Below are 56,050 nucleotides of genomic sequence, written 5' to 3' on the forward strand. Positions count from 1 at the left end.
ACTAAAAACAAGACAAGAAATAAATACAAGACAAGAAATACTCATCCTATGGGTTGCCTCCCATTTAGCGCTTGGTTTAAAGTCGCCATCCCGACTATCTCCTTGCTTTCTATGCCTCCTCCAGAGGGAGTGCATCCACAAAGTTAGATCCTTCCACCACTTCGGAAGTGAAATTCTCATAATATGGTTTCAACCGGTGCCCATTAACTTTAAGTTCCTTGCCTGTAGCTACGCTACGAATTTCTACTGCACCATGAGAAAACACATTAGTAACAATAAAAGGTCCAATCAAATGTGACCTTAATTTACCCGGAAATAAATGCAAGCGAGAATTAAACAAAAGCACTTTCTTCCCAATGCAAAATTATTTCCTAGAAATCATGTTATCATGAAATGCTTTCGTCTTTTCCTTATAAATGCGTGAGCTTTCAAATGCATCATTGCGAAGCTCCTCTAGCTCTTGGAGTTGTAACTTCCTTTGCTTTCCATCTCCATATTGCATTGATTAATAGCCCAAAACGCCTTATGTTCAATTTCAACGGGTAAATGACAAGGTTTACCATACACAAGTCTAAAGGGAGACATCCCAATAGGTGTCTTGTATGCGGTTATATAAGCCCACAAAGCATCATTAAGTCGCATGCTCCAATCTTTCCTTGTTGTATTCACCGTCTTCTCAAGAATGGATTTCACCTCCTGGTTAGACACCTCGGCTTATCCATCTGTTTGGGGATGATAAGGTGTTGAAATCTTGTGCGACACATTGTACTTATTCAACAAGCTTTGTAAGATCCTGTTTTTGAAGTGAGAACCCCCATCTCTAATTATGTCTCTTGGAATTCCAAACCTTGCAAAGATATTAGCTTGCACAAAATCTGAAACCACTTTAGAATCATTAGTTGGGGTGGCCTTAGCTTCCACCCATTTGGACACATAATCAACAACAAGTAAGATATAAAACTTCTCATGAGAGTTGACAAAAGGACCCATAAAATCAATACCCCATACATCAAAAACTTCAATAAATTGAATAAAAGTTTGTGGCATTTGATTTCGGGCACCTAGATTGCCTGTTCTTTGGCATCCATCACAAGTTGTACAAAATATATATGCATACTTGAACAAGGTTGTCCAATAGAAACCGCTTTCAAGTACCTTGTGAGCGGTTCTCTTACTTCCAAAATGTCCTCCACAAGCATAGGAGTGACAAAAAGACAAGATAGAATTAAATTCAGATTCGTGAACGCACCTTCGTAATACTTGGTCACTACCTTGTTTCCATAAGTATGAATCATCCCATATGTATTGGTTCCCTAACCTCTTAAGTTTGTCCCTCTCAGCACGAGACAAGTTCTTTGGGATTTGTTTAGACACCAAGTAATTGACAATATCGACATACCATGGTTCTCCAAAGGCAATTGAGAATAGTTGCTCATCCGGGAAACTTTCACACAATGGGATAGCTTCCTTATCCACAGTAAGACGGCTCAAATGATCCGCAACAGTTTTCTCAATTCCTTTCTTGTCCTTGATTTCAATATCAAACTCTTGCAAGAGAAAAATCCATCGTATGAGCCTCGGTTTCGCTTCTTTCTTCATGAGCAAGTACCTAAGTGCTGCATGATCAGAAAAGACAACAAATTTTGTACCAATTAGATAAGAGCGAAACTTTTCCAAAGCAAAAACAATATCTAACAACTCTTTTTCAGTGGTTGTGTAGTTTTGTTGGGCCTCATTTAACGTTCTAGAAGCATAATAAATAGCATGAGGTATCTTCCCCACACGTTGCCCAAGCACCGCACCAACCGCATAGTCACTTGCATCACACACGATCTCAAAAGGCTTGCTCCAATCTAGTGGTTTAATGATAGGGGCTGAAATCAAAAGTTCTTTTAAACGATTGAATGCCGCCATACACTTTTCATCAAAGTTAAAAACCACATCTTTTTGCAATAAGTTGCAAAATGGTGATGCTATCTTGGAAAAGTCTTTGATAAATCTACAATAAAAACCTGCATGACCAAGAAAAGAGTGTATCTCCCTCACCGTAGTGGGAGGGGTTAAAGCACGAATAAGGTTTATTTTAGATTTATCGACTTCCAAGATTTTAGAAGACATTATATGGCCTAAAACTATGCCATGAGTTACCATGAAATGGCACTTCTCCCAATTAAGCACAAGATTTGTTTCAACACGTCGTTCAAGGATTAGTGACAAGTTGAGCAAGCAAAGGTCAAATGAATCACCAAAGACACTAAAGTCATCCATAAACACTTCGATTATGTTTTCAACATATTCTGAAAAAATACTTACCATACACCTTTGAAAGGTAGATGGAGCATTGCACAAGCCAAAAGGCATCCTTCTATAAGAAAAAGTACCGAAAGGACAAGTGAAAGTGGTTTTCTCTTGATCCTCCGGTGCTATCACAATCTGATTGTAACCTGAATAGCCATCAAGGAAGCAATAGTAAGAGTGTCCAGCTAAACGTTCAAGCATTTGATCAGTAAAAAGCAATGGAAAATGATCCTTCCTAGTGGTGGCATTCAATTTTCTGTAATCAATACAAACCCTCCAACCGGTTTGCACACGAGTTGGGACAAGTTCATTCTTATCATTCTCCACCACCGTCACACCTGATTTCTTTGGTACTACTTGTACCGGGCTCACCCACTTACTATCAGATATTGGGTAGATAACACCCACGTCCAAAAGCTTTAGTATCTCCTTTTTCACAACTTCCATCATGGGAGGGTTCAAACGACGTTGCGCTTCCCTTGTAGGCTTTGCATCGTCCTCCAAACGGATTTTGTGCATACACACGGCATGGCTTATACCCTTGATATCAGCAATTGTCCATCCTATGGCCGTCTTGTACTTCCTTAGCACCCTTAGAAGTTTTTGCTCCTGTAATTCAATAAGCTTGTTAGAAACAATCACAGGTAAGTCTTCCTTGTCACCCAAGTACAAGTACTTTAGGTGATCAGGAAGAGGTTTCAATTCTAATTTTGGAGATTTAACAATGGAAGGTCCAAGCTTTTCATCACTGCATGGTAAAGAAATGAAAGAGATATTATGAGTTTCCGGGCATCCTTGTAGTGAATTAAGATCACCAGGGGATTCCTTGACTTCATTACCACACTCTACACCATTATCCATGGATGTATTTAAAACGGTTTCCAAAGCATCATCACCATTCAATTCAAACACTTGTTGTGCCAATGTATCCATAACATCAATGGAGAAACAAGAGTAGACATCACTAGGATATCTCATCGTCTCGAAAATGTGTAAACATATTGTTTCTCCATCAAACTCCATAGTTAGCGTTCCCTTGTCCACATCAATAATGGTTTCCGCCGTTTTCATGAAGGGACGCCCAAGTAGTAATGGAAGAGACGAATCCGGTGAACCTTCATTCATCTCTAACACGCAAAAGTCAGCTGGAAATACTAATTGATTAACCTGCACAAGAACATCCTCAACAATACCCATTGGGTAAACATTAGATCGATCGGCTAATTGCAATACAATTCCAGCCTTTTTAAGAGGACCTAACTCAAGTGAATTGTACATAGATGCAGGCATAACATTAACGGATGCACCTAAATCCAACATAGCTTTGTTAAATGTGGTGTTACCAATTCTGACTGGAATGTCAAAGCTACCGGGATCCTTACATTTCAGTGGGATTTTGTGTTGTAAGATTGTCGAAGCATTCTCCCCCACACTTATCACTTCATTACCTTTTAGCCTTTGCTTATTGGTACATAAGTCCTTCAATAATTTCGCATACTTGGGAACTTGCTTGATAACATCAATGAGTGGTATCTTCACATGAATCTTCTTTAGAACGTCTAAAATCTCCTTTTCTAGTTCCGCCTTCTAAGAACTTGCAAATCTGCGAGGAAAAGGTAAAGGAGGAACATAAGTAGAAACCGGAGTTTTAGAGTTAGGAATAGGTACCTCGGGTGTTTGGGTAATTTCATCCCTCTTTTCCTCCAAAACCGGCTCATTTGGTGTTTCCACCTTCCCCGAATCAGTAAACTTGGGTTGTACAAGTTGTGTACCACTTCTCAACGTAATAGCATTGACACCCTCTTTTGAGTTAATAGGTTAAGAAGGGAGTTTCCCACTACTTTGTGCCTTCAATTTGTTTATATCAACCGCCATGGAGCCCATTTGTGTCTGCAACTCCTTGATAGCACTCTTAGTTTCTTGCTGACTTTCTTTAAACATGGTAGAAATGCCTTGCATAAACGTTTGAAGCATTGCATCGATATCGGAACCTTGATTTTGAGTTGCTTGTTGTGTTTGTGGTTGCTGAAATTGTTGTTGTTGCGATTGGAATTGTTGTTGTTGTGGTTGAAATCCACTCGAACGGTTGAAAGTAGGTTGTTGGACCGCTCCTTATTTGTTGGCATAGCTAAAGTTGGGATGATCTCTCCATCCCGGATTGTAAGTGTTGGAATAAGGATCATACCGTCTTTGCTGGTTTGGAAAAACCGCACTAGCTTGCTCCAACTCTTCACCATATGAAGGTAAAATAACTGCAGCCATCTTTTCCATCATTTTCTCCATATTATCCATCCTTTGATCACGGTGTGATGATGAATCCGCAACTTCATGCACTCTCCTAACCATTGGTTCACCTCTTGTGTAGAATTGTTGCGAGTTTGCAGCCATGCTTTCAATCAACTCGGTAGCTTGGGCCACCGTCTTGTTCACTAGAGCTCCACCACCCGCTGCATCAAGAAGATATCTATCACTTGGTTGGAGACCTTCGTAGAAGTATTGTATTATCATCACGTCACTAAAGTGGTGGTGTGGACAGTTTTCCACGAATCTCTTGTATCGCTCCCAACATTCATACAAAGATTCTCCTACGTGTTTCTTTATCCCACAAATGTCTTTGCGAATTTGAGTAGCCTTTGACGCAGGAAAATACCTCTCAAGAAAAAGTTTCTTCAACCCGTTCCATGTAGTGACACTTCCGGAAGGTAAGTAATACAACTACTCCTTAGGATTGTCCGTCAAAGAAAACGGAAAAGCTTTCAACATTGCTCCATCCGCATTAGTCTCCGGTGGAAGCATAGCCATGATAACGTTGTGTAAATCCATGAGATGCTTGTTTGGATCTTCATTCGTCATTCCATGAAACTTCGGCAACTCTCTAATCAACCCCGGTTTGATCTCGAAGGTTGAGTTTGTTTGAATACACCACCGTTGTGCATCAAGCCTATGAGAAACCAAGTCCTTGAGTGTACGATTTGCATCACCCATTGCTTCTTATTCTTCTTCAACTAGTGGTTCTTCTACGAATGGAACCTCTTGTTCTTCTTCTAGTTGTAACTCTTCTTCCACTTCTAACTCTTGTTCTTCCGTCGTGTCTTGACTTGGTTGGAGTATTGTGCCTCTTCGAGTAGCTATCCCGCACCTTGAATAGTTCCAATCTTTAGAAGCCAGGGATTAGGTACCTGAAAACAATTCTCGCAAACAAGTGAGAAACAAGACAAGAAAACAAAAAGCAAATATGAAAGCAGAAATGATGATAAGAAACTAAAAACTAAATAACAAGCCGTATGCCTCCCCGGCAGCGGCGCCAAAATTTTGATCGTTGTCGTATGCGTCAAAAATAATTTCACTTTCTCACTCTACTAATATAAATGAAGTACGTGGTAAGAAAGAGTTCGTTCCCACAGAGAGGCTTTTGTTGTTATAAAATTCATTTTCTTAGTAACCAAGGGGGGAGATTTTTGTTTTAGCAAAACAATAAAAATAATTGAAAGCAATAAAATATGAAAATAATCAATAAGAGGAAGATATTGGTCACGGGATAGTATCATTCACAACCATGTATTTTCATCAATGACTAGAATTGGTAATTTAATATCTCATTTACTAAAAGTCCTAGGATACCTTGATCGCAAGAGTATCCCGTTTATTCCCCGATTTTATCACAAACAACATTGAAAGATGTTATTGTGAAATCTACCTAGAAAGCAACCTAAAGTGTAAAAGCACAGTTAAGTTTAACTCCCTAAGAGCATTAAGTTCTATGAAATAAGACTAATCAATGCAAGCAAACGTGTAAAAGCACTAATTCGTTTTAACAAAGGTTATGATTCATATGTGACTAGTAGGATATATCACTACAAGCACTACTCACATTTATGCTACTTGTAATCAGGAATTATCACTTTTTCGTATAATAACCCTAATCTAGCAATAGAGATGAAGACTAATCTAATTGATTCCGGACTCAACCAAACTAGCATTCAAATCATAAAACAATATAAACCATGAATCATAAATAATAAAGCTGAGACAAAACTAATCAATTGATTTAAATATCATGCTTGAGAAATCAACTTTTATCCCATAACCAATAATTGTATTTAGCTACTCATAGCTTTTGAGTTCATCATAATCATAATCAAAAATGAATTGGAAAAGATGAAAAATAAACGAAAGCAAACCCTAGTAGAATCGCCGCTCTCCAAAGTTCCAAGTAGAAAATACGTGATCCCAAAAGAAGTAGAAACTTTCTCCTTTTGTAGCTTTTCATCTTCCCAAAACTAGGTCTTCAAAGCCCAAAGTCCAATAAAAAGATGTCCACCAAGCCCATATGTGAGGAGTACCCAAGTGAAAATATGTCCCAAAAGAGGTCACCGGAAAACTGGTAAAATGACCGGAAATTGGCCGGAGAATGGTCGGAGAAGTAGTTCAAGTGACCGGAAAAATCCACCCGGTCACCGGTCAAACATAACGGTAGACCTTAAAACGGTCACTAACGGCAATAACCGAGTCAGACTGATAGATTCAGAAACGAGTCAGACACTAACTAGGTGAGTCAGAGTCTGACTGCCAGGCCAAACCCATCTTGCAGAGCCTGGTCTTGTGTTGCACCAATATACAACTAGTACCAGCCATTTTGGTGGTGCATCAGTTCCACAAGCAGCATTTCAATCTGAACCTTCTCTGGCTTCCTCCTGCAACTCATTCATTCCATAACTCCACTCGAACGCCAGCTTCCACCAATCCCTGTGATTTCTTGTATCAACAATAACACATCTACAGCTTAGCCTGCAGTTTCATCAATTGCAGTAACAACTGCAACCTCAAATCTCCTTCCTTGGCTTCTGCAATCCACCAGCACCTGCTATTCCATTTACACACATGACCACCAGCTTCACAACATAACTGCACAAGCATGTAATCATAACCTACACCTGCAACTTTGAACTCAATTCCATTCACAAACCAAAACCATTGCAATTACCATCTTCAGTTGTACTGTCTCAGCACCACCTACTCCAGTTGAGAGTCATTACCAACACCAGACCTAAATGTTCATATTTCAGCTGCACTAGACACCAACTCCAACAGAAGTATTACCTCCAAGTTCAACTCAGTAGCAGTTATCACTTCAATTTCAATTGAAACTGAGATCAAAACCACCAATCATGCATATAACCCATTATCACAGCCACACACCAATAGGCACTACAACCTGCAATTCCAGTTCCATCTAAGCTTTAACTGCAGCTGCAACTTCATGTACTCCCCATTCCAAACTTCCATGTAAAGTTCCTAAGCATACATCTATTTCCATTCTCTTCTCAACTCAACTTCATCACCTTCTGCCACAACAACCAGCGCTTTAGTCACCATTTCTTATTCTCGGTCACTTTCGATATCAGTGCTCAACCAACATCTGCAACTCACATATACCAGTTTCGGCATCCCTGTTATCAAATCAACCTGCGATCAGGTACCCAGCACCATTACAACTCAACCATACTCTCGAGCATCAGCACCAACATGACAGCCAGCTCCTCAGCTCATTCATCCATTTAAACTTCAGTTCCACAATTCAGTATCACCAAAGCTATTTCCTGAGTCTTGCGCCGCAGTTCAGCTTCATAGTAAACACCATCATATTCTCTGGCCAACAACTGCAATCTCAGTTCATGTACATTATCATAACAATCTGCCATTGCATGTACTTGCATCTTCTTGCATCATCTGTAGCTTCATACAATGTCTATCACAACTCATCTTTTCCTTGTAAGCCTAATTGCATTCATCTAATCCCTGCATTCTCAAATTTCACCTGTAACCTGAGCTTACAACCACCAGTTTGTGGCCATTACATCTTCACCTGTTATCTGCATCAGCACTGGCACTAATCTCAACCAGGTTCATTACTGCCATTGCGATATCAGTCTCAAATACTACCAAATCCATTGTCTCATCAGCAAACAACACCTTCAGTTTCACACCAACCCCACTGCTTCCTCTTGCATTTTACTCAGCTGCAATTGATCACCATTACCAACAAAACCATAATTGCAATCATCCATAACAACAAAAACCCTTATTCGTTCTTGTGTTCTTCTCAGCATCAGCGAACCATGATTTATTGATTGCTCAGCTTCAGAAATTCATCACACAAACCCCATCTGAACAACAACAAATCCTTGGTCTTCTCAGCCTTAGAACTCATTAAAATCCATTCAAGCTCTTCCATTTTATCCCCCTGAATCTCTCGATCTGTAGCAGCAATAACTTCTTTTCATTCTCTTTCTTTTCTGAAATTCACCACAGAATCACCTCAATCAATCTCTGAAATTGAACCCAGCTTCAAACCCTAGTTCTCACTGGTATAAACAATGGAAGCTGTAATTCCTCTTCATCTTGTTCTTGACTGCAACAGATACAAAAACCATCTACGACTGCAGTTCACTATCAAACCCAAAATCAACAACAACCCATCTTCATTCAATTCCTGTAACTCTTCAAATATCAGATTCCCCTTTATTTCCAGCTCCAATTTCTTGTCTTCAACCAACGAATGCACCTCCTAGCTTCTTTAGAATCAAATTCCAACTCGAACCCCATCTGTTTCTCGTAGAACTACAACCTCTCTTCATCTCTCTTTCAGACACACTTCCTGCGCCTCCATTTCCTCTCTCTGAGTTAGGGACTGAATGAATGAGAAAATGAATTCTCTTCTGAATTCTAGGGTGTCGTAATGATAAGAAGTGCCACAGGCACCCATAACTCTGATAAGGGCTATCCATGTACTGTTTAGCCTGTCAGTCTCGCAAAACCGATAGTTCATCCTTCGCTCCTTCTTGCGCAACATTAGCCTGCCCAATTGTCGCATGGGAATCGATCTTTTTTCCATTTTCGCTCCAAATGAACGTTTTCTCCTTCTTTTGGTCCCAAGGACTCCATTGCACCTAATAACTCAAAACTAAACATAAGAGATGCAACTCACAAGGATAATAGCAAGGAAAGCATAAATACTAGATATAAAATTAGGTGTTTTACAACACCTATCAGAGATAAACTCGGCTCGAAATAGCAATTGTGTATGATTGAAGTCTATATAGCAATACGACTTTTGTCTCAAATAGGAGATAAAGTAGATAGACTTTTGAGTGATAGATAATTTCAAGTCTCCACATAACTTTTGTTGATGAAGTTCCACAAATTCCCTTAAGTAGTTCTTCGTCTTCAATCGATGAACGCCGTGGAGTCTAAGGCTCAACTACACTTACTATCCTAATCCGAGACTTAACTATAAGTAGACTAGAAATAAAGACTTATAGTTTTGGCAACTAAACTTGACAAACAAGCTTGATATAGCAACGCTTGCGAGTTCGACCGAGCAATGCTCTAACACCTGGGATTGTTGCTACATGCACCAATATTATTCTAAATAAATTTCATAGGTATTAAACTACATAGTTCATATGTAAGCAGAGAGGTATAGACACTCATCAGCTTCTTGGCAGCTCTACTTCTTTGCAGAAAGCAGGTATACAAAATACAGGGTTTTGCAATTTTATCCCTGAACTAAAAACCACCATCAACATCTTCACATATCACTCTTTGGAGAAATACAAAATCATGTCCCATGTAACTAGAGGTATTACGAAGAAGGATGCGGTAGAAGCTGTGACTGTCTCTCTATGTGAAGACATTAAATCGTTAAGGAATAAGAAGGAGAAACCACCCCGAGATACAAAAGTTTCTTCCTCAACTTGTATTTTATCAATTTGTCATCAAGATAATGATTTCAGGGCTATGGTAAAGAACTTTGTAACCCAAAGAAATGATTTGAAATATTGAATGAATCACTCCTTAGAAGAGATAACTTACTATGAACACATGTTGTCTCTATCAAAGAACACCTTGTGTGAACTTAAAACATAGCTTAGTGAGTTAAATGATATCTCTGAATACCTAGAAGAATTGAATGATCAGATCATTAACGAATTATTCAATAATGAAAAGGAATTCACTGCACAAGCTGTAAGGAGAAAAATGGTGCAGTACTAGGAAACTTCTTGTGAGACTTTATTCTTATGTTCGAGAAGGATAACTAGGGTTTGGTATGGCATAATTTGTGAGTATATAATCTATTTCCAACGATTTCCATCTTGCATGTTTTTAGATTTATTTATTTAAATTCTAAGTTTTTGGAAGATGAAGTTGCAGTATTCTAATCTTATTGGTTATATATATATATATGTTGCACAACTTATGAGATATATGTATTTTACTTTTGTGAATTGAACTGATATCTCATATACGCTCAAAAGCTAAATCTATTATGTCTTCAGTGACAAAAGGTAGAATAATATTTTTGAGAAATTCCGCAGTATTAATCTCTCCATGATTGTACTTATTGTGAATTTACTGCATGTTACTCCGTAAGATTCTCTTATGTCGATTTGTATCGGTTAAATTGATCTTGTGATTGATTTTTTCGATGTTCTCTGGATACAAATCTACGTAATTTATTAATGTCCAAACAAATCCTTCTTATCGTGTAAAAGTAAGGTCGCTCATGTTGTTCTCTTGCGAATGCCATCAAATGGGGGAGACTTGTTTTTGAATTTGTGTTTAATTGTTTTATCTTTACGGGGAGAGCGGTTGTGGAATTCGTAGGGGTTACTTGTATCTTAATAAACTCCTTGATGAAGACACTAAGTTTTTAACTCTGTGATATCATCTAAAGTAAAAGTTGATATGTAATTCTTTAGTCATGAATTATTTTTTTGTGAAATTCATTAAGATCCCATAATTTTCGTACCTTAGCCAATTTATTTTGAAAAAAAGGGGTAGAATTAATTAGTAGTTTCGATACTACATATATATATGGTTTATGGATCATTATGAAAGTGGAAGTGGACGTACATATATAGGTTTTACCTATTGTGCAAAAGATGGAAGTATTGACTAAGGGGGAGTAACATATCATCGTAGAATTATTTCGAAGTTATGATACAAATGGACTTTGATAAAGATAATAATATAATGTTCTGTATGACAACAATTGAGACATTGTTTTCTTATTGTTATCACTACGGATCTTCAACAACAATGATGCTGAGTGAACACATTCTGAATCAATGTCGAACTTGAAGTTACGAAGAATTCAAGAAGTTGAAGAACCAAGGAAATCAAGAATAATGGATTTGGAGCTTTACATTACTTTATTTTTCTAATCCATATGTATTACTAGTTTTGTCATTAAAATTGACAAGGGGGATATTGTTAGAGAATAGTTCGGTCGAACTCACAAGTGTTGCTATCTCAAGCTTGTTGTCAAATTTAGTTGATCAAAGCTATATCTTGATTTCTAGTCTACATTTTAGTCATGTCTCGGGCTAGATTAGAAGTATATAGTTGAGTACCAGACTTCACTGCGTTCACCATTTGAAGATGGAGATCAATTGAAGTCTTTGGATGATTTTATCGAAAAAAGGTATGTGAAGACTGAACCGTTCCTATTTACTCAAGTATTCACAATTATATCTATCAGACTAAGTCGTATGAATAAGTGGACTTTAAATTTGTTGATGGGGCAAAACGATTTGTTGTTTTTTTTAGGAAAGTGAAGAGACGACCGTACGAACGAGACTCATCGAACGAGCAAATTTCTTAACCTCAAACAGATGTACTACACGGGAGTGCTTTGAGTTCGAGAGATAAATCTGTAGGACTCCGGCCTAAACCAAGACAATGGCCGTTCCAGAGTCAATTCAGTCACAAAGAGGAAAGAGGGTCGATCTGTAGGAGGGAAGCTGAGAAGTATGTGATATCAACGGTGATCAAGGATCGTGAATGTGTTGTAGTTTTCTGCAAATTAACTGCTAGGTTCGAATAAGTTTGAATTCTGCTCAGTTGAGAGTGATTGTTCAGATGAGAATTCTTATGATGATTCTCGTATATATGAGATTGTCCTCAATCATGAGTTCAAATACTTATTTATATTTCCAGAATGTAGACACATTGATCTCCAATAAGTGTGATGGTTGCTCGAGTGAAAGAGTGGAAAATTGGGAAATTGTGGTTAAACCAGTTTCAGGTCGTGCGGAGACTTGGTTGATTGTCCACCCACTACTTTTCTAAATTCCTCAACTGTTTGCACGACTTACTCACATTTCTCATCATGGATAAACACATGTGACGTAGGCCGCCAGACCAAAACCCTAATTAATATCCCCCATGTGACGTGATTGATGTCTCATGAATGTGGAGTCTGCAAGGAAGACTTGTATTTTATTAGTCAGTTGTTGACTTGACTAGACAATGAGTCTTAGCCTTGATGAGTCGAGCATAATAAACAAATGTGATATGCTCTGAGACTCATGGATTGAGCATAAGGTGTCTGCTGGGACACAATGATGGAGAGACGTTGAGTCTCGATAAATTCTGATATATCATTTTACCAGTTGAGATAATAATGATATTTTGATGATTTGGATTGAGCGTCCGATGAGGTTGCTCGATCGAGGACTTATCTTGATATGTCGAGTATTCGACAGGAAATCAAAGATATTGTTGAATTTACAGAATGCTCATCCCTGATCTAGTATATCATGATCGAATGACAAAGTGGATCATGAATATTGGATGGTCGTCCGTTCGAACCATGTCGCTCAGTCGAGCAAAATGTTGGTAGCAGGATCAGACATTAAATAAATTAGAATATTGATTACTGGATCAATATGATTCTCGAATGTTGATAGTTGAATCAAACATGAAGAATATTGCTCAGTCGAGCAATTGATTGTTGAATCAATGAGTCCTGAACCCAATTGATCGTGTACTTTGCTAGTTTAAGCAATTTAGTATTGATAGATGAGCAAAATAAATATTGCTGGTTTAAGCGAATATTGCTCGTTTGAGCAAATATTGCCCGTTTGAGCAATATTGCTAGCTCGATTCATGAATTATTGGCAAACAGACCAAATAAAATATTAATTAAAATACTGGGAGATGGACCGAATATTGTATAATTAATCAAGATGTTGATTTCTGTATCAACATAAAATTATTAGTGCTTGAACTTGCTCAGAATTATGATTTGAGAGCATTTGGCTCGAAACCCTAATTTTGATCAATTGATGATTTAATGAGAATCAATCACTGAGTGAGAGAGGTAACAAATACATGGGATGATGGGCCGACCATGTAGCTCCCAGGTGCTCGAATGAGCATGCACCAAAGTCCTTTGAAGACCAGTTGGTGAAAAGATGATCAAATTGGTTTAATCATTTATTAAAATAGTGCTCGTCTGAGCATTAGGTGGTAAAACTTAATTATGGAGAGATGAGAGACCGACCAAGGTGTATGAAACCGGCCCTTGGTGGTCATGGGACCAGCTGGTGGTCGGTTGAACAAGTTCCAGTTTGAACCCAATATGAACTGTAGAAGATTAAATAGGTCAAAATCATTAATAGGATGTGGGACCGGCTTCCGCAAGCCTAAGGGACGACCTTGGTTGGTCAAGGTGGCATGCCCGTATCACCATATTTTCCATGTCTCAATTCTGAGAATTTTGATATTTTCTCACGCACGTTCGAGCAATATTTTGGATTTTCAGAAGAGTTTGATCTTGACTGAAACTCTCGATTTTGCTCGAATGAGCAAGTAGAACTTTGCTTGTGCGATCAATATTTTGAGAATGTTAAAATAATAATATTTTAATATTTTCCGTGAGGAGTTCGGACGGTCGTGAGACCATTTGACTTTTTGGTACTTTGGAGTTTGAGCAAAACTGGAGAAATATAGGAAAAATTAGGTTTTTTGCTCAAACGAGGGAATTTCATGAGATGAGGGAAAAAATAATAATAATATAAGGATTTAGAGAAGTGTGGGACCGGCCACGGCTAGGGAGTGGCCGGACGGTTAGTAGACCCGGTCCGGTGACACTTTTCCCTATTTTATATTATTTTTCATCATGTGAGGAAATATGGAGAAACTAAGAGTTTTGCTCGAACGAGGAAGTTTGCTCGAATGAAGGAGTTTTCATGAGATTAGGAAAAATACTAAAATAAGATAAAAATAAGGAAGATGCGATATTATTTTTCTTCCTTATTTTGCATAAGTTTCCTCCTTCGTACATATTTTTGAATGCTCATTCGTGCATTTGGGTGCTCGTTCGTGCATTATTGTTAAGTACACTCGCACCATTTTCTCGGGGCTTACTCGGTGGTGGCCCAGATGCCCGATCAGTGGATATTTATTACTAATCCATGAAATTCAGCTGAGAATAATTCATGAAACGGAGTAATAAAATGAGTTGAATATCTATTATTAATTCATGGAATTCAACTGAGAATAATTCATGAAACGAAGTAATGAGATAAATTGATTATCTATTATTAATCCATGGAATCCAGTTGAGGATAAGCCATGGAACGAAGTAATGAGATAAAATAGATTATTTTTTAGGAATTCGATTGATGAATGTCGCGCTAGAATTAATCTATGAATTGCTCTATACTAGCATGCAATATGTCTAGGAGCGAGTTTATTCGAGAATCGAGGTATGGGATGATGGAAGCATCATACTCATTGTGAATATTGGTTCCGTATAGTCAGGGAACAGTATGGCATCCTGAAGACATTAGCGCTCTATACTAGCATGCAATATGTCTAGGAGTCGTCCAATCATCAAGATTCTACACATCGCTCTACATAGTCAGGGAACAGTATGGCATCTTGAAGACGTTAATGCTCTATACTAGCATGCAATATGTCTACGAGCGAGTTTATTCGAGAATCGAGGTCTGAGATGATAGAAGTATCATACTCGGTCTAAATATTGATTCCGCATAGTCGGGGAACAGTGTGGCATCCTGAAGACGTTAACGCTCTATAATAGCATGCAATATGTCTAGGAGCCATCCAATCATTAAGAGATTATATACATATGCACTCTACATAGTCAGGGAACAATGTGGCATCATGAAGACGTATACGCTCTATATTAGCATGCAATATGTCTAGGAGTTGTCCAATCATTTCGATTCTATACAGAGGTGTTGATGAAATATTCGAAGTGTCGAAAATCTCAGTTGAGAGACTTTACGAATCACATATTCACGCAGGGCTCTGAGAGGGTGTACGCTCGGTCAGAGTTTGTTCGTGAATTTCACATATGTGTATGAAGCCGTGTCAGAAATATGCAATTGTGATTTCTAAGAGGATGTATGCTCAGTCAGAGGTTGCTCATTGAATCCTAAAATAGTTTCACATACATGTCTGAAGTCGTGTCAGAAATATGTTAAATTGTGATTTTACGATTTTAGCCTTTGTAAAAAATCCACCATCAACAAAATTATGGCACAATAAAAATTTCGATCCAAGTTTATCTTGTTGAATATTTTTCTCGAAATATGAATCAAGTTATAAGTCAATCATCTACTTGATAAATTTAGTTAAGAACAATTTATTGTTTATGAACTAGATTATGATTCGAGTAAATCATTTGAAAATGACCTGGAACAGTGATATGTGTAAGATTATCATTGATGTTATTCAGAAATGTTTCAAATTGATTATTGAGAGATTTTGGAACTACTGAAATATGGATACAGCGACAGTACATGTACCGGTGTAACTGTTTGGTTCCGGATCAGCGGTACACGTACCGGCATAGGTCTATGTTCGGTAACCACTTGTTGGTACATATACTCGGTATGCATACCAAAAATTTCTGTTACTTGTGAACACAAGGGTGGTACTTATACCCAGTATGCGTAGTGACACGCCCTGGATTTTAACTGTCTTTAGGTACACATACTCGGTACACTTACCTTGGAATAATGTCTCACGAACTGGAAGCAGTACACGTAACTCGGTACACATACTTACCCAGTCGAATATTTTCAGATACACTTCAAAGTATTGATTTCTATGAAATATTTGGCATTTGAAGAACTCTCTAAAACACATATAAGACATAATGGATCACCTATTAAGTTATGGTTGTTTATCATTTTAAGTCTAAATTGTTTGATGAAAATGGATAAGCTTTGTTCGTATGACTAACTTTGGTTAACCGTTCTTGAACAAATTCATTGTACACGTTTGGTTATGGTTCATCTTTATCCAAGTGTATATTCTATTTGTGTTTATCTCAAGCTAAACCATCTAACTGTGGAAAATAATCACTTTATTTTAGCTTGAATATCAAGTCGAATTTGCGGTGAAAAGTGTTTGCTTGATTACAAAGCTATCTTAGCTTAAATTGTAAGCAACCTTCGATCTGGTCTATGTAAAAAGAAGCTCGAGCAGCTGGGAAAACTTAATCCCGACAATTTTGTGTGTCATAGTTGCTAACTAGAGTCGATTCTCTCTTAACCTAGGTTTCCAGTGTTTATGAGAAACATAATTAGGTTTAACGACTTAAAGACTTCTCTTAAGGATTCTTGAAGCCAGGTTCGACTATCTTATTAATGATAGTTTGTGTATCGTGGTCTTGTTACTGTTTGTTTGAGCTTTCACTCCAACAGGTAAGATTGATAGAAATTATAAAGTTCTTTGTCTCAGACTTTGTGATTCCACAAGAAATTACAATTAAGAAATTCTTCATTGGTGCTAGTTGTTGATTTTCTTGTGAGGTAAATAATAATCTAGGATGCTCTTCGAGAGTCGTAAGTATCGGATTTTGAGCTTCAATGGACCTAGTCTACTGCAAACGATTTCCTATCTCACATGATCTAACGATCGAACGAAAATAAAAATAGGATTATCTGTGGGAGACAGATTGGTTTATAAAGTCTTCACTCAGGTTGAAGCAACTCTTAGGCTGTAAATGACGTTAACTAATGGAATCAATTACGCAGAGTCTTGCGAGATTCAAGAGGTGTAAGGAGCGCGACTGTAACTGAATCACCGTGACGGTGGATTTAGTCTCAACTACATTCCAGTCTGAAGTTATTGATAGTAGGCTAGAGTTTGTAGCGGGTTAATACAGTTTGGTGTTCAAATCTGGACGAGGTCCCGGGGTTTTTCTGCAGTTGTGGTTTCCTCATTAACTAACTTCTGGTGTCTGTGTTATTTATTTCCCGCATTATATTTGTTTATCTATATAATTGAAATACCACTATTAGTATGTTAATCAATAAAAGTGATATATCCATCCTTGTTTGTTGGATATGACTTGATTGATCTTGGATATTGATCTTTGGTATCGTCCAAGTACTCTCACGGTATAATCAGGTTCATGGACTTGTTTCTGTTTTACTACTGATTACGAGAGAAAGAGATATAGACTCTTATATTATTCCTTGATTGAGATTCATTAAGTTGTAACTCTCAGAATTATTTTAGAGTTTAGTCTATACAGGTTGTCGAACGAAAAAGTTGGTGGTATACTTGTACCCCCGGTTCTTTTCACCAGTATACAAGTATTTTACTAATATGTTGCCTAGAGATATATTTTACTTAGTGGGATAATTTGAAAACCTTAATTAAAAGATTCTCAAATATTTCGGTTTGCGATTTCAACTTGAGTATCAAGGAATACCTTTGTATACTGAAAGTGAAGATTTTAACATGTGTACAAATTACCCATTATGTCGATATTTTAAACATTCCTAAATAACAATTCAGACTCCGAATAATCACACAAACCTTAAAGTGTATATGAAAACCGGAAATACGAAATTGCTATTGAAATTGGTCCTACAAGAGATCCCCAATAAGGATTAATCCCGCCGAAGATCCCCAATAGGGATCGGTCCTACTAAAAATCCCAGTAGGAATCGAACCACCAATCCAGCTGATTTGTTTTAACTACAAAACAAGTCTCGCCAGTTTACTTCTTTAAACTCATTTAGTAAAACATAGTTTTTTAGACATGAAAACAACATAAATTTCATTACACAATCTAGTAACAAGTAACAAAGATAGTGTCCATGTCACAATTGTGAATTTTAAAGACGACATACTTCGTAATTCGATATACCAAAGTTGTGATATCCTTGACATTTTTATCATAATGAAATGATCAAGTCTCCAATACTATAAATTCATATATATAACTTTGCATGTTATGTTTTCAATATATAACTTCTTGGGTTACTAAACTCGAAGAGAAGGATGATGTGTACGTGATGCTGATACGTCTCCAGGTTCTTCAGAGTAACATGATTTTGTCTCAAAATTTCTAGACTTCCTAGTCTAACCTAATGAGGTTGACTCTAGTAAACCAATGCTTGGCGGGTTCAACCGAGAAATGATCTAACACTTTTAACTAAAGCTGAGATAACTTGAGATCCAAGCAAACACTTTCTCAGTTCAGACAAAATTCTTATTAGGAATTCATTTAACATGTGAGAAGTCCGCCTTGAGATTACATAGAAGAATATACACTATGGTCCAGGGTTCTGGAACCGTGTACGACGATAGTTTATGTTGGCAAGTATGCCCTTTTCAAGCATAAGAGGTGTTCAATAACATTTAAAACTTAAACCATGCTCCACAAATACAAAGTGATTTAGTGAACAAAGTTATCTGAGAAGTGTTTAATGAGAGTTGTAGCAATGCCAAACATATTTGTCAAAATAGTTTATGAGCAACTTCTTCATTCATAACTGGTTAGGTATGGGTATTGGGTATTCATACCTATGGACAGTTGGCCAACTCAGGCACTTAGGGTATGTGTACCCTTAGCCATTGAAAAACTCAGATCCCATAGGCACGCGTACTGGGTATGATTACCTTCTCTCATTCTCGGACTCAAAACCATGGGGTATGTGCACTGGGTATGCGTACCTATTTCATTCCGAAACTCAGATTACTAGGGTACGCGTACTGGGTATGTGTACCTACCATGTGTCCAGAATTTATTATGGTCTGAAAACTCTTTTTAAATAGTTCGAAACATTCCCAATGGCCATAAATAATAAATTTTATTGCTTGGGCAATTTCCAAATGATCAATTTGAAACAAAAATAGTTCATGAACAACACATTGTTCTTAACCAAGATTGTTACGGATCTATGAACATCTATTGCTTGAATTATGTTTTGAGATATTTAAGAACACAAGCATGGCTCAAAATTTCTTTTTTTGCAATATTAAATTTACTAAAATCATACGATATAGTCTCATAAGATAGAATGGTAAATGTCGTGAGTAAATAGGGTGGTTCAGTCTTTAAATACCTCTTCGTCGATGAAGTTCTCCAAATTTCTTTGTTTGTTTTCTAATTAAATACTCGAGGGTTATCCATTGATATATGAAACTCAACTACCATGCTCTAATCCTTGTCCCAGACTTGACTTTAGTAGATTAGAAATAAAGATATAGTTTTACGGCTCTACCATTGACAACAAGCTTGAGTTAGAAAAACTTGCGAGTTCGACCGAGAAGTGCTCTAACAGATATCATCAACAAATAGAAGGTGTGTTGGAGCAACACCTTTCTTCTTAACCATGAACTTCATCTTCTTGGTAGCAAATAGCTTCGAGAGCTTGTGACTCAAAACATCTTCAATAAGCACAAAGATCAAAGGTGAAAGAAGACTACCTTGGCGCAATCCCTAGTAATACTGAAAAAACCTTCAAGTTCGCCATTAACTAAAACAGAAATTCTAGCCGATTGCAGAATATTTAGAACCCAACTATATCAAGTTCCAAAAATCCATACTTACGAAATATATCATCCACAAAGTCCCAGCTAATCGTGTCAAAAGCCTGACAAATACTAAGTTTGAGACCCTCATTTCCATGCTTTCTATGAATGCCAATTTCATTAATCATATCAGAGGCTAAATCAACGTTCTCATGAATACTTCTACCTTTTACAAAAGCCACTTGCTACTCTGAAATCAATTTACCCAACACCTTACCAAGCTTTGTGTCAAGAATCTTTTTAAATATTTTGAAAAACAAGTTGTTAAGGCCAACTAGCCTGTAATCTTTAATTGCATATGACACTTTATTCTTAGGGATCAAACAATAAAACTAGATTTGATACCATTAGGAATCTTTTTCATCTCCCAATAGTTTGTGATTGCACTAATAAGATCATCACAAATTGCATCCCAACAATGTCTATAGAATGTGCTTGAGAAACCATCAGGACCAGGCGCATTATCAACTCCCAAATAAAAAACAGGTTCCTTTATTTCTTCCACACTAGGAATTGCATCCTTAAAAGTACGTTCGTCATCAGAGATATTCTCATGCTCAATGTCAAACAACTTATCATCGACATGTGGATGCTTTTACGAAAGAAACACGTATTCTGATCCCCATCTTATTTCCTAGTTCCCCTCGATTTCTTAAGCATAACTGCATTGCGAATTTCATCCATGTGTTTCTTTGAATCCATAACCCTTGCAAACCACTTCTCCTCTGCCGGATCGTAGTCAAGAAAATCAGTTTCAACTTCCCATTTTAGCGCAGCTTGTTTAAGCCTGAACTAAACATTGTCGAAAGCAGTTTATTCCATAACTTCAAAGCTTTATTTAGCCTAGCATTTTTAGGGGCCACTCAAAAGGAATTAGGGGCCATCTTTTTATGCCCACCCATTGAAGGGGGTTAAGGGGTGTCTTAAAAATAGAGAATTGTCTATATTGTCCCTCACCTTTATACCAAATCTAAACATATATCCTTTAATTTTATATCCTCCTCTTCTTCTCTTTTCTACTCATCAATTTTTTTTTCATCATTATAATTTTGATCGAAAACAAAGATCGTCGATCAAACAAATGTTATGCTTAATTGTTTAAAATGAAAACCCAAAATCCATTAACGTTAAAGTTGAAACTTAGAACATCAAAAGTAAAAAAATGAGTTAAACAAACAAAACGAATAGATGATAGTATCTGATTACTTGAAATCAAAATTTTGATCAGAAAATTTTCTTGGATTTACAGTAGCAGAAACATAATCGGTAGATACAAATCTATTTTACCTACCGATTATGGTTGATGTTCTTGAATTTACAGTAGCAGAAACATAATCGGTAGATAATAGTATACTTTACCTACCAATTATGGTTGATGTTCTTCATTTCTTAAGAACATCAACCATAATCGGTAGGTAAATTGATCGTATCTACCGATTATCCGTGATTCAAAAATTCAATTTCTCTGTACTAAAAGTTACGTACAATCGGTAGATAATGAACACCATTAACTACCGATTGTGAAAGTAGAAAATTTCGAAATTTTATTAAGTTTTGAAATTTTGAATTTGGGGCCGTGAACACAACCGTTAGATATTAAGCATCACTTATTAACACAAATTATTACCGATTATGGTCGTACCAAAATTCGAAAATTGAGTATATTCGGAGGTTAAAGTAACACAGTTTACTACCGATTATGGTTGTACCAAAGTTCAAAATTTTTAGGATTTTGGCAAAATCACATTTTGGGGCCAATATACATTCAGAAGTTAAATTTACTACCGATTATGGTAGTACTAAAATTCGAAAATTGAGTATATTCGGAAGTTAAAGTAACACATTTTACTACCGATTATGGTTGTACCAAAGTTCGAAAATTTTAGGATTTTGGCAAAATCCCATTTTGGGGCCAATATACATTCGGAAGTTAAATTTATTATCGATTATGGTCGTACCAAAATTTAAAATTGAGTATATTCGGAGGTTAAAGTAACACACTTTACTACCGATTATGGTTGTACCAAAGTTCGAAAATTTTAGGATTTTGGCAAAATCACATTTTGGGACCAATATACATTCGGAAGTTAAATTTACTACCGATTATGGTAGTACCAAAATTCGAAAATTTATTATATTCGGAGGTTAAAGTAATACACTTTACTACCGATTATGGTAGTACCAAAGTGCAAAAAATTTAGAATTTTGACAAAATCTCATTTTAGGGCCAATATACATTCGGAAGTCAAACTTACTACCGATTATGGTAGTACCAAAATTCGAAAATTGAATATATTCGGAGGTTAAGGTAATACACTTACTACCACTACCGATTGTAATAAAACTACCGATTGTAGTATTAACTACCGATTGTTGAAGGGCAATTTTGCCATTACGAAATACGCGAGATAAGGGGTAGCTTCAATTTAGGTTTGGGTAACCCTATTTTGTTTTATTGTTGGCCCCTAATTTCTTTTGGGTGGCCCTTAAAACTGCTAGGTTCTTTAGCCTTTTCAATTTGCCAACAAAAACAAAAGGTGCGACACCCCTTGCAGGAAGTTGCCAATTTTCCTCGAACAATCTCATGAAGATTGGATGCGTGAACCACATCTCCTGAATAGAGAAAGGAACCCCATGTGGTCTAGGATTGGTAAAAGCAAAGCCAATTAGGGGAGAATGATCGGATGCAAAAGACCGTTTCAGGTGCTTATGACCCGCCTAGTAGGGAGCGAAATCACTTCTTCAGCGCTACTTGTTTTTCACCTCTCAAGTCCTTCTCCCTGGAAAAGGGAAAAAACAATGCGTATCCTGTCGGGCGGCGGCGGTAGTGGTGGTTATTTAAAAATCAATCCGCATAATTTCTCGTTGTCTATGAGTGGGAGTATGAGAACCACTGTTTTCCATTGCTTCCCTCTTCGTTCTTACCCTAAAAACCCTAACAAATATGTCTGTAAACCCCTCAAAATCTCCAACTCTTTAAGATTTTCCGATACTTGTACTACCACCACCACAAGTCGCCGTTGGCTGAGACCTTCTTCCTCATTCGCCGCTTCTTCGTCTTCTTCTAGTAGGTCTTTTTTTGGGGTTAGGCTATAATCAGAGGAATAAAAATGACAAGGGTTTGGTTTTGAGTTCTGCTTACACTACTAGTAGTAATCGTCGTCATTATTCCCAGCCTCACAACTTACACCAACATAAGCAGTCCTTCGGGTATGGCCGTTATGCTTATGATGATTACTCAGAGGATGAGTTTGGCGGTACAGCAATCGCTAAATCACAGTCCCACAAGGTTGGTTTTTACTTTGCATGCATTTTACATTTCCTCACAACTAGAGCAAATCAGCAAATTCTTAAGTATGGTTTTTGGTACTTTACTCTAGTGTCAACCTTCCTAATAAACGTAGGTTTAATAACGAAATTCATTTTTTCATTATGTTTTTTTTTTACTTATTTTTTGAAATTGAAATATCAAGAGGGTTTGGCTGCGTGAAATGAGAGCTTGACCGCTCTAGGCTATGGCAAACCTACTTGGTGTGTGCAAATTGTTATTGCAGACTATACAAAGCAATCTAAACTTGTCTTCAGCGTCCTGCCAGACATCTAAGAGAACCATTATTGTTAATTTTACTTGTGTCAATTGGCTTGGTCGAGTGATCTTTTACTTAACCAGATCATTTTTTTTTTAAATTGTCTGACAGCAATTTTGAACCAATTATTCCTAGTTAAAATTTACAGGCTTAATTGGTTTCCAGATTAGTTGGTCGCCCGCATAAGTAGGTCTTTTCCATGAATCATAGTCAGTCGATAGGTCCTAATTTTGGAATGTTACAATGCTGAATAGATGCAACTTCAAATGTCAAAGAAAATTAATTTGCATGCTAGCTCTTAACATCTGAATTCCAACATCTTATCAGTTATTGCTTGCTGGGTATGGGATAAATTAGTTGTATAAAGGAGAGATTTTGGAGAGCAAGCCTCTTATCACTTAAACAACTGAATTTAACACTATGCTGAGGTCTTTAAGTTATTTACTCACACTAATTTATCCTGCTGTTTCGCCCGCTATTTCTTACTCTTGTCTAAAATAGTTTCTGCTGAAGATGTAATTTTTTGAGCTGCAGATGAGATATACATTTCTTAGAACTCTGTTGTTTAACTTTGGTTTTGTCTCCTGTTTGTATTATGGTCTCAGGGTGCATCCTCTCCTGAGAACATTGATGAGTGGAAATGGAAGTTAACTATGCTCATTCGCAATAACAATGAACACGAGTTGGTGTCAAGAGAAAAGAAGGACAGACGAGATTTTGACCAACTTTCAGCATTGGCAACTAGAATGGGATTGTATAGGTATGGTCTTTTATTCAGTAGACATATGCATTTTACTCTTTTTTTATTATTTGGTGCTTGTATCTTGAAACATGGCCCGCTTTTACAGCCGACAGTACTCTAGAGTTCTTGTCTTCAGTAAAACCCCACTGCCAAATTACAGATCAGATCTGGATGATAAGCGTCCTCAGAGGGAGGTAATTTTTCACAAGCTAGTTCATACTGTGCACTTTCATTACCTCGCAATTGTTTTTTCCCTTTATAGAGAAATTAAATCTGGATATTAATGTGACCTTGACGTCTTTTTTTTCCTTCCCAAAAAGTTTCACAGATAAGGTAAGTTCTTCTACTTTAATATAATAAAAATATGAACCAACAAATAACCAATAGAAACTAAAGAAGTCATACAGTTTGATTTGTAAATTTCTTGTTTTTTCTTTTCTATTTAATATTTTCTAAATTCCATTTTCAGTACGTGTTGTTGACCATTAGATTCAATTCAATGTGTTATCTTCTTTTATCTCATACTCTAGTGTCTTCGATGACCTCAACTAACAGGTAGTTATATCTTCTGATTTGCAAAGAAGAGTGGAGGCTCTACTTAACGGATACCTTTCTCAAAAGCCTCGGGTTCTTTCCTTACCAAAATCAAGTAGCAGTTGTGAAAGTAGTACTCTGAATGAAGACTTCGTTGACATTAAGGCGCCAACCAGTGTTGTTATGGAGAGAATTCTTAGAAGGAGAAGTTTGCATTTTCGTGATAAGCAACATGCCTGGCAGGTTAGTTCAGTGGACCATGATATAAGTCATCAGTTACCATTTTGGCTTAATCGCAGTAGTTATCTATGTTCGGGTATGTTTCTGCTGTGTATCAATAATTAAGCTAAACGATATGGGTCGGTTTCTAAGATAGTGTCTCTTTATCCATTTCCCAGCACATGATGCATGCAAAAGCAGAAGCATTAGCATTAAATCATTTGTATGAAGCATCTTCCCTTGCTAACTGCAGTCCGACTCAGTTGACTAGATCCTTGGGAATGGCATAAAAATGATTTGATCTTCCTTTGCATCTGTCATGGCTTTCAGGAAAAGTGACTCCATCGTTAAGTGGAAAACGTCTCGAGTTCACGACTTCTTTGTGGGCGAGTATGATGTAGTCCCGCCATTGCCAACAATAGTGTGATTAGATTGATGAGACCTTGTGTTTGACTTTGATCTGGCCTTGCTCATGGCTTTAGAAGAGATGGTCCAGCATTGCTTCACTTTGTAGTTTTTTTGTTTTTGTTTTTTGCAGCTATTTATTATGTTGACTTGTTTCCACTACTGAGATTCTTTGTTAACTGTCATTCACTAACTTGCTGCTACTCTATTTCATGGTCTAGATCTTTAAGAATATTCCTCCATCTGTGTGTGTTATTTCTTATCCTTGTTTCAGAAAATTTGAGTTTCAGGTTCTTTTTTGTAAGGATGTCAGTTTGATGGTGTTTAGGCCCCTTGAATTTCAAAGAGAAAGTGCTTTATAATGCAGCACTGCTTATTCTTTTTTACTTACAGATAAAATTGCCGTCTCCACTTGTAACAGTCAATCTTTTGCAGGAATCTGCTGAAGGTAAAAGAATGATAGAATTTCGTAAAAATCTCCCTGCTTACAAAAAGAAAGATGCATTGTTGAGAGCAATTTCCCAAAATCAGGTATGGGCTGTATGCCTTATGGTATGATATAATGTTGTGGCATTTCATCTTATCATTTCTTCTTACCTTGAAGATCTGTTTTCCTTAGTTATGGTCCTTGTGGATAGTCATACGCATTTCACGCCACTAGGGAAGAGATCTCATGACTCCAAATTTATTTGACATGTTAGTCTTAAAAATGTCATTTTCCTTGCTCAAAGTAAGTGTCCTTGGATTTATTAAATGGGTTCTTTCAACTTGTATGCTCTGTCCTTTTCTCTTTTTAGCTGTAGTGGATATATTCACATGTCATAATGGCCAAATAAGCCAACATCCAAGAACAAGAAGAGCTTCGTGCATCTTAGAGTTCATGCATGCTCTTCGTTGGTAATAATAATTTCACATTGGTAATAGGTAACTAAAAGTCTCACCGTGACTCTTTACTGAGGTCAGTCTTCTTCTGCATGTGAATTCTCAATTATTACTCTTCTCAAAGGGTCTTCCCACCGAATTACATCTTCATCCAACTCCGGATATCTACAAGGCTACTCCCAACAATATTGAACCTCTTCTGAATAGAAGAAGACTTTCATTATTTTTAAACACCATGTCAAGCTCTCACATTTTTCTATTATTACCACTTCCTCATCTTGCTCTCTAGGTGTCAATTCCTTCGATAACCATGTGTTTGCTACTTCTGATGATGTATGTAAGTTTTCTTTTCTATCTTATCTTATCTTATACTAATATAAAGAAAAGAGCTCTTTTTGGTCGGAGACCCCCTAAATTACTAAGTTGTCCTCATTTAAATTACCAAGCTCTATTATATCATGTAATTTCAATAGAAATAAAGGGTAGAAACGTATATTAAATCACACTGGATTAAAAATGCCATAAGAAATGTGCATATTTACAGATATACCATTATTTTAAAAATAGATCACAATTTTTAAAAACTTAATATCTTTCAAAATATACACCAGATTTTTATAAAATTGATATATTTGAAAAGCTCTTTGAATTGTCTACATAAAGAGTACAAATATGAATAGTAAATTTTTATTTTACGCAAAAAATTTCATTGCTTTCAAATTTAATATTGCTGAATGAGTCAAATTCAAGCATGTGCATCGCACATGTGTTCTCACTTTTCTTCTCGTAGTATTTATAATACAAAAGGAGTCCAATTGTATCTTTTTAACCGTCTCTCTTAATTTTTATAACTGACTGGTGGTTTGAGGTTTGTCATTTGCAATCTAAGTGAGATAATTGTTTTAAGAGGGAATGAAGTTAAAGCTGACACACACACACGCGCACACCCACACACGTGCGCACGCGTGAAACATTATGTTTATGCGCAGAAGCCAAGGAACTGACGACATCCACAGTGCTGTTATACTCACAGTGTAGCCTGAGAAGAGAAAAAGAAAGAAGCAATGCTATTATCAAGTCTACAGAGCCAGCAATTAATCATTAATGTCATCTTGATGGACATTTTGAAATTTGAACTATCCATTACAGGAGGTTTTGGTACCTTTTAGTGCGAAACTTAATGGAATTGCAACCGCAGAGCAGCAGTTTAGCAAGTATGTAAGCAACAGAAACTCACCTTTTGTGCTTGGCCGCCGAACCAGATGCTACCCAAGATATAGAGAGTAACAATACAGGAGCATTTCAGAAAAAGATTAGTTAACCTCAATGACCGCATTCTCCTAGACAAGCAAACTGTCTCCTGATAAACAGAGAATAGTCTTAATTGATTATTGTCTGGCTTCTGAAATCAATATATGATCAGTTACAAATCTAGAAGGCTTTAATTTGAGCTGGCTGATATCATTTTGTGTTGCTCATTAATGCATATAATCTAGAATCCATTGGTTAGGAAGCATATTTAATTATATTTGAAGGGAGATGTTTATGGCTCTGGAATTTTGGCGATTTGGTCACTGAAAGGCAGTTATAGCTTTTGTAATTTTTTGTTTTTGGCCAGTCACATTTCTAGTTCATCTTTTATTTTTTCTGTACAAGTTCCTTTGTGTGAGAGGTTTGTTATAGCTTTTGTAATTTTTTTTTCTGTCCTTAGAATAATACTTGAGCAGCTGCTATGTAGAATTGTAAAATACTTAATTATGCTTTGGTAATTTAGGTTTTGATTGATTTTTTGTTTTTGGTCCAATATATTGTCAGCGCACCAGCCACCTGCTTACAGTGAACCTTCTATAGTTGGTTGACGACATTTTTTTTTTTTTTTTTTTTTTTTTTTTGTTTTAGTAAGCATTTGCAAGTCTGCTTTTAAAGTTAACAATAAGTGTGGGTAGCGAGTCATGAACAAAGCCTCTTGTTGCTTTACATTGCCAGTTTGCCAAAACTATTTTGGACCAATGACTAGTTTCTATAAATGCTATTATCTGTAGCAATGCATAATTTATTTTATATTATTTTAGGTGGTGGTTGTGTCTGGTGAAACTGGTTGTGGTAAGACCACCCAGCTTCCCCAGTATATCTTAGAATCTGAGATAGAAGCTGCAAATGGATCTGCCTGTAGTATAATCTGTACGCAGCCTCGTCGAATATCTGCTATGGCAGTTTCTGAAAGAGTTGCTGCAGAGAGGGGTGAAAAATTGGGTGAAACTGTAAGTTAGTCTTTCTGAATCTGCGTACTCGCTTACAACGATTTGTGATGTTAATCACTTATCATTTTCATCATTCACAAGCGTAAAATAATGAAATATCTCTATTTATTGTCTTTCACAAAAGGTTGGCTATAAAGTTCGTTTGGAAGGTCAGAGAGGGAGGGATACTCGCCTTCTGTTTTGCACCACAGGCATTCTATTGAGGAGATTACTGCATGACAAAAGTTTAAAAGGTGTTACCCATGTAAATGTGGATGAGATTCATGAACGTGGAATGAATGAAGGTAAAATCTAAAGCCTTTGGCATTCAAGTTCTATTCCCAGTTATCTTTTTGGTTATTCTACTATGTGATTCATTACGTTTTGACATCATCCAGACTTTTTGCTTATCATACTAAGGGACCTTCTTCCACGGCGTCCAGAGCTGAGGCTTATTTTGATGAGTGCAACCTTGAATGCAGAGCTCTTTTCGACCTACTTTAGCGGGGCACCAATGATTTATATTCCGGTATGTTTGACCTCTTGCTATTCGGGGGTTCAGTATTGTTTATATATAAATGTTACAGTTTGACTAGTTCATTATGATTTTGTTTGTATGTGATGAACATCTTTCGTTTCACCCTTTCCGGGGGCGGCCCGAGAGTCACCCGTAACTCATCCAGTTCATTCATTTATATAAATTATTCCTGTAACTGGTTCAATTCCAGCAATTAACTGTAAGATCTTAGTTCAGTGATGCGGTAAAAGATTTCAAAAAAAAAAATTTTGAAGCAAAATATGGGTTGGTAATGCAGAATATTCTATTACAAGCTACCTACTCTGGTGGTCTATTTATTTGAAGATAATTTGAGTGCATCTCATAGCATATATTTATCGCATTTTTTCTGAATATCAAATTTGTTAGCATCATCATCGTGTTGTTATTGGAACATAAGCTCATTATTTTTTGTCATTGGTTCCTATTAAGGGTTTCACATATCCCGTTAGAACACTTTTTCTGGAGAGTGTTCTAGAGACGGTTCAGTATAGGTTAACACCCTATAACCAAATTGATGAGTACGGTCAAGATAAGGTCTGGAAGAAGCAGAAACAACTTTTTGGAAAGAAGAAGAGTCAAATAGTATCTGTTGTTGAGGTACGCGACTCTTCTAAAGCCGCAAAATATACATATCTTTTTACTTATTATACTGGTGCTTTATTTATTTATTTCTAATTTTGTCAAAACCTGGATGCAGGATACCCTTGAAGCAGCAAATTTCAATGAGTATAGCCGACAGACTCAGGAATCTCTGTCTTGTTGGAATCCTGATTCGTTAGGGTTTAATCTCATAGAACATGTTTTGTGCCATATATGTAAGAAAGAAAAGCCTGGTGCTGTTTTGGTATTTATGACTGGGTGGGATGACATTAATGCTCTGAAGGATCAGCTCCAAGCACACCCTCTTTTAGGAGATCCTAGCAGGATTTTGTTGCTTGCATGCCATGGATCAATGGCTACCTCGGAACAGGTATGTGAGCACAGACTTGTAAATATCAGGATAGTCCCTTTCTTGGGTATTAAATATTACTAGAATACTAGTTGTCAGTGTTATTCTTCTTTTACGATGCCATTGAAATTAGCCCTGCTTATGACAAATCTTACGGGAAGCCCAAACAACTAAAATTGTTTTTTCAAATCCGATTGTCCCGGTGGATTAATTACTTCTGCGGAGAAATACTAAACGCACTGGTGCACGTATAAATTATGTGACGCTGCTCGAGTTTTCGAAATTAGCTGTGATATTATACTCCCTATGAGACTTGGATATATTTGAATTCCTAGTTTGATGGCTTAACAGAAAACAAATTTTTTGTTTGCAAATAGACTAGCCCTTATACTTCAGATTGGTTAATGAGAGAATGTTCGAAACTTCCATGTAACTAGCTTTGGCAAGTTAATCTTGTTGCCCTCGTGTGTACGATTGTACATTTTTTATCCAGAAAAGTGCACTTGCAGTTATAATTATGGCTGCATATGTTTTTAGTGGGGTTGCAATTTCCAAATGATTTATGAAATAAATTGTACATTCTTCAGATTCATCATAAATCTACTCCAAAACCTGCTGCGAAAACAATATCAAAATAAAACAAAAATTTGATAGTCATGTTCGTGATTGTTATGTAACTATCTTCTGGAGCTTTGCGATTATATAGAATTTATGAAACTCCTTCGTTGTTTTTAAATTGATGATGTTATCCTATGGTTTTGTCAAGGCAACCCTTTAGCTTATCTCTTCAAGAGGTCGCAGAATAGTCGTCAAATGAGTGGTATTCCTAATATTATAATTTATGATGAGCAGGTTAATATTTGACAAAATCGTTGGTCAAATAAATTTGCACAATATTCATCAAATGCTGGTATTCCCAATAATATTGTAATTTTTGATGAGCATGCAGAGGTTAATATTTGACAAACCTGAAGACGGAGTGAGGAAAATAGTGCTTGCTACTAATATGGCTGAAACCAGTATCACAATTAATGTTGTTTTTGTTGTTGATTGTGGGAAAGCAAAAGAAACATCCTATGATGCATTGAACGACACTCCTTGTTTACTGCCTTCTTGGATCTCTAAGGCTGCTGCTCGACAGGTAAGATTGTGTTCCTTCTGTTACTTCTGTAATAGTTCAAAGTTCACATGTTGCATTGATATGCACACTAGGATCCTATTGGTATCTCTATGTAACTTTTTATGCGAGTACATAAGGATTGCTCTTTCTCAAATAATGTCAACAAAAAACCTCCGAAGTTTTGTGGTCTGACCAATTGAATTAAACCGTAATTCAGCCTGACTAATAAACTTGAAACTGATCAAAAAAATGAATGTGCAAAGCTTTTGATTCTTTGCCTTTTTATTCGACAGCTTACTAGTTGTTCACCAGTTTTCATGTCTTGATGTAGAGAAGAGGAAGAGCTGGGCGTGTTCAACCTGGCGAGTGTTACCATCTTTATCCAAAATGTGTATTTGAGAGTTTTGTGGATTACCAATTACCAGAACTTTTACGGACACCTCTGCAATCTCTTTGTTTACAAATTAAAGTTTACAGCTTGGAAGCATTTCAGAATTCTTGTCTAGGGCCTTGCAGTCTCCAGAACCACTATCGGTAAGCTCAATTTTCTTTTTTATGATATAGTTAATATAGCTTAATGAATTCCTCAAATAGGTCATCTTATTGTGGTGTTTACTTTTATTTATTTGTTTACCAAACTGATTTTTTTTGTCAGTATTATGATTAATGTCAGTTTTGTAGGTTCAAAACGCTGTTGAATATTTGGAAATAGTTGGGGCTTTAGACGAGAAGGAAAATCTGACTACTTTGGGTAGGGAAATTCATCTATGCTCATTAAGTAGATGGTTATTACTTGATCAATATCACTGGTTCATACTTAGAAGAAATTAGCTGCATACCTGGAAATTTCTAACAACTTGTCCTGGATCTACAACAGGTGGCTACTTGTCAATGCTTCCTGTGGATCCCAAACTTGGAAAGATGCTCATTTTGGGTGCTATCTTTAAGTGTCTGGACCCTATACTGACTGTGGTTGCTGGTTTAAGTTCTAGAGATCCATTCTTAGCACCATTTGACAAAAATGATGTAAGTGGTCTATTTGTTTTTTGGTCGTTTATCTGCTATCCAATTGCTATATATTAATGTATGATCTTTTAGTATGGTTTTTGCATTAATTTAAAGGGTAAATATCTCAGGGATTAAAACAATGAGGACTTCCACTTCTTTTTGGAGTGGTGGATTTCAGATGGTACTAGTATTATTTTTGGATTCTAAGTTGATAGAGAATTAAGGTTATCTGTTACATTCTTTTTTTTGACAGCTTGCGGACTCGGCCAAAGCTCAATTTGCTGGAAGGGATTTTAGCGACCATCTTGCACTGGTCCGAGCGTTCAAGGGCTGGAAGGATGCCGAAAAAGAGCAGTCTGGGTATGAATACTGCTGGAAGAATTTTCTTTCGTCACAGACCCTTAAAGGTATTAATTCCCTTAGTAAGCAGTTCTTTTACTTACTCAAGGATACCGGCCTGGTTGATAATGACCCAGCAACTTGGAATACGTGGAGTCACGACGAGCATCTTATTAGAGCTATCATTTGTGCTGGACTATACGCTGGAATTTGCTCCGTCGTGGTAATCCATTATTTTTTTTCTTTCAGAGTCTCTTACATTTGGTGCAAGCTAACACTTGTTCTTTTCTTTTCTTTTCTTTCTGTTGCTTCTGTAATTACGGGAGTATCGTTATTTTAAATATCCATGTGAATTGATGGATAGAAAAATTGTTTCCAAAACTGGATTAGTTGGAACTAGGGCAACATATAATACCCAAAGCGAACTTTCTACAGAACCTATTATTTGTATATTTGCTTTAGCTTGATGTGCTGTGCGTGTCCAAGTTTCATTTTCGATATTACGGATGACATTGGTAAACCCTTTATTACAGAACAAGGACAAGAATGTATCATTGAAGACATTGGAGGATGGTGAGGTCAACCTTTACTCCGTAAGTTTCTTTGGCTATACAATTTAGCTTTCCACTTGTTATCTTGTAAATTATGCTTTCTTTCCCTTTCATATTGTATGTCTAATCCTATATATATGGTTATCTATTTCTTGTTGTTCTCATTGAAAGCACTTATCTTGTTTTCTTAGAACTCTGCTAATGCCCGAGAACCGAAAATTCGATACCCGTGGCTAGTTTTCAATGAGAAGGTGAAAGTGAACTCTGTTTTTCTTCGGGAATCAACAGCCATTTCTGATTCCTTGATTCTACTATTTGGAGGAAGCATATCCAGCGGGGGACTTGTGAGTTCCACACACCATTGCCAGCATTTCTGATAAATCATTGTATCTTTTCCTTCAAATTGATAACCATATATGATATCCTTTTGTCTTATCTTCTTTGCTGAAATTTATTGAGATGATTTTCTTCTTTATAGGATGGACACCTGAAAATGCTGGGAGGATACTTGGAATTCTTCATGAAACCTGCCTTGGCAGAAACATATCTGATTCTGAAAAGAGAACTTGATGAGCTGATTCATAAGAAAGTAAGTCATTGCCTCGGGACTCGGGAAATTGAAATTCTGCAGTTTTTATTATGTATACCATTTTTACATGCGATCAATGACTAGACACAACTTTCCATTTACCCGCTTTTCGACAGTTCTTTTTCTTTAGTTCTGTTTTTGCCAACACGGATTCTTCTTGATTTGCAGCTACTGAATCCCAAGATAGACATTAACACGCACAAAGATCTCCTATCAGCAGTACGCTTGTTGCTCTCGCAGGACCAGTGTGATGGTAAGTTTGTTTTCGGCAGGAAAGTTCCGATAAAGCACTCAAAAGTAACTAGTGCAACGTCAAAATCACCAAAAGGGATGCTTTCAAGAAAGGGAAGCTTGATAGGTGGTGGTGGGGATAATTGCAAAAACCAGTTGCAAACACTGCTTGCACGTGGGGGACATCACGTTCCTGTTTACAGCACCAAGCAACTAAAGAACAACAACCAGTTCAGAGCCATGGTGGAGTTCAATGGGATGCAGTTTGTCGGGAAGCCTTGCAGCAGCAAGAAGCTGGCAGAGAAAGATGCAGCAGCTGAGGCCTTGCAGTGGTTAACTGGTGAGACTGGCACTCCAACAGGTTGGGAAGAAAGTGATGATCACAAGTCAATACTGCAGAAACTCAAAATGAAAAAACATGGAAGGGCATGGTGAGTACTGCAACCAATAGTGGAGGAAGGGTACAAACTAGAAGATCCATGACATGCAGAACAAGATCTAACAATGTATTTGATTTTGGAATCTTTCATGCGGAGGTTAGTCCTGAACACACTTGTTAATAGGGCAGCTAGTTCCAACAACTTGTGTGTATTCCTCGAGGGAGATCAGAAATGATGACGACACTATCTAATTTAAAATGATCTACTCTCTTGCTGGGATAAGCTGTATTATCTGACCTGGACGGAGTTTCTCTAACAAAATATTTGTAAGTGAAGGAACAATGATGCTATTGTTGTCAGGTTTGGGGATTAAGCACAGTGAAAGCAACAGGAAATACCAGAACTTAGATAATAAAGGACTTCTTCATGTATAGGTATAGCCACTTAATTCTTTTATCTCATTTTCTTCTTTACTTTCTTTCTTTTAATTGGAGAACCACCCTGAAATTTCTTAATGTACATCTATATATATCTGAGTACAAAAGCAACCAACGATTCTGAGATTTTGTTTTTGTTGTGTTCTTTCAAACATGGTTCTTTTATTCAGCTTCATGCAAGTTATTACTTCTGAGATATCTCAGAGGGTTGAGATGGTTTAAACTTGAGATTTGGAGCCAAAACTTAACTGAATGACACCCTTTTACTCATTGTAGGAGCTATCACTTTTGGCCAGGGGGATAGGCAAGTAGGCTTAACATTCCAATAGAGAAGCATCACATGGATTCCTAGTGACTAAAAAGTTGGTTATGGGGTGACTTAATGCAGTAGCAAATGTCTAAATTACCATCATCTAAAATCAAAACCTAAAAAACTAAAATCAGAACCTAATTCTGATCCAAATCTGCTCTTCTTCTTCTAAACTTTCCCTCCTTCGTCAACTATAAATCTTTCCCTTTGTCTGAGATTTATGAGAGAACGACTACAGTTGCTTACTGGACATCGGATTGCATATGCTCTCTGTCTGAGATTCCAGTCTAATGTTCCTCGTACTTCTTGTCAACATCCATGATTTAACGAAGAAACTCCACTTATTTCTTTTAACATTATTTCTAGTCGTCAGCGAAGGATCATTAGTTTGCTTCCTCATTAAACTTGTAGCACCCATGTGATCTTTATTATTTTTGCTTTTGTTTTTTAAGGTTTGTCTTGATAGTGAGCTGGTGATAATATTGATTTTCGCAAAACATAACTGAATTCGATCAGTAAAAATTGCGATTATCATTAAATTTGAAAACCGAAATTTTCAGTTAACTCGTAATAATTGTGATTCTAAAAATGTTTTCGACAATTTCCAATAGGTTAAAATTGCGGTTATCACTAAGTTACGATAAATAAAATTTTCAGTAAGATGATAATTATAATTTTCGACATGTGAAAATTGTATTTGTTAATAATTGTGAAGTTTTTTATTTTGGATAAACCAAGGCGTGATAATAAAGATTTAGAAAAGTAATTTTTTGGGGAAGATTTGATTATGAGACCGCTGTTATTCAAAAATAATACTACGATTTTTTAATTAAAAAAAATTAACTCAAGTAATTTACTTATTTAGGTGTAAGGTTATTTATCTAAAAATCCCATGTTATGATGGGTCTATAACAAACAAACAAAAATTAAATTGGGCTAGAAAAAATACCATGGCTAAATGTCCTACTAACGGTATATATTCTCATATATATATATATATACATCTTTATCTAGTATGTCATACATCTAGCTCCTATATATTCTAGGTTAGCTTTCATATAACCATGTAACATCTCTATTAGTAGGTTTTAGTCTTTATCTTATTAAGAAGTTCGGGTAAGAGTTTATCTCGTACTCTTACATAAATGGACATGATGATATGTATGCTAACAGATACTCTTGGCTAATGAATATTACATCTCCCCTACACCATCTACATCGCCTCCAACCCAAGTTCATGAGATGCACAAGACCCATTTAATGACAAGAGATAAAATAAGTGAATGAATGATATTCTACGAACTTGAAGAAAGCAGGTACTTCATTAATATTTTCTAAATGTTATATGTTGTTATTTTCTTTCTTGTGTATAAATTTGGAGAACTAGTATAACTAAGCCTAATTTACGTTCCCGACTCTCTCCTCGAGTTTCATTTTCTGAAAATCTTATGATTTTCGATTCCGTTTTCGATCCCTTTCCCGTCCCCGTTCCTGGCTACTAAGGTTCTTCCTCGTTGATAGATTTAATTTAGCTTCGAAATTCCAATTAGCTGTGTTATTTCGGTTGGAATTCAACGGCCGGAACTTTTGTTATCAATTTTGTTTTGTTTTTTAATAGCATTTTAACCTTTTCTCTTCGATTTTTTTCTTTAGTTTGGCTAGACTAAACACAAAATGACGAATTTTTCGAAGTTACCTCCCTCTTAAAGATACTAGGAGTTTTTTTTGTTGTTAACTGTTTTGGATTCTAATATCATTTTGCTTTGTATAAGATGTATTATTCGGTAACATGATATATGTTTGTAAGAATTCCACGAGAGTGTTTGATGTCATTTTCGATTCATCACGCTGAAAAACGTGATCTTGAAGATTTCCTCAAGATCGTTGAGGCAAATATTAAAAAAAAATCCAGCCAAGTTGAGGTCAAATGCCCAAACCTGAATGTGGAGCATTTGAATGGTTGGATATATCCATAAAATTGGGGAATTATGGTGTCCGCTGGTCTCCATCTCTAAAAACTTCAACAATACAAGATTTCTGTTTATTTCAATTGTGATGAAAAGGACTACTCGTCTCACGAACGTTCATGAGTTGGATCTGTTTGCTCGGTGTAAAGGTGTATTCAGTTGTTATAAATGAGACTCCATGGTTACAATGAGGATGTAAATAACAAACATTTTATTTGTTGCATGTCCATCTAAATGACTAAGTTTCCTGAGTTGATCAATAAAAAGAATAAAAAAAGTCAAGTTGCGACGCCAACTACTCCAACATTAAAATGCAATCATGATGAAATATGCATTATTAACATTTTCTAGGACAAACGCAATGTCTATAAATAGACATGACTCACATGAATACCCATATGTGTCATTCACACAGACAAGCTTAATTGAAAATAAAAAATAAGCTAAAGATAGACTGACACGAGTTAAGGGTTATCCTTATTGCAAGATATATATTAGTACTTGATATGTCACTACTCCCCTCTAGAACAAGGGGACGGAATTAGAGACATTGATCTTAGACTTGAGATAGTTGAATCATGTCCTATGAAACCCTTTGGTAAAAATATATGCAATTTGATCAGTTGTTCAAACATAAATCACATCCAAGGAATTGTCTGACAAGATCCCTGATATAAAATATAAAATAAAATAAAATGTTAAGATCTTCAATCCCATATGCGTCACTAGATTAGAGGAAAATTATATAGAAATTGATGTTGTCGCTACTAAATGTAGGAGGGGAAGACAAGAAAACGAACAAATCCAGACTATTTTACTTGCATCAATGTCTAATTCTCTAATACTCAGATTCATTGGATGATCCGTAGCCAGTAGCCTATATCTTGGCAGGCCAAGAAACCGGATTTGAACCAAAATATATGCAAAAACCTTCAGTGGACTTGCTATCAGTGACATCACCATCCTAATCAGCATCTGAGAAACCTTTAAGCATTATAGGTCCTTTAGTGAATCACAAATCATGATGAGTATTACCCTTAAAAATATTCTAGGATCCTTTTAGTTATCCTTAATGAATTATATTAGGATGAGATATGTGCTGACATACCTGACTGGCAACAAAGGAGATTTTTAGTCTAGCCCAAATCAAAGAATGCAAGGCTTAAACAATATATATAAACTCAATAGAATTGTCAAGGAGAAGAGCACTAGCAAGAAGTTGAGTATAAACAACAATAAGAGAAGTACAATAAGTACAAAGCTTTGCACCAACCATATCATTTCTTTTAATGGTGGGTTTGGGTGTAGAATTTTAAAGGTGGAATTTTTGGGTCCATGGGTTTGGTGGAGTTATGTTTCCGTCCGTATGTTTGGTTGCCCAAAATCCTGAAATTACGTTTCCGACAGGAATCACTAAGAAAGAAAAGCTATGGACCCACTTTTTCGATATGAAGTACTGGACTAACTCCAATATAAAAAAGCATGATTTCCCAAAATCCTGGACTAACTCTTGAGAAAATTTGCAGGTGATACAACAAAGCATGATTTCCTTATCTTGTTTGATATGAAGTCCGACCCCTCCCTCCTAAGATTTGCTGGGAAACTTACTAACGGATTTATGGACCCACTTTTTAACCTAGTTTAATTGGGGGCCATAACTTCCAATTGGGGGTCATGGAATTTTGTTTGTCCCCCAAATTTTTCAGGGGTGTAAAAATCGGAAGATGAATATACTATTTTACCCTTGATTAATATTTTTTTCCTTCAAGTAACGACCCTTCACCGACATTAACGACAGTTTAGGGTCGTCATATACATCATGATCAAAACAATAACGACTCTAAACTGTCATACACTAACGACTCTTTTTAAAGATTAACGACAGTCTATAACGACATTTCTAAAACATTAACGACTGTTTAAGTCGTCAAATGCGTAACCAAAACAATAACGACCCTTCCAAAGGGTCGTCAGGGAATTGATCATTTTTATGACGACCCAAAACTGTCGTACATTTCCGCCATTAATGAATCTTCGACAGTTTAGAGTCGTCACTTAAACAGTCTAAACATTAACGACTGTTGAGGGTCGTCAATGAAATTTTTTAATACCTTGACGATTTTTCATACTATCTGGGAAAAAAAAAAGTTAGACTAAAAATTGCAGACAAAAAATCTGGAAAAAAAAATTAAACTCTAATTAAGTAAGATTATCACTAATTAATTAAATTTTAACACTAATCATTTAGGGGCATTTTAGCCATTTAAAAAATATTTTTATAAGGGGTGACCCAAATTAGGTTCTGGTAACTTTTTTTGTCCTTTAGTGCATGGCCCCCAATTAATTCCGATGGCCCCCAATTAAACTAGGTTTTTTAAACTCCAAATCCCATATATATATACAATCTTAAGATTCTTAGGGCAATGCCAAATAATACATGGACTTTAACATAAGAAAATTCTATGAATCCTAGGAATTTCAACTGAGTTACCAAACATACGAGGGATTTACATGAATCCCAGAATTTATAATCTTGTGGGATTATAAATTCCTGGAAATTGTGAATTCTGCAAGCAAACCCACCATAAGAAAATCAAAATGTACTTAGCTTGAGAGGGAAAAATATCATTAGATGAAATCTTGACCTCCAATACCAGAAAATAGTGTAATGACCCAAGATATATCTTTGATAAGAAGATGAGTACCTGAATCAGTGAAAAGATGACAGATATGCTCAAAAACATGGCATGCAACTATGATGTCAACAACATACTCCAGCATGATGGTAAGCCTCTTGCCAAATTTCTTAACAAACAAGGATATGTCTGCCAAAGAAGTCACAAAACTAAGAGATAAGAGTACATCTGCCAGTTTAGAGTATTGGGCTTTTGGAGCTTGGTTTAGTCCATATATGGACTTATGCAATTTATAGACATAAAAATTGAAATAACGAGGGTACCAAGTACACCGTAATCTTTTCGTATCAACCTATTATAAACACACCTTGTGTAATCTTACAAAAACAATAACTGCCAAAAGATAACTTCAACAAGATGTTAACTTGGTATACATCTTAAGTTCGTAACCATACTAATCTATAAGATCGTACCAAGTTTGATTAACGTACAAGTGTATAACTTTAGTTATAAAGATAAACAATATAATGTGGAAGTAAAGTAAAGCACACAATACATAAGATTTTTTTAACGAGGAAAACTGCCTAGAAGGAAAATCCCAGGGCTTAGTCCAGTTTTAAATACTATGATAATTAAGCCATTATAAAAATTGGCTACTGCAACTTCGTATGATTGAGGCCAAGTAAACTTCTCCTAGTTACTTAGTTCCTTCAGTATCCCGCGTCTATAACCAATTTGGTCTGCGTACGTGAATTCGAAGATAGAATCCATTATCTCAAGTTGCATAACCTTCTGTGAGGATTTCTATTCTCAACTTCTTTAGATCGCAACCTAAAACAATGAAGGACTAACTTGTTCCAGTAACCACCTCACTATATACCCCCCAAACCCGACAATGGTTAGAGATAAAGTTGAATATAAAGGATTTTTTTCAGTTTATTCAATACAAAATCCTTTGGATCATATTAAGACAAAGATAAACCTTTCTCAGTCAACAAGCTCTAGTCAAGCAACTCTACGAAGAAAAGCAAAACATTTTTATAATCGTTCCATAATTCTGGCGTTTATCAAAATAAATTTCTCGTTAGATCCCAGAGAATCAAGTGTGCACGAAGTATCACAAATATCAGAACACCAAAAAGAAAAAGTATTCTAGTCTTCAATTTTCAAAGTATCACCTGCAAAAATAACTTGATTTCTACTAACGATCAACACACACCGGATGAAGTATGTTAACAAGATGATCACCAGCTCTATCTTGAAATCTCGAATCATTAGATATGAAATAATCAATCATCAAACAAACCTGAGTGGCCTTATATCAGAAGATAAGGACCATGTAATCAAGTTTGATGGATCAAGGATAACTAAACCATTAGTTAATCAAATCAATAATCAAAAACTAAAATAACAATACGGTTTAGTTTTGCAACTAACGTTACTACTAAAAGCTTCTTGGTTTCGGAGAAGACTTTAAACGAAGGTAACACAAGAGATTTCACCTAATTAGATTTCTCTACTCTATGAACGAGTTTCCTTCTCACACAAACGGTTAGGAAGTGTGGAAAGGGATGAGTTTATAAGAATACAAGATCCACTATTTATAGTGTGATGACCAAGGATTTTTTGGATAAAAAGGAATTACCAAATCCGAAAATCCTTAAGATGTGCAATAAGTGTTAAGCTTTTAAGTTCAAACCGACTAGTTTCGGCTAACCATGTTGAACATAGTCTTTATACATGGTTCGGTTACGGTTTACCTTACCAGAGTGTATATCTTGTTTATGTGAATAAGATTCAAAGCTTTAATTCATCCAACGGTGAATATTGTTTGCTTGGTTCCAAAGCTATCTTAGCTTAAACCTAAAACAACCTAGGCTTTGAAGTCTATATAAGGGGAACTTTTGGCAACTGGGATCTTTGAATCCCGAAACTACTTTTTGGTATGTCCTAGTTGTATCTAGAGTCGTCCTCTCCAGAAACCCTTCTAAGGTTTAGCGACTATCAAAGACTTCATTGGGATTCGTGAAGCCAGGATCAGTTATCTTTTATCTTAATAACTTGAGTATCCTGATCTTGTTCGATTGTTGATTTATCACTTGAACAAGATAGATAGTAATCATAAGGTTCTCTTCGTCTCAAACTTTGTGATTCCGCAACTTTTACATTTGTGAGGTGAATAATAATCTAGGTTGCACTTCGGGTTGCATAAGTCCGGATTTTGAGGATAGCCAGACTTCGGTCAAGTTGCTATCGATTTCCATCACCTGGATCTTTTGTTTGATCTGATCATTTGTTTAGATCGTAAATCGGGAAATCAATTATAGGCTTAATATGTGGGAGGAGGATTTGTTTTAAAAGTCTTCAATTGAGTTGAAGCAACTCTTAGTTGGTGTGACGTCATCTAAGGGTATCAATTGCGCGGAGTCCTGCTGGGATTCAAGAGGCGTAAGGAGCACGATTGTACCTGAATCAATGGGAGACTGAGTTCGGGCTCAACTACATTCTAGACCGAAGTTAATTGGTAGTAGGCTAGTGTCTGTAGCGGCTTAATACAGTTTGGTGTTCAATCAGGACTTGGTCCGGGGTTTTTCTGCATTTGCGGTTTCCTCGTTAACAAAATTCTGGTGTATGTGTTATTTCTTTTTCCGCTCACAGGTTGTGCGTTGATCAATCAAAGTAGATACGTCTGACCTAATTTGTTGGATACGACTTGATTGATCCTTGGACATTGGTCTTTGTTACTGTCCAAGAACTCTCTTTGTGATTAGGTTCACAGATTCAATTTTGTAAATGTTCTAATTGCAAGAGAGATACAGATATATAACTCTAGACACTTTCCTTGATTGAGTTTTGGCTCTCGGAATTGCGTTGAGTTTGTCCATACAGATTGCCTACGAAAAATTTGGGGGTTATTTGGTTTTTGGTACTTAGGTTTTGTCTAGAGTTAGTGTTTGGTTTAACATTTGTCCAGCTTTGCGTTTGGTACTTGGAATTGACGTTGACCCGCGTTGACTATCAACTTTTGTTTAGAAATTAATAAAAAATAAAAATAAAAATAAAAAAATGAAATTGTTGGATGAGTTTATCGTCATACCCTTTACTTTTCCTAATATTTACATTAAATTTGACGGTAACCTAAGGTCTTGATCAAATAATCCCAACTCTTCTCTTCTTCTTCCGCCTCTACTGTCTCCACCGTCTCCTTCCCCATCGGCCGATAATCTTTTGGCTAAAAACATTTCTTCCATTGATAAAAAAATAAAAGTAAAAAAAAATAATCTTCTCCATCACCGTCACCAGAAACATATCTTTTTCTTCTTCATTTCAGCCAATTTTCCATCTCTTCTTTACCTAACCCTAAACTCACTCAACAATTATAGTTAGCAGAAGAAATAAATTAGGTCTTCCGACGATGACTTTACATATGAAAACGAATTATTGTTTAGGAAAGAAAAGGATTATTCAAAAAACGAAGGGATAGATTCGTTGGGTACTGTGAAGTCACCATTGATAAAACCAAGTTCTAATTGAAGGTGATGTTGTATATGAATAAACTTTGTAATTATCAGTTGTAATTTTCATGCTGTTGACATGGATGATGATTTATGAATTTGATTTCTTTCATAAGATCTGAACATAACTAGTAGGTAATGTTTTTGGATCTGATTGAAAATGATTTTCGGTTCTTGGAGTTTTAGATTAAAGTTCTTATTTATATGAGGCGTGTTTGGGGAACCAAATTTACAAGTGCTTCTGTGATTTTGACTTTTGAGAAGTAAAAGGAAAAATTGTCTGCTCCACTCATAAATACAAGTGCTTCGAATTAAAAGATGCAAGTGATTGTGACAAATTAAAGATGAAAATGATAAAGAGAGAGTGATAATGATGGTGGTCGCTGGTAGACGGTAGTGATGGAAAGACAAAAAAAAAAAATGGTGGTACCGACGGTGTTGGGATAGCCAGAAGTGGAGCACGTCTTGTAAACAAAGAAAATGTTCTTTATTGGGATTTTTTTCTGATATACAACCATTTGATAATGTGTTTTCTAAAATACACCCGTTTTTTACAATATTTCTAAAATACACCTGTTACAATAATTCCATCCGTTTTTTTGAATAAAACGGCTAACGGCCGTTATGTGTATAACTGTCATATAGCTGTCAGCACATTAAAAAGTCTGAAAAACCCCTACAGGGAAAACTCAGGGTCGAGTTCACCTGATTGAGTAACCTAGTCGACTCAGAAAACCTTGCACGTGCACGCCACATGACCTACAATAATAACTGTCATTTTACAGGTGGTTGTATCTTGTGCGTTCAAATGAACGGCTACTATTACAACCCTAATTCTTCATCTTTTTCACTGCCTTATCTGCAACAAGTTGAAAATCATAACCATTGAAGTTGTTCAAAAGATAAATATCTCCAAGTTTGAATCAATTACAAGCCAAGAAGAAACAAATCCAAACTGAAGTTGAAAAAATATGGATAAACATTACATAATCCATTTCCAAGATGAACCACTGAAGTTGTTCGAAAGATGAATATTTCCTTGTTTTAATCAATTAAAAGCCAGGAATAAAACTGAAGTTGGAAAAATAAGGATAAACACTCACAAAATCAATTTTTCTTGGTCTTCTTAGCCTTCCCCTGTGTTTGAATACTTTGTGTGACAGTTTGTGAAACAGATCCATGCTTTGGGTGTGTCACAGTTTGTGAAACCTTCCTCTTAGATGCAGCAGCTTTAGATGATTCACCTGCAGTCTTCTTCACCGTCTTTGCTTTACTGGGTTGTGATGGATATGAGAAACTAAAATCAGCTGCATTTACTTGAGTTCTTGGCCTCTTTCCCTTTGGATTCTTTCCAACTTCACCTCCTTTACAAGTTGATTTGTTGTGACCTGCTACCTTTCAAAATCTTCATCAGAACATAAATATACTAGGAAATTTGGGTCATCACTCCACCACATCAGATTAACCCGTTGTCTATTACCCAACCATAATCTAGTATGCACCATGTTTTCGAACATTTTCAGATTAATCAGGTCACTGCATATGTTGGGGAAAGTCTGTTTATCCAACTTGGAACCTAACACATCAACACTTATATCCCTGTAAGGAACAGATACACTGCATACAAACAAAAACGATTCAATAAATAACAGTTTTGACAAATCAAATGAAATGAAAGTTTTAGGAGTCGTAAATGTATCAAAACACTTATCACTGGTTTGACTTGGTTGGCTAACATTTTTGCTTTACAAATTTGCAATATGCAAAGGCGATTTCCTAGTATGAGACTCTCCTATGCCCAACTGCTTTTTCATTAATTCAGTAGCATGGCAATATCATCATCAACTGCTGGTACCACCCCACTGCCATGTAGCTAGAATCAAAACTATATTGTACTCCCTGAACTCAAGCACGTGACACATATCCTCATGTATGAATTATTTGAGGATATTGAAATGAAATCCTTTACAATTAATTAATTAAGAGAGAACTAACGAGACTCAACACACACAACATCTTACTTCAAACATGAGACGCATTGCATACAATCCATAAGATTAACAACCTATATCATGTATTTTCGAGACAACAGAATGACCTTCGGCAGCAACAGTAGTATACATTTCCACTATCATGTACTCGATCTGCACCAGCCCTTCAATCAGAACCACCAAAACAGATTAATGAGATCCTAATTTGCGAGGTAGTAGCGCAAAGTGAGACCTAAATGCATTTTCTGATCCCTCCCCCTTACAGTACACTAGCACAAACACCGAGACGGTGAGACAACAATTTCCAAACAGCCCTAAATCTGTAACAACAAAATATCACCAAAATAGAGGAACGATTAAGAATAAGGTAACTACTCCTAGGTCTGAATTTTAAACTTACATGGCCTTGCGATTTTAGTTTTTGTTTCCTAGAAACGAATTTAATTCACAAACACATATCGAAATCTAAAACTTAGAGACTAAATAGTTGCAGACATAATTAGGTTTACTCAAATCAACCAAAACATAAAACAAAGACAAACACAACAGAAATCATAAGATGGGTTCATCATTTCATCAATTAGGGTTTATAAATCACCAAAAACATGTTAAAAATAATTAGGGTTTCAGTTCAGGAAAACCCTACCTCTTCATCTTGCTCTTCTCTGGATTTTTCTTCATCGCGTCTCGAAATCTTACTAAATTCTTCTTCTCGTTCAGGAAATGTCGATTTTGCAAAAACCATAATCCTCTAATTTTCTCTTGAGACGAAACCGGTAGCAAAAATACGGAAGAAATGAAATAAAATTCGATTTAATCTTCTCTGTCCCATTTTGTTTCTCAGTTAGGGTAAAACAGTAATATTATAGTATGAATAAATCTCCATCGTTGATCGCTTTTGACAGGTGTATGGCTAGATCTTAATAAAATGAGAGTTAACGATTTAACGTCATATGGGTGTATTTTGGAAATAACCAAAACAACGGGTGTACTATTGTAAGAAGGCTATTATTGGGGCGTCACATTTCATTAGAGGGGCATCACCTAATAGGACAAAAACAGATCACCCAGAAGTAATATCAAAAACCCCTTATCTCAAATAATTTTGTAATGACCGAACAACCCTTTAGTTAATTTTAATTTAGTTCAATTTTATTAGATAATAATTAATTTCTACGGTTGGAATCAATCCAAACCTGGACGTAAAATCAATTTCTACGGTTGGAATCAACCCAAACCTGGACGTAAAATCAATTCTACGGTTGGAATTAAAAGGAACCTGGACGTAAAATTGAAATTTACGGCTAGGTTGACGAAAGGAAAATTCAGTAAACTAAACCTAGACGTAAAATTGAAAATTACGGTTGGAATTCAACTAAACCTAGACGTAAAATTGAAAATTACGGTTGGAATTCAACTAAACCTAAACGTAATACAACATGCAAATCAAATTTTACGGTTGAATTGAACTAAACTTAGACGTAAGTTCTTCAAAAACTAAATTACGGTTGAAAAATCTAGTAACGTACCCAGACGTAACACTAGCAAAAGTAACTAAAACCCTAATTTTGCTTCGATTTCATTCAATCTAACCTATTTTAAGCACAAAAACAAGTAAACAAAGATGGGTATGTTCGATTATTACCTTACATACACCATGGGTTTGTTCGATAAAATGAATTTAAATGGATTTTTTACGATGAAAAGGATGAAGAGAAAGAGGAGAGGAAGAAGAAGAGCAATTGAAATGTGAAAAATGAAGAATAGAAATTAGGTTTTGTTTCTGTTTTTAAGTTTTAATTTTAATTGAAGGGTAGTTTGGACAGTTGCTATTGAATCAAAAGTACCCCATAACCAGATTTTTGGTCACTAAATATCCAAGTGAAGCCCCTCTATTGGATGGTGACGCCCCAATAATACCCTAAACAAGTTATCAAATGGGTGTATATTGGAAAAATTCCCTTCTTTATTTTTAGGCTAAAGTGAAGGGTACAATAGTAAATCGTTTAATAATCAGATTTTCTATATATTTTTAATAAATATGCTAAACAGAAGTTAACAATCAACTTGGTCAACGTCAATTCCAAGTACCAAACGCAAAGCTGGACAAATGTTAGACCAAACACTAATTTTGGACAAAATATAAGTACCAAAAACCAAATAACCCATAATGTGGTGTGTTTTGGTACCCCTAATGTTTTCATCTCTAACTAAAAGAAGATATTCATTAAGAGAATATATGTCATATATGTAATATGTGCAGGGAAATTATAGTGTATGTTTGAATTTACTTGAATGTCTATTTTAAAGCTAAATTAATGTGTTCCCTTTAAGCAATATAACATAATTTATTATAGATTGGAAAATTAGGATATGCATACGAAATTCGATGGTACATTACAGGATTGTTTCCGAGAATGAATACAAGAAAATAAGAAAAAACGAATTGGTCGCATTAATGGTGGCCTCAAACTTCCTCAAGGCGACTAAATTGTAACAACGCAACTAAGAAATTTCTTTATATGCTTATAAATGCATTTGATTTTTTATTTTTATTTTGAAGCATTAGATGTATCCGATATTAGAATTTTGATTTCTATTCAAACTTACATATATACTTGTAATGAATTTTGTATAGCAAATAATTAATTGGTTCTATAAGTGGGTTTGATGGAGACGGGGTTGTTGAATTCATTTTTGAAACCAGAGATTATTAGTTTAAGCTTTTACATAGAAAGGAGAATTAGATGTATTAGAAAGTTGTCCCGGCTAACCATAACCTGCCAGTTTTGTACTATACGTACTTGTCTCAGTTCTAAACTAAACCGAGTTTACAAATGGTTATCACTGGTTTTGAATTTTGAGAAACCGAATTATTCGGTTTCGGTTTCGAGTTTACAAATCGTATACTTGACAAATTTAGTTGAAAATAATTTATTTGTTGGAAACTAAATATTAAGTCAAAGATGATCATATGAAAATTACCTTGAACATCTTACATGATTTGTGTGAGACAGTCATTTGATGTTAACTTGGGAAGTTTCGTGTTGATCGATTAATCACTTGAAAATTGCTCGAAGCTAGTGGTATGTGTAAGATTACCATTGTTGTCTCCTAAGAATGTTTTAATGATATCGTAAATCGATAGAGGTGGTAGAGATAATACATCCGGTGGTTTACGAGGTTGTGGTACTAGTAGTAGATGACATCCTTTTTATTTTATTAAATCTTCACCACCAACTTATAATTCTGACTTTTTTTTTAATCATCATCACCTCAATGTCCGATATGTTTCAAATTTGGCCATACTGCTCTTGAGTGCATACATATATTAAATTTCACATATAAGAGTAGGCAACCACCAAAAAATATTCAAGCAATGTTCAAGCAATATTGGATGCAACCACTATTCAAAATAGTGTGTCTACTTGTTATGCTGGAGAAAACAAACATATTGTTGTTGGTTGTGAATCTCTAACTACACTTTGTCCTTATAAATGGATGTGAGAAGATTGAAATTACTCGATGTGAGAAGATTGAAATTACTCGTGGACTAGGTATACAGATCTCTCACTTAGGCTCTTCTTTGATAACTGGTAGTGATCGTTCATTTATGATAAATAATGTTCTTGATGTTCCCCAAATCCATCCACAATTTACTATTAATGCAAAGATTCACTCGTGACAACAAATGTGCCATGACCTTTGATTCTCATGGTTTTTCTTGTTAAGAATCTGACCTCGGGGAGGATTCTTTTCCAAGGGCTCAGAAGAATGGTTTATATCTACTTGACTTCACCAGCACCAAGTCCACTACCACCATCAACATTCCAACTGCATTGTCCAGCTTCCCCACTCTACCAACACTTTTATTCTTCATTGAAGACTTGGGGCCATATTTTCAAATATTTCAATATGTTTCCAAGAGTCTTAATATATCTTAAATACCAATAAACCTATTTTTTATTTATAATGAGTGTAAATTAGACAAAAGTCGGAAGTTACCTCTCTCACTTTCTTATTTGGCATCTGTCAGCCCCTGGCTCTTTTCCACATTGATCTTTGGGTTTCCTGCTAAGTTCCTTCTTTTGGAGATTGTGGTTACTATGAACATGTAGTTGATGACTACTCAAAATATTATTAGGTCTTTCCCATGATTAATAAATTTGATTTAAAATAGTTTTGTCAATTCATTACCTAAACTGGAAATTTGTTTCAGTTGAAGGTGGTGGATTTTTGCATAAACATTTTTTCATCCTTTTTGGATTTTAAGAGAATCTCAAATGCGATTTTTTGTTATCACTAAGGGTGTACATGGTTCGGTTCGATATGGTTATTGACAAAAAAAAGAAAGAAAATCGTCAAAATTCAAAACCAGTGATAACCATTTGTAAACTCAGTTCAGTTTAGAACTGAGACAAGTAGGTACAGTACAAAACTGTCTGGTTATGGTTAGCCGGGACAACTTTCTAATATATCTAATTCTCCTATCTCTATAAAACCTTAAACTAATAATTTCTGGTTTCAAAAATGAATTCAACAACCCCGTCTCCATCAAACCCACTTATAAAATCAATTAATTATTTGCTACACAAAATTTTATACGAAATTCATTACAAGTATATATGTAAGTTTGAATAGAAATCAAAATCCTAATATAAAATACAACTAATGCTTCAAAATAAAAAAAAAATCAAATGCATCTATAAGCATATAAAGAAATTTCTTAGTTGCGTTGTTACAAATACAACAGATGAATGAATAGTGGTCAAGTAGAGACAGTATGGTAGCAAGAATTCTTGTAGTAGTTTGCTGCATAATTTCAACATACAGTAAGAAAACACAATAAGAGTAATTTGATCATAAAATTATATCAAAACTAGATCTACCTGATCCTAGACTCTTAAGCAAGACAATAATTTACGAAAGCATCTATCAATTACAGATCTATTTCTAGCATCTATGGTAGATACTCGCAGCTCTACCAATTCATCAAACCCCATATTAAGTGCTGATTCATTAATTTATGAACTCCATTTTCCAAATCTATGATGGTTGTATACTGATATAGGAGAAGTAAGGTGTATTCGCGGTGAAGAGGAGATGAAGCAGAAAATAAGATGAAGTGTTAGTTCCTAGAAAGTAACAAAGAAGAGAAGTAAATTATAACCTAAAATGGGCGGCTATAAAACTTAAAAATCAACAAGACAGTTCATTAACTGTTGTCATCTGGAACTAGGTAGGTACGCAAACCGGGTATGTATACCTCTTGGAAGTTTGCAAAGTCATACTCAATGGGTATGCATACCTCTGCCAGTTCGCGAAGTCAAATTGAAAGGGTATGCATATCGGGTACGCACACCTTCCCATATTCTCGAACTCAGATGTCAAGGGTATGCATACCGTGTATATGTACCTATATAGTTCTCGAAATTCATATCGACTAAGGTATACATACTGGGTATGCGTACCTTGATCCAAGCAGTTATGAAATTCTCTCATAATAAATTTAAAAATTCCCAACAGCCATAGACAATATGCATTTTTTGTTTGGGCAATTTCCAAATGATCAACTTGAACAATAATAGTTTGTGAACAATAAATTGTTATAACTAAGATTGCTAAGGATTTATGAACATCCATTGATCGAATCATATTTCGAGAGTTTAACCAAGACAAGCTGGAACTCGAAATTTGTTCTTTGCAATATTCAATCTACTAAAATCATACGATACGGTCTCATGAGATAGAATGGCAGATGTTTTCAGTAAATATGATAGATCAATCTTCACATACCTCTTGTTGATGAAGTTCTCGTAAATACCTTCATTTGTTCTTCAGTCTTCAATCTTCGAGAGTTATTCAGTGATATCTGATACTCAACTACCATACTCTAATCCTAGTCCGAGACTTGACTTTAGTAGACTATAAATGAAGATATAGTTATGTGCAACTAACATTGACAACAAGCTTGAGATGCTAAAACTTGCGAGTTCCACAGAGAGATGGTCTAACTCACATAGTTACCACCTTGGTTATCTAGTCTTCTCCATTTATTCATGTGCATCTTCAGCTTAATCTCTATACCCGTCTTTGAAATTCACTTTATTGACCATTTTATGATGTACATATTCAATATGATCTTTATCTTCATCATCATCACCGTATTCACCACGATTAGAAGGAAATTCAACTGGTGCTTTACCACAACATTTCATTATGTGTGCAGTAATATCACCTTATAGTTGGTGGTACCTTTCTTCATGTATCAAAACTTGGTGATGAACAAGGGACAACAGGCTTTGAGAATGTTGTTGTAACCATTGTAGTAGGCTCCTTGATATGGATTATGGCGTTGATGTTCAATAACCATACTATGTAAAAAAAACATCACTTCATGATCAAATGCATGTTTTCTAATATATGGTGGTTCGACAATTATATACGCACTACATCATTCCTCTTGGCCAACTGATACCTGTTTTCATAGAAAAATAAAAATAGGCTGATACTTGTGAAACATTATTCATCTATCAATGTCCAATGTTGGCTTCAAAGATTGTGCTTTAAAATTGTACAATTCTTGAAAACTTCAAAATATACAATCGATTAAGAAATAAACCATGTTGTATTCGTGTTCGTTGATGACACACTCGCTACGAGGTGTTATATTTGTGAAAAGACGAGGGTACCCAGATATACCTCAATCTAAAACTTTTCCACCTATAAGTCCTTTCTCCGAAAGTGATTGTATATGGACTGAGTTGAGACAATACAACGAATCGGTTCACACAAACTGTGATCGTCTACGGATACGATATCGAGACAATACAACAACAAGATAACTTATGTGATTGACTATGGATACAAGATCGAGACAATACAACAACGAAGTATGATTACTTGATAATAAGTTAGGACTTAACCAAACACTACAGGATAGATATCAAGTAATTAGGAATTAACGTTTGCGTATTTTACTTCTAATTATAATAAATCGATTATAATTGCGGAAATACAAAAGTAAAAGACACAACAAGATTTTGTTAACGAGGAAACCGCAAATGCAGAAAAACCCTAGGACCTTGTCCAGAATTGAATACTCTCAGAATTAAGCCGCTATACAAAATCTAAACCAACGATGTTTTCAAAGAATTTGGTGGAGTATTTTGAAAATAAATTCAAAAAGAAAGATGTCACATTTGCTGAGAATATTTTTGCAAACATCCCTGTGGTTATAACAGCTGAGGATAATATGATGCTTAATGCTACTCCAAGTAATGAAGAGATTAAATCAGCAGTTTTTGAGATGGATCCAGATAGTGCCCCTGGCCCAGATGGATTTTCTGGTTGGTTTTACAGAAGTGCATGGCATATAATTGAGAAGGATTTCATTGCAACAATCCAATATTGTTGGAGCAGAAAATTTATACCTAAAGGAATGGATACAAACTTCCTTACTCTTATTCCAAAAGTTCAAGGGGCCAAGAAGGCCAATCAATTTAGGCCCATTGGTTTAAGTAATTTTTGTTTTAAAGTAATAACTAAAATAATTACTACCAGAATGGGATGTGTGGTGGAGAAGGTAGTTTCCCCTCATCAGGGTGCTTTCATTAAGGGTAGAAATATCCAACATCAAATTGTGCTAGCATCTGAGCTTATAAATGAAATGCAGACAACTAGAAGGGGAGGAAATGTTGGGTTAAAGCTGGATATAACACAAGCATATGATTCCATCAGTTGGGATTTTTTATTTCAGGCTATGATCACTTTTGGCTTTTCATATCAACTCATTCAATGGCTTACTATGTTATTTCAATCCACCAGGATTTCTGTGATGGTGAATGGAGATCTTGCAGGTTTTTTCTCTATTGGGAGAGGGTTGAAGCAAGGTGACACCTTATCACCTATTTTATTTGTGATTGCATAAGAAATTCCAAGTAGAAGAATATCTTTACTAGTTAAAGAAAGAAAATTAGTGCCAATGGTAAACATGAATGGAATACAACCAACTCACATATTCTTTGCAGATGACATTTTTTTTTTTGTTCTGTAATGGAGATAAAAGGAATATTGAGAAGATGTTGAAGATCTTGAAGGACTATCAAGTCTCATCTGGTCAGATTGTTAGTTTGGAGAAGAGTAAGTGCTTTGTGGGGGGTACTTCTGATAATAGAAAGATGCAGATTGCTAGCTTATGTGGTATGTCTCTGTCACATTTTCCAGACAAATACTTAGGTATGAATATTGTTCCTGGGAAAATTAAATCAAGTCATGTGTGGGGCTGTGTGGATCAGATTCAGAGCAAGATGCCAGGATGGATGGGAAGGATGTTATCTTTTCAAGAAAGGCTTATTTTAGTGAAACATGTCTTATGCAGCATACCAATATATAATATGTCTGTATATAAATGGCCTCGAAAAGTTCTTACTGAATGTGACAGAATTATTAGAAATTTTCTTTGGTCTGGAGACCCATCAAAGAAGAAGCTGCTAACAGTCAAATGGGAAGAGGTTAATGCTCCATACTCAGAAGGGGGACTGGGACTGAGAAGCTTAGAAGACATTAACAAATCACTCATTATGAAATTGGCTTGGAAAGTGCAGAATGGTGATGAGGAATGGTCAATGTTCTTTCAAGCTAAATTTAAAGATAAAAATGGCTTATGGATAAATTATTATAAGAAGTCTTCTATATGGTCTGGAATGAAATGGGTGGTGGATGAGATTTTTAATAATTTAAGATGGTTGATAAGAAATGGTGAAAACATATCTGTATGGAATGACATTTGGTTATCAAGTGAGCCACTAAAAACACTCTTCTCTGAAAATACTTTCATGCTACAAAATCCAAATCTTAAGGTGAAACACCTTTTAAGAGACAAGGAATGGGTTATTCCTGCTGAAATGGCACAGGTGGTGGATATAAATGAGCTACCAGTAGTGGATGGAAAGAAAGACAGGAAAATATGGATTTGGTCAAAGACATGTGAATTCACAGTTGCATCTGCTATGAACTGCATGAGGAAAAAATTCCCTGAAAAATCTTGGTCAAATAAAATTTGGAAAAAAACTTTTCATCCAAGTATTTCAAGTAATTTGTGGAAAATCCTAAGAGGTGTATGGAGCACAGATGAAAACATGAGGATGAAGGGTTTCAATTTAGCTTCAAGATGCTCCTTATGCAAAATGGCTGAAGAAAATACAGAACATATTATGTGGTATTGCAACTTCAGTGAGAGAATTTGGCAATGGTTGGGAGGTATTTTCTCTTTCTTTAATCCTATATCAATTGATGAGATACTCAGCTTAACAGATTCCAAAAGCCCTGCAGTTAAGGAAATCTGGAAGACTGCTGCCTTCATAACTATGAAGGAAATATGCTTCCTAAGAAACATAGAAGTTTTTGATGATATACAACCAAATGTTGAAGAACTAAAGCTCAGGATATTGCAGCACACAAAAGAATATGAAGTTAGAATGAATGGTTGTATGTGGAACACTGTGGAGGATTTACAAATTTTAAAATCTTTTGGAATGAAATGCAGGAGAGTGAAGCATGTCAATATACAGGAAATTTTCTTCTCTTACCCTACTGGAGATCAAATCTTATTATGCTGTGATGGTGCAGCAAGGAATAACCCAGGAGAGGTTGGATATGGTTTTGTTGGGAGAGATTCATATGGCACTGTCTTGATTGTTGTTGTAGGGGGAATGGGTATTGCAACAAATTTCATGGCAGAGGTGTATGCAATAATCAATGCATGTGAATGGGCTATTAGCAAGGGTTTCTTGAAGGTTTGTATTAGATCTGATTCCAGAGCAGCTATAACTTCTTTTTTAGTCAATAAAATCCCTAGGTATGTGCTGACAAGATGGAACAGAATAACTGAAATGCTGATAAGCTGTCAGTTCATTCATAGCTATAGGGAAGTTAATTTTTCTGCAGATGATCTTGCTAAGAGAGGGGATCTTCTTCCTAGGGGTGGAAAGAATATTTTCTTAAGCAGACCTCCTTTCATGTCAAACGTGGAGAATCCTAATATTACTTATTACAGGTTTAGTTAATTCTTGTAAAGAAGCTTGATTATTAGCTTCTATTTTTGAGTATTTTTATTTGTGATCAATCTTTTTTTTAAACTCTTGTTGAAATCAATACAATTATTATTAAGCAAAAAAAAAACGTCGTATAGTTGAGACCAAGCAACTAAACCTATATATAGTTCACCTAGTTCCCTCAGTATCCCTGCGCCTCCAACTTGTAATAAGTCGCACACTTGGAACAATTATTTTGGTTCGTATTCCAAACAACAAAGGAATCAACAAATCTGTTCGGTAACAACTCTTTTCAAACAAGTGATATGAGTTTGACAAAAGGCTCTTCCGTTTATCCCAATAAACTCCTTTGTCAGGTTCTTAGATCTATCTATTCAACAACTACCAAAGTAATTGTTTAGACTATGCAATCAATACTCTTAATCACAAAGAATCGTATTGATGCCGATCTACTCAACTAATCAATCAAGGTTATCACAAAGATAATCCGATTATAGTTGGATCCCCAGCCGATCAAGTTTTGTGCACATCAAAGATTATGAACTCAAATAAGAAATCTTATTTGTCTTTAAATCTTCTTAGATCTTCAATAAAAACCTACACACAAACAACTTGAATCTCTTGTGATCAATCACACACAGAACGGAGTCTGTTAACGATGGATTATCACAAGACGTCTTTAGATCTACAAACAGTTCTAAAGATCCCCGTCGATACTTCGATCTAGTTTGAGTGAATCTTATATCAGAAGAGAAGATTCTCAAGCATAAAAAAACTAGATGCAATCAAAGTTCAACAACCGTTAGTCAATCAAATAAATCAAAAACTAATAATAAACTGCAATTATCTAA

General features: G+C 35.9%; 1 long non-coding RNA gene and 1 pseudogene across 1 annotated transcript; one reads left to right on the plus strand and one right to left on the minus strand.

Annotated features, from left to right (window-relative positions):
* The first annotated feature begins 22,985 nt into the window (after positions 1-22,985).
* LOC113298065 lies at positions 22,986-34,844 on the plus strand (annotated as a pseudogene).
* Positions 34,845-44,022: 9,178 nt separating this feature from the next.
* LOC113298066 lies at positions 44,023-45,956 on the minus strand. The gene is made up of 2 exons (XR_003333989.1): positions 45,791-45,956; positions 44,023-44,770 (listed from the first exon to the last, which is right to left on the minus strand). It is a non-coding gene; the product is annotated as an uncharacterized LOC113298066 (long non-coding RNA).
* Positions 45,957-56,050: the final 10,094 nt, after the last annotated feature.

The sequence above is a fragment of the Papaver somniferum genome, chromosome 7 (assembly GCF_003573695.1).
Source record: "Papaver somniferum cultivar HN1 chromosome 7, ASM357369v1, whole genome shotgun sequence".
Lineage (NCBI taxonomy): Eukaryota > Viridiplantae > Streptophyta > Magnoliopsida > Ranunculales > Papaveraceae > Papaver > Papaver somniferum.